Source organism: Oncorhynchus mykiss, chromosome 8 (genome assembly GCF_057628025.1).
Source record: "Oncorhynchus mykiss isolate SJ-2025 chromosome 8, ASM5762802v1, whole genome shotgun sequence".
Classification (NCBI taxonomy): Eukaryota; Metazoa; Chordata; class Actinopteri; order Salmoniformes; family Salmonidae; genus Oncorhynchus; species Oncorhynchus mykiss.
In genome coordinates this window covers 78834236-78905443 of record NC_143029.1, presented here as the reverse complement: position 1 = coordinate 78905443, position 71208 = coordinate 78834236, and the positions used below count along the sequence as shown (strand labels likewise).

At 44.5% G+C, this 71208-nt stretch overlaps 3 protein-coding genes across 6 annotated transcripts in view; 2 read left to right on the top strand and 1 right to left on the bottom strand.

The window, feature by feature from the left end:
- Nucleotides 1-9674, top strand: part of LOC110530660 (integrin alpha-6) — a 35221-nt gene extending 25547 nt beyond the window's left edge. Inside the window, exons 9-24 of the mRNA XM_036986299.2 lie at nt 88-177; nt 272-333; nt 1000-1169; nt 1898-2035; nt 2191-2306; nt 2391-2550; nt 2814-2897; nt 2996-3075; nt 3165-3242; nt 3360-3462; nt 3578-3754; nt 3935-4033; nt 4122-4232; nt 4350-4448; nt 4538-4663; nt 6097-9674. Coding sequence (XP_036842194.1) covers nt 88-177; nt 272-333; nt 1000-1169; nt 1898-2035; nt 2191-2306; nt 2391-2550; nt 2814-2897; nt 2996-3075; nt 3165-3242; nt 3360-3462; nt 3578-3754; nt 3935-4033; nt 4122-4232; nt 4350-4448; nt 4538-4663; nt 6097-6171 — 1768 coding nt within the window. The 3' untranslated portion in view covers nt 6172-9674. The remainder of the gene's footprint in view (nt 1-87; nt 178-271; nt 334-999; nt 1170-1897; nt 2036-2190; nt 2307-2390; nt 2551-2813; nt 2898-2995; nt 3076-3164; nt 3243-3359; nt 3463-3577; nt 3755-3934; nt 4034-4121; nt 4233-4349; nt 4449-4537; nt 4664-6096) is intronic.
- LOC110530659 (uncharacterized) lies at nt 9668-25837 on the bottom strand. 4 transcript variants are annotated; one of them, XM_036986297.2, is made up of 19 exons: nt 25378-25837; nt 18593-20659; nt 17722-17854; nt 17398-17518; nt 17206-17310; nt 17010-17106; nt 15237-15356; nt 15022-15075; nt 14528-14628; nt 12692-12820; nt 12483-12579; nt 12328-12400; nt 12110-12246; nt 11792-12039; nt 11612-11686; nt 11294-11480; nt 10917-11024; nt 10454-10642; nt 9668-10188 (listed from the first exon to the last, which is right to left on the bottom strand). In XM_036986297.2, exons 2-19 carry the CDS (start codon nt 20651-20653, stop codon nt 9997-9999), a joined length of 4227 nt encoding a protein of 1408 aa, XP_036842192.2. In that variant the 5' UTR covers nt 20654-20659; nt 25378-25837; the 3' UTR covers nt 9668-9996. The 4 variants fall into 4 exon arrangements, with proteins under 4 accessions (XP_036842192.2, XP_036842191.2, XP_036842190.2 ...); XM_036986296.2 differs by lacking the exon at nt 25378-25837 and adding an exon at nt 24464-24744 and having other exon boundaries at nt 18593-20762; XM_036986295.2 differs by lacking the exon at nt 25378-25837 and adding an exon at nt 24464-24740.
- Nucleotides 25838-38098: 12261 nt separating this feature from the next.
- On the top strand, nt 38099-70991 carry LOC110530658 (rap guanine nucleotide exchange factor 4). The gene is made up of 30 exons (XM_090183149.1): nt 38099-38244; nt 45127-45269; nt 45451-45539; nt 46262-46408; nt 54006-54078; nt 54179-54243; nt 55076-55182; nt 55297-55418; nt 55752-55935; nt 56044-56128; nt 59904-59964; nt 60043-60119; nt 60431-60577; nt 60708-60888; nt 62164-62242; nt 62505-62655; nt 62730-62818; nt 62931-62964; nt 63038-63107; nt 63194-63340; nt 63427-63524; nt 65709-65834; nt 66208-66284; nt 66396-66497; nt 66624-66714; nt 66807-66857; nt 66956-67043; nt 67426-67490; nt 67627-67681; nt 70223-70991. Exons 1-30 carry the CDS (start codon nt 38177-38179, stop codon nt 70348-70350), a joined length of 3000 nt encoding a protein of 999 aa, XP_090039275.1. The 5' UTR covers nt 38099-38176; the 3' UTR covers nt 70351-70991.
- The last annotated feature ends 217 nt before the right edge of the window (nt 70992-71208 follow it).

Here is a 71208-nt window from a genome sequence, read left to right as displayed (position 1 = left end):
ACCCTACAATGTTTTGTTATACTTTTTTGGGGGCCACTTTCTTGACCTTTAAACATTTGACACTGTGACCCTGTGATGTTACTCCAGAGCTCGGCCAGTCATCAATATCCAGAAGGTTGTCAAGACAATGCCAAAGGAGATTGATCTAACTAAGAAGAACTGTGGCAACAACATTTGGTAAGTTTGCTGTGTGGGTGCTGTTCATCTGCATATGGAAAAGTATAAACCATTTCAACTATATTCATAAATACTCATGACTTTGTGTTCCCAGCTTGGAGGTAGAGGCCTGTTTCTCCTACACAGCCAACCCCAAATCCTACAACCCCAAACTGAGTAAGACAACACCTCTTGTGTTATGATTTCAAAATAAATAATTCAATGGCCTATTAATGCTTTAGATCAGTATACAATAGTAACTGTCCCTCTCTTTCTCTACCTTTCTCTCATCTCACTTCCCCCTCTCTCTCTTTTGCTCTCTCCCTTTCTCTCTCTCTCCCTCTCTGTCTCTCCCTTTCTGTCTCTTTCTCTCTCGCTCTGTCTCTTTCTCTCTCTCTCTCTCTCCCTCTCTGTCTCTCCCTCTCTGTCTCTTTCTCTCTCTCTCCCTCTCTCTCTCTCTCTCCCTCTCTCCCTCTCTCTCTCCCTTTCTCTCCCTCTGTCTCTTTCTCTCCCTCTCTGTCTCTCCCTCTCTCTTTCTCTCTCTCCCTCTCTCTCTCTCTCTCTCCCTCTCTCCCTCTCTCTCTCCCTTTCTCTCCCTCTCTGTCTCTTTCTCTCCCTCTCTGTCTCTCCCTCTCTCTTTCTCTCTCTCCCTCTCTCTGTCTCCCTCTCTCCCTCTCTCTCTCCCTTTCTCTCTCTCCCTCTCTCTCGCTCTCTCTCCCCTCTCTCTCTCTCCCTCTCCCTCTCTCCCTCTCTGTCTCTCCCTCTCTCTTTCTCTCTCCCCTCTCTCTCTCTCTCTCTCTCTCTCTCTCTCTCCCTCTCTCCCTCTCTCTCTCCCCTCCACAGCGGTGGCATATTCCTTTGAAGCGGATGCGGAGCGTAGGAAGAAGGGTCTTCCCCCCAGAGTGACTTTCACCACACGTTCCAGCGAGGACCATGACTACGAGTCCACTGGTGTTCTCACCCTCAGTGCACAGGGCAAGATGGAGTGTATCACTGCCAAACTCACTCTACAGGTACTGCATCACAACTCTCGAAACTAGTGACTGTTAACAGTCTTTCACCAGCCTTGTAGGTGAAATGTGGACAAGTCTCCTCCAGCCTTTGTCAGTTATATGTCATTACCATGCAGTGGTGTAAAGTACTTAAGTAAAATTACTTTTAAGTACTACTTAAGTAGTTTTTGGGGGGTGTATCTGTACTTCACTTTACTATTTATATTTTTGCCAACTTTTACTTTTACTTCACTACATTCCTAAAGAAAATAATGTACTTTTTACTACATACATTTTCCCTGACACTCAAAAGTACTTGTTACATTTTGACAGGAAAATGGTCTAATTCAAACACTTATCAAGATATCATCCCTGGTCATCCCTACTGCCTTTGATCTGGCAGACTCACTGAACACAAATGCTTAGTTTATAAATTATGTCTGAGTGTTGGACTGTTCCCCTGCTATCCGTCAATAAAAAAAACGAGAAATGATTTATATTTTAACTTAAATTTTTGATACTTTAGTACATTTTAGCAATTCCAGTTACTTTTGATACTTAAGTATATTTAAAACCAAATACTTTTAGACTTTTACTCAAGTAGTATTTTACTGGGTGACTTTCACTTTTACTTGAGTCATTTTCTATTATGGAATCTTTACTTCTACTCAAGTATGACAATTGAGTACTTTTTCCTACACTGTTACCATGTATATCTGATCTGTACTCTGTGTGTCTGTCATCAACAGGAGAACATTAAGGACAAGCTTAGGGGAATCCCCATTGAGGTTGCTGTGGAGATACAGAACCCCAAAAGGAAGAGAAGAGCGCTCCCAGGGCTCACACCCATCCTCGACTCCAACCAGCCTATCACGGCCATTGCTGAGGTATCCAATAACAACCGTAACACAGTCTCCTATTAGGCAGCTTTGGGTCACCTACTGTATGTGACAGAGATATACAACTTTTGCCTGCTCAAAGCCTGTTCCCTCTGTATTAGTATGAGTTTGTGTGATTGGCATGTTGTTCCCTGTGTGTGTAGGTGAGTTTCCTGAAGGAAGGATGTGGCAGTGATAATTTGTGTCAGAGTAATTTACAGCTTCAGCACCGCTTCGGCTACAGAGAACCCAACAAGGACATCTTCCATCTACTACCTATGTGAGTAGAACACATTAACCTGTCACCAGCCATCACCTTGGTGAATGTAATCAATGCTGACATAGTCTGCTGGTGACCTTGCAGGGAGAATGGGGTGCCAGTGGTCTCCCTTAGCGACCAGAAGGACATCGCCCTAGAGATCACAGTGACCAATAAGAATGGAGATGATGCTCATGAGGCAGCATTGGTTGCCTCCTTCCCCTCCTCTCTCTCCTACTCCGCCTCCTACTCTGCACCCAAGGCAGTGAGTTACCTCTCTCTCTCTCGCTCTCTCTCTCTCTCTCTCTCTCTCTCTCTCTCTCTCTCTCTCTCTCTCTCTCACTCTCTCTCGCTCTCTCTCCACCTTCCGCTCTGTATCCAACGCAGTGAGTTACCTCTCTCTCTCTCGCTCTCTCTCCACCTTCCGCTCTGTATCCAACACAGTGATTTACCTCTCTCTCTCCCCTTTCCCTCTTCCATCTTTTAGACTGGTACTGAATTGTGATTGGCTGTTGTTGTTGATTGCAGGACAGGCAGGTGTCCTGTGTGGCCAATAAGAATGGCTCTCAGGCAGACTGTGAGCTGGGGAACCCCTTCAAGCGAGACTCAGAGGTGAGAGACACCATCAGCTAATCATGATCACTAGCTATGTGTTTGTGTGTGTGTGTGTGTGTGTGTGTGCGCGCTAACATATCACTCTGTGTGGTTAGGTAACGTTCTACATAATCCTGAGTACAGCAGGCATCTCTCTGAACACCACAGAGCTGGAGATAGACCTGAAGCTGGAGACGTGAGTGAAGTACACACTCCTCTGTCATGTCTATAATGAAATAGATATGGATTTGACCATCAGTGCTGATTTGATCTCTGACCTTTCAGGACAAGTGACCAGCAGAAGGTGGGCAGAGTCAAGGCCAAGGCCAAAGTGGTGATCGAGCTGCAGCTGTCCCTCACAGGGTAAAAAAATATGATTTGCCAGCTGCTCACTTTAATGTGCTTTTACACGTGAGACCTCCCAGCATCTAAACTTCAGTAAGGTGTGTGTTTGTGCTCACAGTGTACCTGTTTCCCCAGAGTGGCCAAGCCCTCCCAGGTCTATTTCACTGGAGAGGTCAAAGGTGAGAGCGACATGAAGTCAGAGGGAGACATCGGCAGCCCGATCGAGTATGAGTTCAGGGTAAGGATTATGTATTTTCATAAACACAAAAAAAGACATAAACCAAACAGGATTTTCATCATATTTCATTATATACTGAACTGACCTGTCCTTTGATCTGTCTTTTGATTGACAGGTGATCAACCTAGGGAAGCCCCTGAAGACCTATGGCACCGCCTCCCTGATCATCAATTGGCCGAAAGAAACTATGGAGGGGAAGTGGATCCTGTACCTGGTGAAGATGGACTCCCAAGGTCTGGAACCGACCACATGCTCTCCAGAGAGAGAGATCAACCCACTCCCTGTCAAAGAGGTTAGTAAGCACTGGGGGGTCAAACTCTAACACACTAACAGTCCCAAGTGTTCATACACAGTCAAACTCTAACACACTACACTAACAGTCCCAATACAGTTAACTCTGCTGTACGGTGCTTACCAATGGGAGGTTTGTTCCAAATTACCATACATCTAAGTTCTGTTACACTGTGTTCAGGAGAGTAGGAGTAGCAGGAGGAGGCGAGCTGTAGGGGAGACTGACAAACCTGAGGGAACCATCGCACTGCTGACTGACAAAAGGAAATACACTACTCTGGTAACACAACTCTCCTTCTCTCCCAGTTGATCAATGTTGTTAGTCGTGTACGAGCTACCCTGTAATATGGTGTGTGTGTGTGTTATAGTCGTGTGAGGATGGGGCAAAGTGTGTGGAGATTCACTGCTCCCTACAGGGCCTGGACAGTAATGCAGTCATCCTGCTCAGATCTCGCCTCTGGAACAGCACATTCCTGGAGGTAAGACAGGCGCACGCACGCACGCACGCACACACACACACACACACACACCTCTTTGATATTTGACTGCACCTCAATCCCCTGTCCACACTCACGTCCCTCTGTGATTCCCAACAGGAGTACTCTAAGCTGAACTATCTGGACGTGATAGTGAAAGCCTCTCTCAGAGTGGACGGAGCAGCTAAAAACATGGTCCTGAGGAACGCTGAGACACAGGTACTTTATCACTTTCACATTTCAACACAAAATATATTTCACTTTCTTTTACTTTCAAAATAATGCTTGATTGATGTTGTCTTTCTCAGGTGAGAGTGACGGTGTTCCCGGAGCGTCGTGTGGCTCAGTACGGAGGACTGCCATGGTGGATCATCCTGGTGGCCATCTTGTTAGGACTTTTGCTGCTCGGCCTGCTGGTCTTCCTGCTCTGGAAGGTAAGACAGCAAGGGGAGCACAGAGAAACTGTTTACAGTATACACAGTGCTCCTGGAAAGTATTCAGACCCTTTGACTTTTTCCACATTTTGTTACACTACAACCTTATTCTAAAATGGTTAAATAAAAAAAATCCTCAGCAATGTACACACAAATACCCCATAATGACAAAGTGAAAACAGGTTTTAAGAAAGTTTTGCAAATATATAAAAAATAAAAAACAGAAATACCTTATTTACATAAGTATTCAGACCCTTTGTTTTTAAGCCATGGATTTCGAATCCCTTAATATTATTGTTGGATCTAATTTTAACAGCTAACATTTCAATGACAATAATAAATAGATATGCCGATAGCGGACAATCTTGTTTTACTCCTCTGGAGAGTTTGAAACTTTCTGAGATGTTGCCAATTATTTAATATTTTACACCTAGGGTTACTATGCATGATTTTAACCCATTTTATAAGAGATTTTCCTAAATTAAAATATTCTAGGCATTTATATATAAACTCCAGTCGTACTTTATAAAACACCTTTTCAAAATCAGCTATGAAAACCAGGCCTGGGTTCCGTGATATTTCATAGTATTGTATTGTTTCCAGTACTTATCCATGTAAAAAACTGTCTGATTAGGATGAATAATATCTGACAATACCTTTTTAATTCTATGCGCCAAGCATTTAGCTAGAATTTTTGCATCACAACACTGGAGTGTAAGAGGCCTCCAATTGTTTTGAAATGGACTGGATCTTTATATATACACACCACCTGGATCCTGTTTCAGTAATAATGAATAATCAGACCTTCTTATTACGTGTCCGATAACCTACCGTTTATATAGGAGTGGTTAAAACATGCTAATAATGGTCCTCTGAGTATATCAAAAAGGTTTGTATACTTCCACTGGTCTGCCATCCCGCCGTGGAGTTTTCCCAGACTTAAAGGCTTTAATTGCATCAAGAAGTTCCTTCTCTGTAATTCGGCCTTCACATTAATTTTACATTATTAATAGGGAAAAAATCCATACAATTAACTTAGGTTAGTGGAGATGGAGGAGACTGAAATGAAAACCTATGCTTAAAGTACTTTACTTCTTCTTTCAAAAAATATTTTGGTGAATCATGAGTGACTCCATCCTTTGTAACAAGTTCCTGTACATTATTTTTGGTAGCATTTCTATGTTGAAGATCGAAAAATAATTATAATAATATTCCATCCAGTTTGCTTTATTTTGATACTATATTACACGGGATCTCTCTTGAATAAGTTCCTCCATTTCTTTGAGTTTTTCCTCTAACTTACCTCTATGGTACAGTTTTTGTTATCTATCTATACTGTTAATCCTTCCATTTCCTTTGTTAATATGGACTCTTTTGACCTAAATTACTTATATATTTTTTTGCACACACACTAATGCGTTACTTCTCTCTAGTGTGGTTTCTTCGGGAAGAAGAAAGAGGATGCCCCACCCTCTGACAAAGAGAGATTGACGCCGTCCGATGCATAAAGAGAGAAAGAGAGAGAAAGAAGCTGTCAGTCTCTGGGGTGAACACATCTAGACTCATCTTCAGTGTACATGCCTGGTGGGGCACAGAGTGGCATGAAGGATGGACGGGCCCAGTGGAACAGTGCAGACTAACTCTATCGCAGGAGAGGAAAACGCTTTTAATAAAAGACTGGCAGTAAAAGGCTCAGCGCTATGAAATCAAATGCAATGCTATGATGATGACTACTATGATGATGGAATGAAATGTCAAGAGCTCAGCTTATAAGTTTCTGTAGAAAGCACTTCATGTTTCTGCTTGGAAATATCCTTCTTTCCAACTGTTATGGCTGAGTTATGGACTCTCTACATGCATGGCCATCCCGGATTGATGCTTTGGTTGAAAATCATTATGAAATGCTCATCTATCACTCCAAAGACCCTGCAGCTCTCTCTCTCCATCTCTGGTTTCTGGTTCTTTGGTTGCTATAGGAACTTCAAGCACTTCCTTTTCCTCTCTCAAGGCTCCTCGACTGCTCTCATTCTGGTTTTATAGCATCTTTCTGTTTGTAGGACTATTGGCGACTCTGTAAAAGCACTTGCAGTGCCATACTTAAAGGGATAGTTCACCCCTAAATCAACCTTTCTCATACGCTTTCATATTTTGAATTCATAGATTCAGTTTGGGGAATGAACTATTCCTGTAATGACGGTGAGAGGTTTAATTAATTCTTCAAATACGACATCATCGTGTTCCCAGCTACAACGCGTTGCAGATAAAAAATAAGGAGAAAGACCAACTGGAAATCCTGGAAATGAAAGCCTGCTGGAATGAGAATGAGTTACTTTTAATGATGGCAGAATGCTGGATCTCCCATTGCCACAGACATTCCCAGAGACACAGAATTCCTACCTAACATTCCACAGTCTTCCTCTAACCATTCCAAGGCTTGTCTCCGCAGTGTGGATATTTGATTGGACATAGAAATACAAAAGGATTGTCAAAAAGCTTTATTTGTGGACTTTAAAGAGGGATGATGATGCTACAATAGCAGTTTAGGTAAAATAAGACACTTGATCAAATTGTTCCTTTTTGGGGATTTATTAAGTATTATCTTGTCTGATTTTATTTTATCTTGATAGTGACATCCATGTTGATCACTGGACAGAAATAGTTTTTTTTGTGTTCTTGTACATCAAGAATCCCAGTTGTCTCTCTTTCAGAGCTCTGGACAATGTTTTGTAAATGTACGCCTATGGTATAGGCTGGAGGGTTTTTGTATACAATCTTTAAGATGTTTAATTCTTTAGAGTCTAAGACATTGGGGGGGGGGGGGGGGGGATAAACTGACATGGAATTGCTTTAAGATGGTCATACTATGGATCATTTAGCTATTTGATTTAGAGTTTTAAAATATATATATATAAAAAAAAGTTTGATAAAATATATATTTATAACAAAACTATTTGATAAAATATAGATTTTGTCCTTTACTACTAAAGCCCATAGAAACGCATTGAATAACACATTAATGGCAAAAAGTACAGTCAAAATATAATGAGAAACAAGGTTTTGAAGTGTCTGTCCTAAATCTAGGAGGTATTAAAAACAAACTCAGAATGTTTCGTTTTTTTTTTACACATTTAACCCCTTTTTGGGGGTAGTCACAAAACGACCTTAATACATTCATCATTTAAAAAGATATAATCTGGTACTGGTTACATTCAGAAGAGTCCTGTGACGCTTGTGGGGCTCGCAGAGCAAAACAGAGAACACCATCATGTGCGTGAGAGTCTCCCTTTTACACACAGTGGTCATAATGCACTGAACAAAAATATAAACACAACATGCAACAATTTAAACTATTTTACTGTGTTACAGTTCGTATAAGGAAATCAGTCAAGTGAAATAAAGAAATTAGGCCCTAATCTATGGATTTCACAACTGGGTAGGAGCGCAGCTATGGGTTGACCTGGGAGGGCCTAGGGCCACCCACTGGGGAGCCAGGCCCCGCCAATCAGAATGAGCTTTTTCCAACAAAAGGGCTTTATTAGACAGAAATACTCCTCAGTTTCATCAGATGTCCGGGTGGCTGGTCTCAGATGATCCCGCAAGTGAAGAAGCCGGATGTAGAGGTCCTGGGCTGGCATGGTTACACGTGGTCTGCGGTTATGAGGTTGGTTGGACGTACTGTCAAATTCTCTAAAACAATGCCGGAGGTGAGTTATGGTAGAGAATCTCTGGCAACAGCTCTGCTGGATATTCCTGGAGTCAACATGCCAATTGCACGTTCCCTCAAAACTTGAGACATCTGTGGTATTGTGTTGTGTCCCCAGTACAAGGTGCACCTGTGTAATGATCATGCTGTTTAATCAGCTTCTTGAAATGCCACATTTGTCAGGTGGATGGATTATCTTGGCAAAGGAGAAATGTTCACTAACAGGAATGTAAACTAATTTGTGCACACAACATGAGAGAAATAAGCTTTTTGTGCGTATTGAAAAATTCTGGTATCTTATTTCAGCTCATTTAACATGGGACCAACACTTTACATGTTGTGTTTATATTTTTGTTCAGTATAGTTTGGTCAAACCGTTCGAACGCTACAGACGTTCTCGTGAGAAGAACGATTTTCGGGATGTGTCATGGTCTGACAAACACAGAAAGATCGTTCTAGCTCTACCACCTTTCACCGTAGATGCGGAAGTACGACACTGGCTGATTGAGACGCATCGAATGCAAAACACATATCTAGCTTAAACTGACAGATTGATGGGATTTTCTGTTATGAAACTTAGATTGACAACACTGGTGCATCAATCGACTCTTGGGTCACGACAGGGGGTTAATATTGCGTGTGAGAATGTTGCCTAACCATTACTCCAATGGCCAAATATATTTATATATATTTTTTTACCCAGAATGAGTTTCTCTCAACATATGGAAGGACGTATCAAATCACACTGCCAAATCATCTCAAAACAACAAATAGTGTGTTAACACATCTGCACTCATGTGTATAAAGACAGTTCTACACATCTCAGGTGTTTAACTGGGGTCCTATTTTATCATGTTATAGCAGCAGCTAATCAGCAGCTTTCCTGTTCCATCTTTCTGTGTTATGTAGTAACTTTATCATCCAGAACCGTTGAGAAAATGTTCAGTACTTCTGGTGTATTACTATTGTTGAGATGGACCAGTGAGGCAGAGGAGTGGTTACAGACTGTACTTTTCTAACCCGTTACCTCACCGATCATTTCAAGTAAGTGATGAAGAGGAAATTATGCATTTAAGTATTTAAACAGTACCAAATGTGGAGGATTTGTCCAGTGACAGTTCTTGACATGAATGTAAAATAACGTGGAAAAATGCAAGGATCTCTTAAATACACGTTTTTACACCCTGTACAGTTACTATCTCTTTTGGGTTTTGTGCACTTTGATACTTCAATGTCATGGAGATTGAATTGACCCTACATGTAAAAACATGTTGATCACAGTCAAATAAAACTTCAATACGTCTAAAACATTATTTATTAATGAATGTAAAATATTACCAGCTTAAAATATTTGACTGCTTCATTGCAATCAATTGTACAACATTTGTATAGAAACATCTGTACATAAATACTGTTACAAAACAGATAAAGTATATTTCACTAGTCACAGTGAAGACTAACAGTGAGACTGACGTTTCTGTGCTGGTAGAGAGTTTATAAGAGAGAGACTATAGCTGATTGTCTAATGGCTGGAATGCATGAGATTAACCTAATAGTAGTAGGACTTAGACAAAAAGTTGTGATTGAAGATCATTTCCGGGTTTAGGGATTAGAGGTCAGGGTCCAGACTTCAGCAGAGGGACTCGTTTCGGACCTTTTTACCACTATGCCTGGCCTCCTTTCTCTCCTTCATCCTCTTCTCATGTTCCCTCTCCTCCTTTCCCTTTGCTCTCTCCTTTTCCTCTCTCTCCAGAGTCTTCCTCATCTCCTTCAGCCTTCTCTTCAGAGCAGCACGGTCACTGTGACTGCACACACCCAGAGCCTGGAGTGAGGGAGGGAGAGAGGAGAGAGCGAGACTTTAATTTCTGTGCCACAGTTGGCTGCTCCATATGGAATGAACTCATTCATCTAAATCTAGGGCTGTGTCGCAATACTCTAGCCCCCTTTCTTCTCCTCAAGGATCTAGCCGGAGGAAGGGCAACCCATTTAGTCATATCAACCATAGACTGTCTATGATTTCAATTATCAGGACAAAAGGTGAGGAGACGAGTTAGTATTGAGACATGGCCCGTGACTCCCGTGACTACCTTGAGTTTGTTGTTGTCCAGACTGAGAAGTTGCAGCCCATCCACACCATTGGCTGTGAACTGGGCCGCGTATTGGTCCATGCTCATGCCAATCAACCACAGACAGACTTGCTGATTAGTCCATTGGTCCAGGGGTCGGCTTTGCCATTGGTAATCGTTACCAACTGGGACAGAGTCATCATCCAGGTTCTATGGAGATGGACGGGACAGATACACACAAACCCAACAGTAAGATGTATAACAAACCTTTTCTAAATTAAAAACTAACTAACATCTTAATGATATTCCATCCCATTCTGGGTCATTCAGGAGGAAGTGAATTACCATCCTATCCAGCTCTATGAGCTACAGAGAACTTAATCAAGGCATAGTAGAAAACTAGAACAAAAATCAGGTCAGAGAGAGAACAGAGATAGAGAGAAGGGAGACCACATGAGACAGACGGAGAGAGCAGGAGACTCACCTCTGATGAGAAGGTGGGAGTTTGAGAGTGTGCAGAGAGAGACAGATCTGACAGCATCCCTGATAGGAGAGCAGAGCTGGGACTACCTGAGTCTCCTACATTCACTCTCTAGAATGAGCAAAGACATTTGTGACTGACACACACGGAAGTGCACAGTGGTACACCAAACACAGTCAAGAGCATGTAGAGGAGAGTATAACATGAAAGGTCCCAGGTGAAATAAGTATACAATACCTAACAGTGAATAAGCTACTAAGTTACTGAGCCAGTGAATAAGCTACTAAGTTACTGAGCCAGTGAATAAGCTGGACAAGTGCTTTGAGCCCAAATTAGAGTTAAAGTCCAGGGTGGTCTGACATGGAAGACTCCCCTCTCACCTGGCAGTCTCTACTGCCTCCGGTGGTCATGTACGGTAGACTGCTGCTGGAGACAGACCTAAGCTTCCCTCTCTCCTTCTCCCTCCCTCGCTCTCCGAACCAGGAGAAGGGTAGGCAGGAGGGCACGGAGGAGACAGAGGGAAAGACACCACCGCTGGGGGCATCTATCAGGTTAACACATAAACCCCTAGAGACAGGAACACAAATCAAATACAGGGCCGGCAGAAACACTGAAAGAACAAATGTAATGTGTGTGGGTGCATAGTATTGACTGTACCCGTTTCCTCTGCTAGATCAGTAGTGTGTTATTTCTTGTACCTGTGGTCCAGGGGCCTTTCCTTGTTCTTCTTCTCCTCACACTTCCTCCCTCTCCTCAGAGACTTGCGGAGGCCGCTAGAGGGGTTAGGAGGTGGGGCTATTACCATAATGCTTGTCAGATCTACACACAGCGCCTATGGGAAAGGGGGTTAGGGGTTGAAGAGGTCTGGTGTGCCCTACCTGAAGTCAGGGAATCTCCTCTTTGATTTGGGTGTGGTAGATGACTTGTCCTCTTTAGGGGGGGACTGGCCTGGCTGGGGGGTGAGGAGAAAGGGGGGGTGGGGCTTGGAGGTGAGGGCAGACAGAGAGGATGTGCTGGAGTGGACACGGTGACCGCCTGCTGAGACCGATCGTCCCGTCTCTCGTGGTGCGATCGCAGTCAGTGATTGGCTCTTCCCGCCACAGCTCTGAATATGGTCTTCCTCACCCTACAGGGAGTGATAGAACATTCAGTATGTGATTGGAAGGAGAGGGTGTGTGTGTGTGTGTGTGTCTGACCTGTTGTCTGAAGGACTCTCTGAGTTTGTCTCGTGAGGGAGGGTGTCTCTTGGCTTTTTGGGCGAGCTGTGCTCTGGCCCTGTGAGCGCTGGTGTCTAACAGATCTGTCACAGGCACCGCAATGCTCCAGTCTGCACCTGAAACACACACAGTTTGAGAGGCACTGCGTGACACACACACAAACACACACACACTGCCCCTCAGGTAGTGTGTCTTACTTGAGGCAAATGAGGTATCCAGTGATTGGTTGTCACTCTCAGGGACCATCTCCCCTCTCTCCAGTAGACCTATCTGAACACACAGAGAAAGAAATGCTTAGTTCACTGAGGTAGCATCTGTACACTACAGTTGATGGTGTCTCCTCCAGTCTCACCCGTCTCTGGAGTCTCTCCACAGTCTCTCCATGTATCCTCTCGCTCTCCTCCATCTCTCTCTGTAGCTCCTCCTCTCTCCCCTCGCTCTCCTTCTCCCTGCACATGGACAGAGGGACCATCAAACACAGAGAAATAGACATTCTAAACAGGCATTGAATATTACCAATTGGCCTACAGGGGCATGTTAACTATGTTACCCAGAGCTCACCTGTGTTGGAATTCCCTCAGCAGTCTCTTGGCCTTGCTGTATTTCACCTCCAGGCTGTCTAATTGGCTCTGGGTGTCAGCCAATCGCTGGTTCACAATCCTGCACAGAGCCTGGGCCTCCTGCCAGTACCTAGAAGAAGACAACGAATCATGTTCATCATCTGGGTCTGAAAACTTAGATGGAATATTACTGAGGATGACAGCAGACGATTTTGCCACTCCTATTTTCCATCTTTTCAATGTAAGCCTACAGTAAAGTGTGTGTCCTCAGACCTGGAAAGAAGCAAAAGTCATTCCACTATCCAAGAATAGCAAAGCACCCTTTACTGACTCAAACAGCCTGTTCCCAACCCTTACTAAACTTTTGTTTGACCAGATACAAGGCTATTTCACAGTAAAGAGATGAAAGATTGTTAAGGAAGGGCATTCAACATGTACGACGGCACTGACACAAATTGCTGATTGGCTGAGCAAAATGGATAAAAAGATGGTGGAGCTGTTTTGATCGACTTCAGTGCAGCTTTTGACATTATTGATCATAATCTACTACATCCCCTGCTATATTGTGGATGGAAAGTTACCCGTCCAACAGAACACAGAGGGTGTTCTTCAATGGAAGCCTCTCCAACATAATCAAGGTAGAGTCAGGCATTCCCCAGGGCAGCTGTCTAGGCCCCTTTACTGTTTTCAATCTTTACTAATGATCTGCCACTGGCTCTGAGTAAAGCCAGTGTGTCTATGTTTGCTGATGACTCCACACATCAGCTTCCACAGCAAGTGAAATCACTGCAACACTTAACTAAGCAGCAGTCAGGTTCGGAATGGGTGTCAAGAAACAAGTTAGTCCCAAATATTAAAAGCATTGTATTTGGGACAAATCATTCACCAAACCTTAATCCTCAACTAAATTAAGCAAGTTGAGGAGACTAAACTGCTTGGAGTAACCCTGGATTGTCAACTGTCATGGTCAAAACGTATTGATACAACAGTGTCTAAGATGGGGAGAAGTCTGTCCATAATAAAGTACTACTCTGCCTCCTTAACAGCACTATCAACAAGGCAGGTCCTACAGGCCCTAGTTTTGTTGCATCTGGACTACTGTTCAGTGGTGTGGTCAGGAGCCACAAAGTTACAATTGTCTCAGAACAGGGCAACACAGCTGGCCCTTAAATGTACACGGAGAGCTAACATCAATAATATACATGTCAACCTTTCCTGGCTCAAAGTAGAGAGATTGACTACTTGTATTTATGAGAGGTATTGACATGTTGAATGCACCGAGCTGTCTGTTTAAACTACTAGCACACAGCTCAGACACCCATGCATACCCCACAAGAGGTTTAGTCACAGTCCCCAGGTCCAGAACAGACTATGGGAGGCGCACAGTACTACATAGAGCCATGACTACATGGAACTATTCCACATCAGGTAACTCACGTAAGCAGTAAAATTTGATTTAAAAAAAAAACAATACACCTTATGGAACAGTGGGGACTGTGAAGAGACACACAGGCACGCACACACACACACACACGATAACATACGCACCATACACACACGTACACATGAATTTTGTGTTGTAGATGTGTGGTAGTACATTAGTGGCCTGAGGGCACACAATGTGTTGTGAAATGTAAAGTTTTTAAAATTGTATACAACTGCCTTAAAGTTGCTGGACCCCAGGAAGAGTTGCTGCTGCCTTGGTAGCAGCTAATGTGGATCCATAATAAATACAAAATAATTTATCATCATCATGTTCATCAACATGTTCATCATCGTCGCCACAATTTGCGTCATCAGAACTTAGTGAGGGTTGATTAGTGTATTTGATTAATACTTCTCTAGTTTGTCAGCCTTCTCCTCTCCATCCTGGACACGCTCCTTCAGCTCAGCCTGATGACTCTCCCACAAGGCCTGCTGCTCCTCACACCCCCTCAGCTGGAGGAGACAGAAAGACGGACACAGGTGGGTGGGTACCCAGTTCCCTAGTCCCATACCATCTAGGAATCATCCCAGACACTCCCCTTAGACACTTCACTCACCACTCTAAACACCCTAAAAACAGTCATGTTTCAATCACTCATCTAACACAGTTGTATATATGAAAGCAGAGGCCTACATTAAATAGATTGAATCAATGCAGTCAGATCAGTGATGAAAACATAGTATGTCTTCTCTGTGTTAAGGTGATTGGAACATGGCCAATGTGCTAATAACTCAGACTGTAGACTGTTAGAGAGGCAATTCTCACACAGAGCTAAATGGGTCAGACTGCTCTGAGGGAAGCAATGAGTGAGCATGTGTTTTGGCAGTCTCGTCAGAGTGACCTACCTTCTCCCGCACTAGGCAGAGCTGGTCTGATTTGGTCCTGACTTTTAACTGGAGCTGAGGAGAGACCAGTACACACATGCACACTTCACACAACATCTACAGACACTGGAAGCTGTTGGAGGAGCATAAGGCCGACTGAGGGACAACAGAGAGTACCCCCCCCCCCCCCCCCCTCCCCAAGGCCTTTCATCTCAGACTATAATGGACTTCAACACCTGTTGGCATCTGATGCAGCTGGTGATTTCTTTCTCTTCGTCATCCTCTTCATCATCTGTACGGAGGACTTCTACCGTCTCTTCCACTGAGCTCAGCCCGACAACACCATCATTTATCACCTGAGATACACAAACACCAACACAGGTACAACCAATAAGAAATGCAAGGTTGCATATATATATATATAATATATATATATATAATATATATATAATATAATATATATATATATATAATATATATATAATATATATAATATATATATATATATATATAATATATATATATATATATATAATATATATATATATATATATATATATATTATATATCTCCTCTTTTCCAGGCACGCAATCCAGCTCCATGTACACAGACACAGTCACGCCCCTGCCTGCCCCACCTACCGCAGGGCCAGTCACGCCCCTGCCTGCCCCACCTACCGCAGGGCCAGTCACGCCCCTGCCTGCCCCACCTACCGCAGGGCCAGTCACGCCCCTGCCTGCCCCACCTACCGCAGGGCCAGTCACGCCCCTGCCTGCCCCACCTACCGCAGGGCCAGTCACGCCCCTGCCTGCCCCACCTACCGCAGGGCCAGTCACGCCCCTGCCTGCCCCACCTACCGCAGGGCCAGTCACGCCCCTGCCTGCCTCACCTACCGCAGGGCCAGTCACGCCCCTGCCTGCCTCACCTACCGCAGGGCCAGTCACGCCCCTGCCTGCCTCACCTACCGCAGGGCCAGTCACGCCCCTGCCTGCCTCACCTACCGCAGGGCCAGTCACGCCCCTGCCTGCCCCACCTACCGCAGGGCCAGTCACGCCCCTGCCTGCCCCACCTACCGCAGGGCCAGTCACGCCCCTGCCTGCCCCACCTACCGCAGGGCCAGTCACGCCCCTGCCTGCCCCACCTACCGCAGGGCCAGTCACGCCCCTGCCTGCCCCACCTACCGCAGGGCCAGTCACGCCCCTGCCTGCCTCACCTACCGCAGGGCCAGTCACGCCCCTGCCTGCCTCACCTACCGCAGGGCCAGTCACGCCCCTGCCTGCCTCACCTACCGCAGGGCCAGTCACGCCACTGCCTGCCTCTACCGTAGGGCCAGTCACGCCACTGCCTGCCTCTACCGTAGGGCCAGTCACGCCACTGCCTGCCTCTACCGTAGGGCCAGTCACGCCACTGCCTGCCTCTACCGTAGGGCCAGTCACACCACTGCCTGCCTCTACCGTAGGGCCAGTCACACCACTGCCTGCCTCTACCGTAGGGCCAGTCACACCACTGCCTGCCTCTACCGCAGGGCCAGTCACACCACTGCCTGCCTCTACCGCAGGGCCAGTCACACCACTGCCTGCCTCTACCGCAGGGCCAGTCACACCACTGCCTGCCTCTACCGTAGGGCCAGTCACACCACTGCCTGCCTCTACCGTAGGGCCAGTCACACCACTGCCTGCCTCTACCGCAGGGCCAGTCACACCACTGCCTGCCTCTACCGCAGGGCCAGTCACACCACTGCCTGCCTCTACCGTAGGGCCAGTCACACCACTGCCTGCCTCTACCGTAGGGCCAGTCACACCACTGCCTGCCTCTACCGTAGGGCCAGTCACACCACTGCCTGCCTCTACCGTAGGGCCAGTCACACCACTGCCTACCTCTACCGCAGGGCCAGTCACACCACTGCCTGCCTCTACCGCAGGGCCAGTCACACCCCTGCCTACCTCTACTGTAGGGCCAGTCACACCCCTGCATACCTCTACTGCAGGGCCAGTCACACCACTGCCTACCTCTACTGTAGACGGTGTCTTGTCCTGCTCCAGACTCTCATTGATTAGACGGGCCACCTCACTCTCCTCTCCCTGCTTCTCCCGTCCAATAAAAAACCTGCAGTGAGGGACAATGACAAATCATTACCCTGTGTTAAGTGACAACCAATCTGCAAAGAGAAAGTGTATGAGCGTGAGCCTGTCTGTGCTTGCATACCTGACAGTGCCGATGGTGTTCTTCAGCATGGTGGCAGCAAACAGCTGTGTGACTCCGACCAGACTGACCCCATCCACCTCCACTATCTGGTCATTCACCTGGATACTAACACACACACAATCTAGGATCAGCTTACAGCACCGCACTCACATCCTAACCATTAGAAAGGCATCATTGACCATAGATTCTCACCGTCCGTCCTGTTGTGTAGCTCCGTTCTCAGTGATGGTCTTAACGAAGATCCCCAACTTCTCCAGCCCCTGGTCAGCCCCTACCCCCATCCCTATTATACTGATACCCAGGCCCTCCACTCCTAGACAGACAGACGGGGGAGTTAGACAAAGGTGTTAAAACAGAGAATTAGAGAGAGACACAGAGAGAGACACAGAGAGAGACACAGAGAGAGACACAGAGAGAGACACAGAGAGAGTAAACGATGAGAATGAGAGAACAGTAGAGAGAAAAGGAGAGAGGAATATAAAGGAAATGAAGCAGTACAGAGGGAGTGAGCACAACCTTTCTTTATTTGGACAGGAAAGACATCCATCTTGTCCACTCTCTTCTCCAGTTCATACTCAGCAGAGGCAGACACAGGGTCAACATCATCATTACGCCGGTCATAGTCTGCATTTGAGTAGGTCAGGAACACCTGAGTGTACACACACCATTAGATCTTTCATAGTCATGCCTGTCTTTGGCGGTCTGGATCCTGACTAGCCACTGCTATCTGGGGTTACTGCTAGCACACCATGACCATCCTGTTTATGCTAGCAGATCCTCCAGTAGGACTGGGGTGTGAGATGGGATTGGAAACAAGCTGTTGCAAATCCATGTGCTCTACTGCAGTTCAATCTCAGAGGCAGAGAACATCTTAGACAAAATGGTCCTTGAACAGTAATTCAATCCTAACACACACACACACACACACACACCCTGTGAAATGTGTGCCAACTGTGTCGTACCCATTGAGGCTCTCAGTATACTTGGTGGCCACACAAGGCCTGAGAAGTCTGGGAGATTTAAAATCCTTACTGGACTAATAAATTCATTACAAGGCCCTAAAATAAGCTGACTTGCAGTTTGGTAAGACATGGGAGCCAACACTCATCCTGGGGGAGAAAAGCTGTTGATATATCACTTATTCTGAGCTGAATACCTGACAGAGCATGTGAGATCCTGTCTCTCTCCTCTCACCCTAAAGGAATAGAATAGACTGGCTGTATGTTCATATTGTCCATCTATTCATCTGTTCTAGCCATGGTTTTCATCTTACCCCAATTATGAGGGCCAGACTTCCTCTCAAATAAAAATCTGGTATCACTTTATCAAACCTAATGGGGTGAGTGAGGAAGGAAGTGTCAATGTGATCGGGGGGGGGGGGGGTTACCTTGATTGGTGCTGCAGAGAACTTAATCTTCCTCCTCTTAGCAGAATCCACATCATCGTCATCCTCATGGGGAAGACTGGGAATCTCCTCATATTCCATAAAGAGCTGCTCCCAGTCCTTTCTGTGCCATTCCAAATCGTCATGACACTCAGAGTTCAGTTCCCCATCCTCCATAAAGGCCTCATTCTCAATTCCAAGGACAGCAGCAAATCCATTCTCCTCATCTCCTCTCTCAGTGCACTCCCTCTCTTCCCTCTCCTGCTCTTCCTTCACTTCCACTCTGCACTTTCTTTCCTCTTCTTCCCTGAAGTCAATCCCTCCATCTTCCAATCCAGCCATCTCTTTCGCTTCCTCCTCTCCCTCGCTCACCTCCTCCCTCATCTTTTCTTTGCTGTCACTGCACATGGTTTCTCTCTCCTCAAGTTCCTTTTCCTCCTGCTCTCCTGCCTCATCTCCTTTCACCTCTACCTCCACTTCGTCACAGTCTCCGGTTGTCCCCTCTCCTCTGTGCTGCTCTATTTCTTGGCTGATCAGTCTGTTTTCTCCCTCCATTCGATCTTCCCTCTGTTCTGTCTCCTGCTGTTTCATGTCTCTTTCTGATTCACTTTCCTGTTCCGTCACTTCAAGACTGTCAGGGAATCCCTCCACACACTCTGCCATTCTGGGTTCTACTGGAGGTTCAACCGTTCTCTTTTCCACCATTCTAGGTTCTACTGTTCTTTGTGCCGATGTAGGGTCAACCATTTTAGGTTCTACTGTTCTTTGTGCTGATGTAGGGTCAACCACTTTAGGTTCTACTGTTCTTTGTGCTGATGTAGGTTCAACTATTCTAGGTTCCACTCTGGATTCTTCAAACACATCATCCACCAGGTTATTCTCATTGCCCTCCTCCCTCTTTCCTTCCTCCTCTCCTTCATTACCGTCGCTCTCAGATGACTCGTTCTTCACCTCCACTAGCTCCGCCCTTACAGTTCCAGCCCCTGACCCCTCTTTGGGGGTCAAAGGGACATCAGGGGTCATGTAAAGGTCATTAGGGTGGTTCCCATCAGACAAACTCCTGTTGTCCAGGGGGTCAGCATTAGGACTACTAGGGCTATAGAGGTCGGTCTGTTCAGAACAATGGGAGACTGGGGTGAGAGGACTGGGGGAGTTGGAAGAAGGGGATGGAGGCTGAGAGTGGGGGGAGGTGGGTGCTGGGCTAGAAAGGTTGGATACATGGGAGAACACAAAGTTCTCACACACACTCCCATCTAACACACTCCCATCTAACACATTCCTGCGGTCTGAGGGGTCAGTTGTAGGACTTCTACCGTCAGGGGAAAATGTCTCACTGTTGTGACCATTAACAGGGTGAAGGGGTGTAGGCAAACTGGTGTCCAGTGAGGAAGTGGCTGTATGGAGTTCTATGTTGGGTAGTGAAATGTGTATGTGCATGAGTTCTTTCCTTCTCTCCCCTTCACTTTCTGACATGGATGTCAGCTGCTCCCTGTCTAACCTGCTCCTTGCACTCCCAATCCCCCTTTCCTCCCCACTCTCCACCAACCTCCTGCTATCTCTGCCAGGGCTGACATTTAAACGTTGACCCCCAATGACCGTCTCAAAGAGCTTCCGGGTCACCGAGAACTTCTGGGCTAGAGCAGCTCTGTCTATCTCTGCTATCTCCTCTGCTTTAGACGGTTTATCTAGCATAGACAATTCTACACTGGACATGCTGGCCACACTGCTCCGGAGAGAGCTGGAGCTGAGAGGGTGTTTGGGCAGGGCCTCAGATAAGGGGTGGAGGAGGTGCTGTTGGCTGTCCATCTGGAAGAAGATGTTGTCTTTGATCTTAGTTCCTCTAGGGCTGAGGGCCCCACCCCTGGTACCCTCACCAGGGTTACCTCCACTGCTAGTCCTGGTGTGAGGGACTGCCATGGAGCCAGGTGAAGGGATTGAGGCGCCCAGGGAAGAAGGTCTAGGCCTGGTCGCTGCATCCAAGGAGCATTTGATGGTGTGGAAGTCAGACTTGTAGGCGTTCCTGTGGGGGGAGGCGCTCCGGGCTTTATTTTCCGTCCGCATCATCTGGGGCTGGAGACAGGTGGAGAGGTATGGAGCTCAATGAAGGAGAGTCAAGTTAGCATGTATCCCTGATTAGACAGGTTCAGGACTCCACTGTCTACAGAGAAACACACTAGGCCAGAATCAGTTAACAAAAAAAATACAATTAAAGTCATGGAATGGCACTGGTGCTTTTGACATGGTTGCAGAAGCAAAATCTTTATTTCATATTAAATTGTAATTTAATGGTTGTTTAACCTACTTACAACTACCTAATAACCTTGTTCACCAGACACTTCCGGCCATGCACAATTAGCCTGGCAATGATGTTCCCTAACTACAAATAATTGGGTTCTACCATTTGATTACAATCCCTTTTGGACAGCATTCCTTTTGATTTTAACTCAACTTCCCATACATACACTACATGACCAAAAGTATGTGGACACATGCATGTCTAACATTTCATTCCAAAATCGTGGGCTTTAATATGGAATTGGTCCCTCCTTGCTGCTATAAAAGCATCCACTCTTCTGGGAAGGCTTTACACTAGATGTTGGAACATTGCTGTGGGGACTCCATTCAGCCACAAGAGCATTAGTGAGGTCAGGGCACTGATGTTGGGCGATTAGGCCTGGCTCGCAATTCCAATTCATCCCAAAGGTGTTCGATGGGGCTGCGGTCAGGGATATGTGCAGGCCAGTCAAGTTCTTCCACACTGGACCTCACTTTGCCATGCTGAAACAGGAAAGGGCCTTCCCCAAACTGTTGCCACAAAGTTGGAAGCACAGAAATGTCTAGAATGAAATTGTATGCAGTAGTGTTAAGATTTCCCTTCACTGGAACTAAATGGCCTAGACTGAACCATGAAAAACAGCCCCAGACCACTATTCCTCCTCCTCTATGCATTGGGGCAGGTAGCGTTCTCCTGGCAGCCACTAAACCCAGATTTGTCCGTGGGACCTGCCAGATGCTGAAGCTTGATTCATCACTCCAGAGAACACATGTCCACTGCGCTTTACACCACTCCAGCCGACAATTGGCATTGCGCAAGGCGATCTTAGGCTTGTCTGCGGCTGCTCGGCCATGGAAACCCATTTAATGAAGCTCCCGACTAACAGTTATTGTACTGACGTTGCTTCCAGAGGTAGTTTGGTACTTGGTAGTGAGTGTTGCAACAGAGGACAGACGATTTTTACGCACTTCAGCAGTCCCGTTCTGTGAGCTTGTGTGGCCTACCACTTTGCGCCTGAGCCAGTGTTGCTCCTAGACGTTTCCGCTTCACAATAACAGCACTTACAGGGCAGAAATGTGACGAACTGACTTGTTGGAAAGGTGGCATCCTATGACGGTGCCACATTGAAAGTCACTGAGCTCTTCATGTAAGGCCTTTCTACTGCCAATGTTTGTCTATGGAGATGGCATGGCTGTGCGTGCTCAGTTTTACACCTGTCAGCAAAGGGTGTGGCTGAAATAGCCAAATCCACTAATTTGAAGGGGTGTCCACATACTTTTGTGTATATATAGTGTATTCGTCCATGGTAGAAGTGATCAGAAAGTGACTTTTTAGATCTGAATCCCAAAACATTCAGGAGATGGAGGTGCCCAAAGTCGACCCATTATGCATACCCCACCATATCACGAGACATCCATATCTTCATCACTGGAAAATATAAAACACTTGAGTTTGATAATCATTTAAAAGCTTTCAAAAAAGGATTGTCAAATTGTTAAATTCTTTATTAAAAAAACAACATTTGTTGCCTTTAACGTAAATTAATTACTTTTTTTCCGCATCGGTTGTAGCTTAGACCCTATTTTACATCATTGGAGGTGTTTGTGTCGTGCCGGCCAGGTTGAGAGATGCTCTTGAATACAGGGTGGGTGTCATGTTATGCCTGATAAATGTACTGAAATGGAAATAAAATGGACATTTTAACTTTCAAATGGTACCACAAAGATAGTTGGAGGTCCACACATCAGATAATGTTGAATTGAATATCAGTTTTAAATTACACCGTCAATTAAACTGTCCATGGGAAACCTATTAAAATCATAGAAATATACATAGAATAGACATTCCCATTTAAACACCCACGAGCGTTTAACACTAATACTTTTTAGTCTTCTTCCTCTTGCGAGTCGCGACTGAGCTGACCCAAACAGATTTCTGCCGTAGCCTACACTTGGCAGCCTGAACCAAACAGCTTTGTGCCGTAGCCTACACTTGGCCGCCTGAGCCATGGCGCAGCTACTGTAGGAACCACAAGTGTCTATCCTATGTATAAGAAAAGAAAAACAACTTTGTGGAATGATCTATGATGCAGCAGTCTAACGCACTGCATTTCAGTGCTAGAGGCTTCACTACAGACCCTGGTTCAATCCCGGGCTGTATCACAACCGTTCGTGATCGGGAGTCTCATAGGGTGGCGAATAATTGGCCTAATGTCATCCAGGATAGGGGAGGGTTTGGCTGGGGTAGGCCATTGTTGTAAAATAATAATTTGTTCTTAACTGACTTGCCTAGTTAAATAAAGTTTAAATAAAAGTTGCCCTCTAGTGGAGGGCCTTTAAGCTGACATTCGACAGTGGCCATCTTTGTCGTAGTTATTGGAAGTCAAAATCTGTATTTAATTTAAATTTCAATGGTGTACCAGCTAAATTGCAGTGGTCTGAAGGGATAGTTTCATTCTATTAATTATATTTCTATGATTGAAATGACAACCACCCAGTAACCAAGAGTATGCGGTGTCTCAAATGATGGTGGACAAACAACACATACACCTCAGGAGGTAGTCAGAATAGATTCTGAACCTACGCTTTCTTACAGCTGCACTGGGGTCAGACAGACTTAATGTTTAGATTAAGATACTGGGATATGACTCGCAAAATGTACCTCAATCCAGGGACGAGAAATACTTTATACGCCGATTTGTCCCATGAACCCAATTTACACCGAGAATATTGAACGACTGCTAATTTCATAGCAGTTGTTCAATCTTCTCATTTGACAGTTGGGATAATTGTACTATTCACAGTACAATTCATTGCTCATCCCTGGAATGAGGTACATTCACCAAGCCATATCTCAGACTCAGACTTAATCTAAACAGGAAGCCTGTCTGACCCCGTGCAGATGTATAAAAGTGTAGGTTCGCAATATATTCTGGCTACCTCAGATAATGTAAATTAGGGTTTAAATTACAACATTTGAAAATACATAATCTGAGTTCATGAATTTTTTGAGAATTCACATTAAAAAAAGGTTTTTAAAAAAAGGCAATTATTTATAAAAACACATTTCAAGGAATGATTCAATTGTTTGATAACCATGTTTTTAAGCTTTTAAAATTCATATCGAACTCAACCATTCATCTTCTCCAGTGATGAAGACCTGGATGTCTCATGGTATGGTGGTGTATGCAAAATGCGTCAACTTTGAGCACCTCCATCTCCTAAAGGTTTTGGCATTTAGGTCCCAAAGAAAAACAACTTTCTGACCACTTACTTTTCTACATTGGGCAAATATGTGTTACGTTTTGTTCAAATCAAAAGGGGTGCGGTGAAAAAGTAGCTAAAATCAAATGGAATTACCTAATCATAACATAAAACAGCAATATAACGACATGTAGGCCTACTTATCGTACAGTAGGCTACTGTTAAATTCAAGATTATATTCGACGATAACATGTTATAGGCCTATTGGGTCTTGAAAAGGTGAAGTTCGTGAGACCGTCACAACTGTTCGCAAAGCTGAAAGACAACTACAACGCATTCAAAATCAGGTCAAGTTGATTCATGTCGCTATTCAAGTTTAACAGTATTTATAATCACCAGTATTGTCCCTTCGTCCGCGGCTTTAGACACGCTGATTGAATTGTCCTCGGTTCATTGGAGAAAGGACACATTTGTCCACTCGCCACACCTTGCGCCAACAGCGCGCGCTCCCTTCAATCAGCACCTGGCGCGCCACCAGAGACGCGACTACAGTGAAAGTGCGCGTGCACGAAACGCTTTCATATCATATTCAGGTATATTCTCCATCCTATTGAAATGTCTTTGAGGATTTTGGCTGGCATAAACCTGTGTTCTCAGCATGCTAACAGAGTACAGATGGCAGCTAATGTCACTAAATACTGAAATTGGATTATCTCACTGTAATCCTGTGTAAACTACCTTGGTGTAAACACTTACATCACAGTCAGGCTACTCCCCCTCTCCCTATCACAGAGAGGAACGTGATAATACATGTAACCCTCTCAATTTAACACACAACAGGGACAAGTGAGGGAATCCATTGGGAATAATAATAATAATGATTATCATATTGTGCTAATAATAAACCATTAATACCCTGAAGAGCTGTTCTGAAGACTGGTGCCAAGGTGGCCGGGCTGCCAATCAGTCCATTTGAGGTCTGTCCTGTTTGGCTATTGATGCTCACACAGAGAAACCTGCTGTCCAGACTCTTAGCCATATTGCTACAAAGCCAGAGGTGACTGAAGAAGACAAGAAGTGTACTACGCTAATGTACACTGTTCTGGACCCGTGGTTGGAAAAGGAGACACACCCTGTCCGACTGCTTAGCTGCTAGCCAATCAATCAAACTATTAGAAAATCAATCAATTAATAAATTACTTTCAGCCTACATAACAGTTTCCTAAGTATAATTAATTTCCACATTGAAATGTACTGTACAGTACAGCATATTCACCATTCACAAAAGGAACTAAAGTGGAGCAGCTTACCTGCAGCCAGATCTGCCTCTCCTCCAGGTAGGCAGATTAGAGTGGAACAGAGCAGAGTGGAACAGAGTAGAGTGGAACAGAGCAGAGTGGAACAGTGCGGAACAGAACAGAGGGAAACAGAACAGCGTTGAACAGACCAGAGCAGAGTGAAACAGAACAGAGTGGAGTGGAACAGAACAGAACAGAGTGGAACAGAACAGAGCAGAGTGGAACAGAGCAGAGTGGAACAGAACAGAGCAGAGTGGAATAGAACAGAGCAGAGTGGAACAGAACAGAACAGGCAGAGTGGAACAGAACAGGCAGAGTGGAACAGAGTAGAGTAGAACAGAGCAGAGTGAAACAGAACAGAGCAGAGTGGAACAGAACAGAGCAGAGAGGAACAGAACAGGCAGAGTGGAACAAAACAGAGTAGAGTAGAACAGAGCAGAGTGGAACAGAGTAGAGTGGAACAGAGTAGAGTGGGCTGTAGAGAGTATTGGGGCTATGGTGAGTTCTGACCTGGATATGGAACCATTCTCCCAGGAGGCACTGGGACCTAGATGATATAAATACCACCCACTGTACAGAGGGGAGAGAGAGAGAGGTGGAGAAGGATAATGGAAGGAGAAGGATAGAGGAATGTGGGTGAAGGGAGTGAGAGGAAGGGAGAGAGGTGGGGGGAGAGAGAGTAGGAGGGAGGAGAAAGAAAAGAGAGAGAAAGACTAAAAGTGATGGGTAGAGGAGCATTGTCCTCCATCTTATATCTGCTGAGAGATATAGGATGTTGGTTCATTACCATTAGACATTCTGCCCTTGATTTGTTTCTTTCAGCCCTAATTGTTTCCAGACCAACTTTGATCTCAGACAAATCACGAGAGAAAGCCAACAACAATAACAGCAGCAGTTATTTGTGTGCTCTCAACTATGTGTGTGTCAGCGTTTGGCAGCCAATCATGACCCAGATGGAGATCTATAGGTAAAAAACATAGTTGGTGCATCCTGATGTTCACCCCAGAGAACATGTATCAACCAGCTCTTATTTAGCTCTTATTTAATGTAAAAAATAAGAAGATTGCACTGCTATGAAAACTGAAACTGTTCCTGAGATATTTACTTTTAAGAAACAGTTATCAATATCAAACTCACAAAAATTATAATTACATTAACATTAGCTAATTGTGATTGCAGCCATTTTGAAGAACCAGAAAGAAAACTATCAAGGTGTAATCATTGAACATCCCAGAGTGTCCTCTCGAAATGTACAACAGGACTAACACAGTGGCATACAGTGCATTCAGAAAGTATTCAGACATCTTGACTTTTTCCATATTTTACTTTATTACAGCCTAATTCTAAAATGGAATCAATTATCCCCCCCATCATTCTACACACAATAACCCATAATAACCAAGCAAAAACATTTTTTTTTATTTTTTTTTTAGCAAATGTATAAAAAAATGTAAAACTCAAATATCACATTTGCATATGTATTCAGACCCTTTATTCAGTACTTTGTTGAATCAACTTTGGCAGCGATTACAGCCTCGGATCTTCTTGGGTATGACACTACAAGCTTGGCACACCTGTATTTGGGGAGTTTCTCCCATTCTTCTCTGCAGATCCTCTCATGCTCTGACAGGTTGGATGGGGAGCGTCGCAGCACAACTATTTTCAGGTCTCTCCAGAGATGTTCGATCAGGTTCAAGTCCAGTCTCTGGCTGGGCTACTCAAAGACATTTAGACACTCCTGCATTCTCTAGTCTGTATGCTTAGGGTCGTTGTCCTGTTTGAAGGTCAACGTTCATCTTTCCGTCGATGCTGACTAGTCTCCCAGTCCCTGCCGCTGAAAAACATCCACACGGCATTATGCTGCCACCACCATGCTTCACTGTAGGGGTGGGGCCAGATTTTCTCCAGGCTTGGTATTCAGGCCAAAGAGTTCAATCTTGGTTTCATCAGACCAGAGAATCTTGTTCCTCAAGGTCTAAGAGTCCTTTAGATGCCTTTTGGCAACTCCAAGTGGGCTGTCGTGCCGATTTACAGAGGAGTGGCTTTCGTCTGGCCACTCTACCATAAAGGCCTGATTAGTGGAGTGCTGCAGAGATCGTTGTCCTTCTGGAAGGTTCTTCCATCTCGACAGAGGAACTCTGGAGCTATGTCAGAGTGACCAATGGCACTTCTCATCATATTGCTGTTTGGCTGGGCAGCCAGCTCTAGGAAGAGTTGTAGGAAGAGTGGAAGAGTGGTTCCAAACTTTTTCAATTTAAGAACGACAGAAGCCACTGTGTACTTGGTGACCTTCAATGCTGCAGTAATGTTTTTGCACCCATCCCCAGATCTGTGCCTCGACACAATCCGGTCTCGGAGCTCTACAGCCAAATCCTTCAACCTCATGGCTTGGTTTTTGCTCTGACGTGCATTGTCAACTGTGGGACCTTATATAGACAGGTGTGTGCCTTTCCAAATCATGTCCAATCAATAAAATTTACCACTCCAATCAAGTTGAGGAAATATCTCAAGGATGATCAATGTAAACAGAATGCACCTGAGCTTAATTTCGAGTCTCATAGAGAAGGGTCTGAATACTTATGTAAAAAATGTATTTGTGTTTTTAATTTTTAATACATTAACAAAAAATTCTAAAATCCTGTTTTCGCTTTGTCATTATGCCGTTTTGTGTGTAGATTGATGAGGTTAATAATTTTTTGGGGAATAAGGCTGTAACGTAACAAAATGTAGAAAAAGTCAAGGGGTCTGAACACTTTCCAAATTTAGATACAGACCAAAAACTAATGTCCATTGGAGAGGACAAAAATGAATGGTTGGGTCTCTGGAGGATAGAGGACCAGTGGCAACCCGTCATTCAGGGCAGGTGGGGAATGTTATTTTTAATGCCTGTTTTTCATGTTATTTTTTCATTAATACGTGTCACATATCAGTTTGCAAAAAAAAAATAAAAAAATAAAATTGGAGTTAATGAAGCTGCATACAAACATGGTCTCTTTTTTGCTTCCTTGAATAAGGCAGCTCCAAAATGCAGGTGTTTCTGTCATGTTGTCTTGTCTCTGTCCTTTCCCTTCACCCTGTCTCCCTCTGCTGGTCGTTGTTATGTTACCTTTTCTCCCCCTCTTTTCCCCAGCTGTGCCTTGTCTCCTCCTAATTACCCATTCACCCCGTTCCCCACCTGTTCCCTTTTTCCCTCTGATTAGGTCCCTATATCTGTCTCTGTTTCTGCTCCTGTCCTTGTCGGATTCTTGTTTGTTTGTTTATGTGTCTCATGCCTGAACCAGACTATCATCGTGTGTGCTGCAACCTTGTCCTGTCCTGTCGGAATCTACCTGTCCATCTGAGCCCACGTATGTTCGTCATTAAAGTACTCTGTTTGTTAATTCGCTTTTGGGTCCTCATTCACGCACCATAACAGAAGAATCCGACCAAGAATGGACCCAGCGACTTCGGATCCTCTCCACTCAGCCGTCGAGATCCAGGGAGCGATGCTAGGCAGACACAAGCAGGAATTGTCTGCTGCTCGACATGCCGTTGAGACCCTGGCCACCCAAGTCTCCAACCTCACAGAACAGGTTCACCATCTCCGCCTCGATCCACCGGCCACTTCCAGGGCTTTCGAATCTCCGGAGCCCAGAATCAATAACCCGCCGTGTTACTCTGGGGAGCCCACTGAATGCCGCTCGTTCCTCACCCAGTGTGATATTGTGTTTTCTCTCCAGCCCAACACTTACTCCAGGAGCACTGCTCGTGTCGCCTACGTCATATCTCTCCTTATTGGACGGGCTCGTGAGTGGGGCACGGCAATCTGGGAGGCAAGGGCTGAGTGTATTAACCAGTATCAAGACTTTAAGGAGGAGATGATACGGGTTTTTGATCGATCTGTTTTTGGGGAGGAGGCTTCCAGGGCCCTGTCTTCCCTATGTCAAGGCAATCGATCCATAACAGACTACTCTATTGAGTTTCGCACTCTTGCTGTCTCCAGTGGCTGGAACGAGCCGGCCTTGCTCGCTCGTCTTCTGGAGGGTTTCCGCGCAGAGGTAAAGGATGAGATTCTCTCCCGGGAGGTTCCTTCCAGCGTGGATTCCTTGATTGAACTCGCTATTCGCATTGAGCGACGGGTTGATCTTCGTCACCGAGCTCGTGGAAAGGAGCTCGCGCTCTCCGTCGCCTCCCTCTCCGCATCACTACCATCTTCCTCTGCCGGCTCGGGTGCTGAGCCCATGCAGCTGGGAGGTATCCGCATCTCGACTAAGGAGAGGGAACGGAGAATCACCAACCGCCTCTGTCTCTATTGCGGTTCCGCTGGTCATTTTGCCACTTCATGTCCAGTAAAAGGCCAGAGCTCGTCAGTAAGCGGAGGGCTACTGGTGAGCGCTACTACTCCTGTCTCTCCTTCAAGATCCTGCACTACCTTGTCGGTCCATCTACGCTGGACCGGTTCGTCAGCTTCCTGCAGTGCCTTAATAGACTCTGGGGCGGAGGGCTGTTTTATGGACGAGACCTGGGCTCGGGAACATGACATTCCTCTCAGACAGTTAAAGGAGCCCACGGCCTTGTTCGCCCTGGATGGTAGTCCTCTCCCCAGGATTCAGCGTGAGACGCTACCTTTAACCCTCACTGTTTCTGGTAATCATAGTGAAACCATTTCTTTTTTAATTTTTCGTTCACCTTTTACACCTGTTGTTTTGGGCCATCCCTGGCTAGTTTGTCATAATCCTTCCATTAATTGGTCTAGTAATTCTATCCTCTCCTGGAACGTCTCTTGTCATGTGAAATGTTTAATGTCTGCTATCCCTCCTGTTTCCTCTGTCTCTTCTTCACAGGAGGAGCCTGGTGATTTGACAGGGGTGCCGGAGGAATATCACGATCTGCGCACGGTGTTCAGTCGGTCCAGGGCCACCTCTCTTCCTCCACACCGGTCGTATGATTGTAGTATTGATCTCCTTCCGGGAACCACCCCCCCCCGGGGTAGACTATACTCTCTGTCGGCTCCCGAACGTAAGGCTCTCGAAGATTATTTGTCTGTAGCTCTTGACGCCGGTACCATAGTCCCCTCCTCCTCTCCCGCCGGAGCGGGGTTTTTTTTTGTCAAGAAGAAGGACGGGTCTCTGCGCCCCTGCATAGATTATCGAGGGCTGAATGACATAACAGTGAAGAATCGTTATCCGCTTCCTCTTATGTCTTCAGCCTTCGAGATCCTGCAGGGAGCCAGGTTTTTCACTAAGTTGGACCTTCGTAACGCTTACCATCTCGTGCGCATCAGGGAGGGGGACGAGTGGAAGACGGCGTTTAACACTCCGTTAGGGCACTTTGAATACCGGGTTCTTCCTTTCGGCCTCGCTAACGCTCCAGCTGTCTTTCAGGCATTAGTCAATGATGTCCTGAGAGACATGCTGAACATCTTTGTTTTCGTTTACCTTGACGATATCCTGATTTTTTCACCGTCACTCCAGATTCATGTTCAGCACGTTCGACGTGTCCTCCAGCGCCTTTTAGAGAATTGTCTTTTCGTGAAGGCTGAGAAGTGCACTTTTCATGCCTCCTCCGTCACATTTCTCGGTTCTGTTATTTCCGCTGAAGGCATTAAGATGGATCCCGCTAAGGTCCAAGCTGTCATTGATTGGCCCGTCCCTAAGTCACGTGTCGAGCTGCAGCGCTTTCTCGGCTTCGCGAACTTCTATCGTCGTTTCATCCGTAATTTCGGTCAGGTGGCAGCTCCTCTCACAGCCCTTACTTCTGTCAAGACGTGCTTTAAGTGGTCCGTTTCCGCCCAGGGAGCTTTTGATCTCCTCAAGAATCGTTTTACATCCGCTCCTATCCTTGTTACACCTGACGTCTCTAGACAGTTCGTTGTCGAGGTTGACGCGTCAGAGGTGGGAGTGGGAGCCATCCTTTCTCAGCGCTCCCTCTCTGACGACAAGGTCCACCCATGCGCGTATTTTTCTCATCGCCTGTCGCCGTCGGAACGTAACTATGATGTGGGTAACCGCGAACTGCTCGCCATCCGGTTAGCCCTAGGCGAATGGCGACAGTGGTTGGAGGGGGCGACCGTTCCTTTTGTCGTTTGGACTGACCATAGGAACCTTGAGTACATCCGTTCTGCCAAACGACTTAATGCGCGTCAGGCGCGTTGGGCGCTGTTTTTCGCTCGTTTCGAGTTCGTGATTTCTTATCGTCCGGGCTCTAAGAACACCAAGCCTGATGCTTTGTCTCGTCTCTTCAGTTCTTCAGTAGCCTCCACTGACCCCGAGGGGATTCTCCCTGAGGGGCGTGTTGTCGGGTTGACTGTCTGGGGAATTGAGAGGCAGGTAAAGCAAGCACTCACTCAAACTCCGTCGCCGCGCGCTTGTCCTAGGAACCTTCTTTTCGTTCCCGTTCCTACTCGTCTGGCCGTTCTTCAGTGGGCTCACTCTGCCAAGTTAGCCGGTCACCCTGGCGTTCGGGGTACGCTTGCTTCCATTCGCCAGCGTTTCTGGTGGCCCACCCGGGAGCATGACACGCGTCGTTTCGTGGCTGCTTGTTCGGTCTGCGCGCAGACTAAGTCCGGTAACTCTCCTCCTGCCGGCCGTCTCAGGCCGCTTCCTATTCCCTCTCGACCGTGGTCTCACATCGCCTTAGATTTTGTCACCGGACTGCCTTCGTCAGCGGGGAAGACTGTTATTCTTACGGTTGTCGATAGGTTCTCTAAGGCGGCTCATTTCATTCCCCTTGCTAAGCTTCCTTCTGCTAAAGAGACGGCACAAATCATCATCGAGAATGTTTTCAGAATTCATGGCCTTCCGTCAGACGTCGTTTCGGACAGAGGTCCGCAATTCACGTCTCAATTTTGGAGGGAGTTTTGCCGTTTGATTGGGGCTTCCGTCAGTCTCTCTTCCGGCTTTCACCCCCAGTCTAACGGTCAAGCAGAACGGGCCAATCAGACTATTGGTCGCATCTTACGCAGTCTTTCTTTTCGCAACCCTGCGTCTTGGTCAGAACAGCTCCCCTGGGCAGAATACGCCCACAACTCGCTTCCTTCGTCTGCGACCGGGCTATCTCCTTTTCAGAGTAGCCTCGGGTACCAGCCTCCGTTGTTCTCATCTCAGTTCGCCGAGTCCAGCGTCCCCTCCGCTCAGGCTTTTGTCCAACGTTGCGAGCGCACCTGGAAGAGGGTCAGGTCTGCACTTTGCCGTTATAGGGCGCAGACTGTGAGAGCTGCTAATAAGCGTAGAACGAAGAGCCCTAGATATTGTCGCGGTCAGAGAGTTTGGCTCTCCACTCAGAACCTTCCCCTTAAGACGGCTTCTCGCAAGTTGACCCCGCGGTTCATTGGTCCATTCCGTATCTCTCAAATCATTAACCCTGTCGCAGTGCGACTTCTTCTGCCGCGATATCTTCGTCGCGTCCACCCGGTCTTCCATGTCTCCTGTGTCAAGCCCGTTCTTCGCGCCCCCGCTCGTCTTCCCCCCCCCCCCCCCATCCTTGTCGAGGGCGCACCCATCTACAGGGTCCGTAGGATTTTGGACATGCGTCCTCGGGGCCGTGGTCATCAGTACCTAGTAGATTGGGAGGGGTACGGTCCTGAGGAGAGGAGTTGGGTTCCCTCTCGGGACGTGCTGGACCGTGCGCTGATCGATGATTTCCTCCGTTGCCGCCAGGCTTCCTCCTCGAGTGCGCCAGGAGGCGCTCGGTGAGTGGGGGGGTACTGTCATGTTGTCTTGTCTCTGTCCTTTCCCTTCACCCTGTCTCCCTCTGCTGGTCGTTGTTATGTTACCTTTTCTCCCCCTCTTTTCCCCAGCTGTGCCTTGTCTCCTCCTAATTACCCATTCACCCCGTTCCCCACCTGTTCCCTTTTTCCCTCTGATTAGGTCCCTATATCTGTCTCTGTTTCTGCTCCTGTCCTTGTCGGATTCTTGTTTGTTTGTTTATGTGTCTCATGCCTGAACCAGACTATCATCGTGTGTGCTGCAACCTTGTCCTGTCCTGTCGGAATCTACCTGTCCATCTGAGCCCACGTATGTTCGTCATTAAAGTACTCTGTTTGTTAATTCGCTTTTGGGTCCTCATTCACGCACCATAACAGTTTCAGCCTAGCTCGGTGCTTTCTGTGGTGGTGGAGCAGCCAGTGGAAATACAGAGCTTAGGGTTTGGTAAAGTTCTCTAGTTGCGCCATGATTAGCTCAGTTTTCTGTCACTCATGGGGACACTATGTCACCGCAAAATCTACGGAGAGAGCTTGAAAATTCAAGCCCCTTTGGTGCTGTCATAGAGTTACATTAGATGTGCCCGTCCAAGAAGGCTCAAGGTCATTGGCCACAGATAAAATGACGTCAAATCACGTTATATCAACCGTAGCTTTGATTGGACCGATCATGTCAACATCATACTTTCAAAATCTTAGCTAGCAGGCATCATCATGAATCACGTCGACAATCTACTGGCAAATCCTTTTCAAAACGTGTCATATGAAGAGAAGAAATTATAGATAAAAGGTATCAGTGCTAATTGGCCATTGGACATAAACATTACACAACAAGTTGGAAATCGTAAATTCAACAATGAGTGGTTTGGAAGGAATCAGTGTCTAACTGCAAGCATTGCAAAGCAATCACTAGCCTGCTATTCAGTGGAGTTTATGTGTGGTCTAAGTCTGGGTTTAAGGGTCTCTTTTCCAAGCTTCAACATTGGAGCATTCCAGCATGACTTCTGCCGCATTCAAAACAAATGGAAACTAGGAACTGGGAAATCTCAGACTTTAGTGAGTTCAAGACAACTGGGAACTCAGAAGAAAACAAGCTCAGACTGGGAAAAGACATTCTTAATGGTCATCCAACTCAGAAGTCGGGAACTTGGGCTTCTTTCTAGAGCTCCGACCTGAAAATCACTAACGTCATGATTCCACCTTGTTTTTTTCCAGAGTTCCCAGTTGTCTTGAAAGCACCAAAAATCCATATAGTGCCAGAATTTGATGACAAAGTTTGATGACTAAATTTGCCCACAAAGGACCGCCACACCACCTTCCTGTTCAAGTGAGCACAGTACAACAAGGTGAGTCCAAAAATGCATTGTATGCTGCTGCATACATTATGTAATATGCCAGGAAGATATGTATACTGTAGCTAAGAAAGTACGTTGTGTATGTTGTGTAGTAAGCTGTTAATAGCCCACGTGCCTCACCCTAATAATTGTGTCCCTTTTCCACTCATAATTTAGCCTACTGTTCTGACTTGGTGGTGCACATGTAGCCTATAGCCTGTTTTATAGAAATGTCATAATTTAGTAAGAGCTTTCATTGTCTGTTTAGATGCCCCCTTTATTTATCCTACGGTTCTGACTTGGTGTACAGGGTGAATACTGTAAGAACGACCCATGTTCTGAATTCTGTCGCTGTACATTACAAAAGTGCTGAACAAATAGTTATATTGATTACATTCGTCCTAGCTCGTTCATTAATGTCTTAATTGAAATTACGGATTGCCTCTTATCTGCTCATCCCCCCCCCTTATGCCATAGTTTGTGCATCTCAATAATCTGTTGAAAACCACATTTGTTTAAGAAAGTCAGCCTTATCAGCTATGTTGTTTTTAAAAGGCAGTAAAAGAGGCTGAATGAACTGTTTTGCTGCCAGACAAGGCTCCGCTGATAGCCAGGTGTAGCAGTGGTAAGATGTTGGGACTGCTGTTGGGAAAGCTTTATGTAGTTCCTAACAGTTTGTGGGAATCATTTGTCACCATTATAGTGCAATTAATGTATTGTTTAGTGTTGTGTAGTGGCTTGCTGACATGCATCTAAAACATATTTGTTTAGTTTGCCCCACCAAGATTTACATGCTAAAATTGCCCCTGTGGAGGACCATATTTAGAATTTCTCACATCCACCGGGACATTATTTAATCATCAGGACATTCAAAAACACTCTTTATTAACACCCTATGGTTGGAACACAAACACACAATTGTTTATAATTTCTGGGGTCTATGGCTCTGAGACACATACAGCAACACTGCCATCTACTGTTCAGAGGTGCATACTGCTGGTCAGGTGCTGCACTCCCATGAGGACAGCTGAAGAACACTTTTAGGTTCCAGATAGAACCTTCTGTTTCCTTGGTGTAGGCACTCCTAGATCTAAAAGGAATGGATAGCTTAAAGTGTTAGGAATAAATCAAACATTTTACTCAGTCTATCAGAAGGCAAGGTGAAACAATGCTTAAATATCTAGTAGTGTCTAAAGGGTTTGGATACACAATTCCTCTCTCTCCTACTTTGTCTGTCACATACATACTTCAGTCATTTAGTTTGTCTCTTATATAGCGCAACTTACAATAGTGAGTGCATACATATTCATACTGGTCCCCCGAGGGAATTGAACCCACAACCCTGGCTTTGCAAGCACCGTGCTCTACCAACTAAGTCACGCTAATGTCCTGCAGTGTTGGCTTCCTGTGGTGTTGTAGAGGACACATTCATTACACTGTGTTAAACCTCTACTTCAGACAGCTGGCACACATACACACACACAACAGATAACCTAGGTGGAACTAATAGCTCCCACTAGTATGGGAATCCCAGCTAACTGAATCTGTCAGTAGGAGGCTTTGTGTCTGTCGTCTGTGTTTTTCCATCTCTGAACACAACAGCACATCTCCTGCCTACCTCCTGTCTTCCTCTTTCATCAGTGGACATCAACAACCCCCTTTTCTCTTCCTCCCTCTACCACTCCCTGAGACCACACTGCAGGCCAGAGGAAAGGGAGTCAATCAATTCAAAGGGCTTTATTGGCATGGGAAACATATGTTTACATTGCCAAAGCAAGTGAAATATAGAACTAAACAAAATTGAAATAAACAATCAGTAATTTAACAGTAAACATTACACTCACAAAAGTTTCAAAGGAATAGAGACATTTCAAATGGCATATTATGGCTATCAATCTCTCCCTCCCTCTCATCTCATTTGATCCCTCTTCCCCACCCTTTTCTCTCCATTACCACCCCTTCTATCTCTCTATCTCTCTCTCCACATCTTGTGTAGGAGAGTCTGTCTTCTCTCTCTCAACATCGGCCTGAAGGAAGTACTGTATCTTTTGGCACTCACTGAATCTCAAACTCTTCCTGTTTCCTCCCCCCTTGCTGGTGGCGTCTTTCTTTCCCCCCAACGCAGTTAAGCCAAAACCATGCCCCGTTATTCAGAGGGGCGTTCTACAACGCTTTGCGCGCTCTCCAAGTCCGGAAGTGAATATCAGGTAGCGCAAAATTTCGGTCACTGATTAATAACAATTTGCCCTTGTATTTCAAGATCGAAAAATAAAATAACATCATGTCGTGGACAGTACTAGCCATTAATGTCCCTTAACGCTCAAATACAGATTAAATGGCTGTAGCATTATGAATAATAAATTATGAATAATAAGCATATGATTTTACCTGATAATAGACTACTAATGATAATATAACAACTTCAAATACCGAGCTAGTAAAGTTAAGCCTAGTGGTTAGAGCGTTGGACTAGTAACCGGAAGGTTGTGAGTTCAAACCCCCGAGCTGACAAGGTACAAATCTGTCGTTCTGCCCCTGAACAGGCAGTTAACCCACTGTTCCCAGGCCGTCATTGAAAATAAGAATTTGTTCTTAACTGACTTGCCTGGTTAAATAAAGGTAAAATAAAAATCAAAGTAGCTTACGTTCATTATCTCACTTTCAATTGAGGGAATTCAGCAGTTCTCTGAGACATTTTTGCAACTCATTGATACTCCGAAAAGAAATACATGGACAAATGTTACCAAACATGTAAATAATAGGCCTGCATTACGGTTAATTGTTAAATGACACTTTCCATCCTTACCTTGGAAGGTCACTGTCTCTGCGCTGATTGCCTGTGAGTGAGACAACGCTAGCTAGCCAATGGGAGCGTAGTAGAACGTTCCTCTGAATAACGGGGCGTGGTTTTAGCAAAACAACGCTGGGAAAAGTAAGACGCTTCCTGGTGCCGTGACACTGTCGTTGTGGTGACAGACAGCCCGTCACCGCTGGCTGTATCTATCCTGTTTCACCAAACTCAGAAGCTTCACACACCATATAATCACAGTAGAATTCGATTTTAATGTCTATTTCTATGCATCTGTGTTCCATGAATTATTTCTCAGAATTCTTTATTTATTAGTGTTCCATGTGCAATATCTTAAATTCAACCATTAATAAAAATATACTGTTTTGTTTATGAAGATATTGTCTGTCACACATGTAATTCCATTCTATCTGATGCTGATGCTGTTCAGTGATTGATTATTGACCACTGAATAGCTCCCCACATTCAATCAGCTAATTTACTGCATTTCAACACATTTTGCCACAGTGCAGAGAAAAATGTGCAGTTTTATAGTGCTATTCTACAGATGTTGTCATGAAGCTAATAGAGAATGATCTAAAGGTTGATTGATTTTCCTTTCTCTTTTTCCTCCTCTCTTCATCTCTTTTCAGTTATGGTATGAAAGGACTGAATAGGTGAAGACAATTTCATTAACCTAGTCAGTATCACTATCATCAACACATTACACGTTTCTGAAAAAATATTCTCTAAATCTTTTTATTATCAACTCGAAGAATGGCATCTTTAAACAAAAATTATAGCCTATTATTTAGCAAATCAATTTCACTCGTTGGTTGTTAATGTCCTGAGGGGGTAGAGTAGCCTCATACCGTTAAACCTCAGCCCAGGATCAGCCAAGGGGCGGAGTCGCGAGTTCAGCTCATGAACGACGACTGCACGGATAACCACCACGCTGAAGCCGTTTTCAGCATCTCCCGGTTTCTCAATCACACATTATCTGGAAATATGGTCGCTATAGAAACATCACCCAACTCGTCTCCTTTGGCTGAATGGGTCGAATGTCTGGATAAAAGGTGGGTAATAAACATTCCCGCCTTTTGGTCACGGCATCCTAAACCGCTGAAAACAACGAATTTGGGTTCCATTCATTAATCAGCATCAACATTACGATTTGTCATCTTAACCGGCAATCTCTGATTGTGTGCATGCCTGAGTGCGAAGGCGGCTTTGTTATTGTGTATCAAATGTCATTGACATATTCACATTCGGTCGAGGTACAAATTGAAGACCATTCCCAGGTTAGGTTATTCATAGGGCATTTACCTGCTGTGTTTGTCTATTTGCTAGTCGTTCACAAAGGCGTTGTAGGTTCATGGTTTTCTGTTTCACTCGTTAATCCTCCTCACCACCCGCAGCATTATCACTTTTTATCTCTTGTGAATTTAGACAGAACTTTATTGTAGTCTGCGATGGGTAATTTCTACCCTACAAAAAACAGTCGTGTGTGTAGGGTTGGTTTATTTTTGGGCTTGGGGCAGGTTTGCGCAAATCCAATCTCTTCATTGCAGGGTAATTTGTCAGCCGGCACTGTAAAAAACATTGTGTTGAATCTACTTTAAAAAATGAACGCAACAACAAAACACTTACTCTTATTAGTAGATGCAACGTCACATTTTCTTTTAGTAAAAAAATATTTCATAAATTGTTTGGGATTTACACAAATAAAGTAAGTCCAGGGAATTTATAATAGCCATAAAAACGTGTTGGATTTACTGATAATGTGGTAATATGTGAGTTGATGTCACACACATTTAGTACAGCTGACATACTAGTGTTAATAAAACTCAATGTTGAACACTGTTTAATCTATTTAATACTTTTCCATTTTAACCAATTTGTCAGGCATTGTTGAGCACAGTGCTAAATCCACCAGCAGCAGTCTACCTGGAGGTAGAACTGCATGCATTGCATGACGCTGAATTTGCCTCTGTCTTTATGGTGGTGGGGGGAATGGGTAGCCTGATCATTGAACGTACATTTGTCTGGTTTTGATATCGTTCGTTATAATACATTACACCTCTTGACACAACAAGCTGCTTAATACTAATATAGAACTAATTGTATTTCTTCGAATATGCTTACAACATTCTGTAAAATAATCAAAGTTAAAAAAAAATGAATTACCTACAATCCTCTAAATACGGGCAAGTGGTTGCAATAATTTATTGTTAAGTGGAGAAATAATATTAAAATGTACTCAATTTATCATTTTAAAACATTTCTTTGGTTGGTAAAATGAAATGAACAAATCTTTGAAATTACTTTTATATAAGTATATGTTGGTTGTTTTTTTTTTAGTCTATTTCAATTCACCCCAGAATCATTTTTTTAATAGTGTTTGTGGACTCACACACTCACACACACAAGAACCAATGGCAAATATTGAATCTGTATCTGCAGGTTAATGTAGTTTGTATTGAACACAGTTCAAAGATCTCATGAGAATATTAGCCTTGAGATGCTTGGGAATGGAGTGGAATAGGATTGATTAGCATTGAGCAGAATAGAATAAGGCTAGAAGAGCTCGACGGCCAGCATGAGTAAGACATTTAAGTGTGTTAACCCTTGCAAGGCTGCCGGCCCAGACGGCATCCCAAGCCGCGTCATCAGAGCATGTGCAGAGAGCCCTGGCAGAGTGGTGCTAGGAAAATAACCTCTCCCTCAACAAAATGAAGGAGCTGATTGTGGATCCCCAACAGGGTCACAGTGGAGAGGGTGAAAAGCTTCAAGTTCCAATGCTTGCACATCACTGACAACCTGAAACGGTTCATCCACACAAACAGTGTGGTGAAGAAGGCACAACAACGCCTCTTCAACCTTAGAAACCTGAAGAAATTCTGACATTGCTCATTCTGATATTTCTTTATTTTGTATTGTTGTATTGTTAGGTATTACTGCACGATTGGAGATACAAACATGAACATTTCGCTGCACCTGCGATAACATCTGCAAAATATGTACCCGACCAATAAAACTTATTTGATTTGACATCCACAGGTAACCATCGGCAATGGGAGCTCATTGCTCTCTCTCTCTGTTTTTCTATTTCCTTCTTTGTAATGAAGTTAGGAAACAGAGAAATGTTTCTAATGGTAATAGGAATCCCTACCTGCCCAGTCAGTGTAGATCAATGAAAGGAAGCCATGTTAAACTGTTGAGATGCAGCCCATGACAATGCTGGTTGATAACACAAGGGGGGGCTATCTCCACCATCAGGGGGATGGACTAAGGTTACGGCGGGCATGATGGACACACACACACACACACACACACACAATGTCCAAATCAATAAGCCCAGGCAACAATGATAAATCCGATAACTGTTACACAGCTAATGTCAGTGTGTGTCTGTGTGTGGACAAGAGGTTGACCGATTTTGATTTTTCAACACCAATACCAATAATTGGAGGACCAAAAAAAGCCGATGCCGATTTCTATTTTATTATTTGTCATTTTTTTTGTTTGTTATATATATTTGTAATAATGAGAATTGCAACAATACTAAATGAACAATGAACACTTATTTTAACTTAATACGAAAATAAAATCAGTTTAGTCTCAAATAAATAATGAAACATGTTCAATTTGGTTTAAATGAATGCAAAAACACTGTTGGAGAAGAAAGTATGTGCCATGTAAAAAAGCTGACGTTTAAGTTCTTGGTCAGAACAAGGATTGTTGTTCCTTTTAACATGAGTCTTCAATATTTAAGAAGTTTTAGGTTGTAGTTATTATAGGACTATTTTTATTTTACATTTATTTAACTAGGCAAGTCAGTTAAGAACAAATTCTTATTTTCAATGATGGCCTAGGAACAGTGGGGGGCTGCCTGTTCAGGGGCAGAACGACAGATTTGTACCTTGTCAGCTTGGGGTTTTGAACTTGGTTACTAGTCCAACAGTTACTAGTCCAACGCTCTAACCACTAGGCTACACTGCCGCCCCATTTCTCTCTCTACCATTTGTATTTCATTTACCTTTGACTATTGGATGTTCTAATAGGTACTATAGTATTGCCAGCCTAATCTCGGGAGTTGATAGGCTTGAAGTCATAAACAGCGCTGTGCTTCAAGCATTGCGAAGAGCTGCTGGTAAATGGAGGAAAGTGCTGTTTGAATGAATGCTTACAAGCCTGCTGCTGCCTACCACCGCTCAGTCAGACTGCTCTATCAAATCATAGACTTAATATAATAACACACAGAAATACGAGCCTTAGGTCATTAATATGGTCAAATCCGCAAACTATCATTTTAAAAACGAAACCTTTATTCTTTCAGTGAAATACGGAACCGTTCCGTATTTTATCGAACGGGTGGCAACCCTAAGTCTAAATATTGCTGTTACATTGCACAACCTTCAATGTTATGTCATAATTATGTAAACTTCTGGCAAATTAATTACTGTCTTTGTTAGGAAGAAATGGTCTTCACACAGTTCGCAACGAGCCAGGTGGCCCAAACTGCTGCATTTACCTTGATTCTGCTTACACAGAACGCAAGAGAAGTGACACAATTTCAGGCACCACATTGATTAAATGCAACACAGGACAAGCTAGTTAAACTAGTAATATCATCAACCATGTGTAGTTTACTAGTGATTATGTTAAGGTTGATTTGTTTTTTTATAAGGTAAGTTTAATGCTAGCTAGCAACTTACCATGGCTCCTTGCACTCACGTAACAGGTGGTCAGCCTGCCATGCAGTCTCCTAATGGATTGCAATATAATCGGCCATAATCGGCATCCAAAAATGTAGATTAGCGATTGTTATGACAACTTGAAATCGTCCCTAATAAATCGGCCATTCCAATTAATCGGTCAACCTCTAATGTGGACAGTAATACGTGTACGCTATTACATGATATCTCATCTGACTTCAGTTGGCTGTAAGTGACAGAGCTGATCTGTAGTACAGAAGGTGACAGTGCTTCAGGGCAGACAGCAACACATTACAAATGGAGATGAAAACATAACATTTATCTCAGAATATTTAAGTGCAGGTCCTTCTCATTTGAAAAAACGGCACTAGCTGCATTTGGTTGAAATAATACAAAATGGAAACTATTTGTTTGGAAAGCTATATATTTTGATGAAGTAATGAACAGAGACCTCATCGAACCGTTGGGTGCTGCAGAGTAAGATTCTGGAGCTATCTGGTCTCTCCTCTCCAGTCCTCTCCTCCTGTCCTGTCCTCTCTCATCTGTACCACCTGCTAGAATATGTCTCACTGTGCCTCAGCCCTAGTCAGAGTTGTGTATGTGTCATTTTGGTTTAGCTGTAATATCAGGTGGGAAACTATTTTCAGTGTAGACAGAAGGAAAGAGAGCGTGAGAGTAACAGGAGGATGAATCATGTGACCTACAGGTTGAAGGTGGTGTGAGCTGCTTTCAGACCACATCAGCTTCAGAGAGATGCACATTCTACTGGAAATGCTGTGTGATGCAGGGAGAGCGGGGAGGTATGGCGAGAGAGAGAAACAGAGAGATGGAGAAAGAGAGCCAGATGAAGGTGGTCTCTGTGTCACCTGTAATCCCTTATTCTAGACATCTGGGTCAACGCTGAGGAACAGGTTGGTCTTGTATTATGTAGGCCCGTGAGTCTTTAACACAACTGTCTGTGTGTGTGTGGGGGCAGAGATTAGAGACCACCTGTCTAACAGATTAAACCCACAGAGAGAGAGAGAGCTGTGGTCCTTAGGCAGAATTTTTCCTTCAGCTTGGACTCTTGTGACATGAGAAGGTCTGAGAGGAAAGGAGAAAGATGGATGGAAAGACAAGGCAGATTAGAGAAAAAGGAATTAACCAAGGCCTAGGAGAGAGTATCTGAAGAGAATAGCTAATGCATGAGCAGGTCAATATGTACTAGCCATTCAGTGGACTTCTCACACTCAGTGAGTCACCAGTGTCAGAGGAGAGCTGGAGGTCATATGGTGTCTCAACATCACCCATGGCTAGGCACAGTGTATGCATACTTGTGTTTATGGGAGTGGGTGAATGAGAGAGAGACAAAGAGTGAGAGAGGGAGGGGAGATCGAGAGAAAAGAGATGTGAACAGACTGCTCTGTGAGTTTCTCTGAATGATTTTGTCTCAGTCAGTGGTGTGTCTTTACGCTTACATCCACACTCTGGAGGGGGCCCTTAGCGACAGAACGCCTACAGCTATCACAGAGAACAGAAAAGAGGAGAGCAAACACACACACACACTTCCGGGTGAGAGTATCTGCTGTCATGCTTGACTGCTGCTTCTCTACTTTTCGACCTGTTGTTTTTATGCACTTTCAGGCCTATTGGAGCTTTGACTTTTACAGCCGTGGCTTATTAGTGCTTGCTAGTTGGCTGTTAGCCTACCTCGGAGTCTGGACTGCACTGCTGTGATTACCTCCACCTGCCTAGATTCTTCCTGGTTATATTGATAATTACTAGCTAGCTAGGTTATGTGCGTTTAATTTGTTTTCTTGCTGAATTTAAATGCCCGGTAGCCAACTATGTCTGTGACAGTGGCGCAAGAAAACGTTCATGGTTACATTTTTTCATCCTGAAAATTAACTATTGTCTCTCCTCTCTTCCTTGCCAAGACTGGAACGTGCTGCTGCCTTCCAATTACAAACCCACCTGCTAATCAACAACCTGTTCGTGCCCCACCAGTCTGGTTTCTGCCCCCTCCACAGTACTGAAATTGCACTCCTCAAAGTTATCAATGACCTCCTCTCCTCTGCTGCTGCCCTCCACATCCTGATTCGACTTGATCTGAGTGCTGCTTTTGACACAGTGAGTCATCAGAGCTTCCTCACCAGGCTGGAGGGTCTGTGTGATGAGGGCACCGCACTCTCCTGGCTACAAACATACCTCACAAACCGGACCCTCAATGGCCACACCTCAGACTCAGCTGCAGTTATACTGGGTGTCTCCCAGGGTCGCTTACTCCTCATGTACATCCTCCCCCTTGGTCAGAACCTTCCGTCACTTCAACCTTGACTTCCACTGCTATGCCGATGAGACCCAGATCTACCTCAGCAGCAAATCCTTCCTCAACCCACATTGAATCCTGTCTCTCTGCAATAAAAACATGGATGCAAAATAACATTCTCAAGCTCAACAGTGATGAAACAAAACAACTCCTCATAGGCACCAAATCCACCCTCAACAAAGCTTGCAACCTCACCTTCACCATTGACAACACCACTGTCTCTCCCTCCATGCACGCAACCTTGGTGTAATCCTGAACTCCACCCTCTCCTTTGACCTCCATATAGGACAGACTGTCAAGTCTTCAATCTTCCACCTCCGCAACATTGCCAAAGTCAGGTCCTCCCACTCCTGTCCTGACGCTGAAACCCTCATACATGCATTAATCTACTCCCGTCTACTCACTACTGTCCGTCATCAACTCAAGCTCCCCTGTGATCTCCAAAGTCCTGACAGCACATCACCCCTGTCCTCCAATTTCCATTGGCTCCCTGTGTCCCAACGCTTTGACCCCTCCCTCCCCCTATCGCCCAGACCTTCTGCACCCGCACTCAGTTCACCACAGCAGCCCATCTTGTCATCCCCAGGTTGATGCTTTGGCCACAGGGCCTTCTCCAGGGTTGCTCCTAGGCTCTGGAACTTTCTCCCTCCACCCTGTCTTTCAGTCCCTCCTAAAGCGCCACCTCTTTGACATGCCCCCCTACCCCAAACCGTGTTCCTATCCAAATCCCAACCCTCCCCTCCTCATACACTGATACATCCCTCTTTCCCTTCTTTGAGCCCACCCCTCTCTTTATTCATGTTTTTGTTAACTCTGTTTTGTTTTTACTCTTTTTCTTTCTATAATTGTAAAGTGACTTTGGGTCCTTGAAAAGTGCTAAATAACTCCCATGTAGTATTATTATTACTAACACCCCCCATCTCTCTCTGTAGGCCTGCGGAGCGTTCAGCAGAGGATCTGGATATCATTCTGACCAGACTTAAAGGGTTTAAAGCCTTCCAGAGGTTCCACCCCTCCCTGCTGCTGCAGATCTGCTCCTGTGCCTTCTACGAATACCTGGGGAAAGGCATCACCTGGAAGTATACATACACACACTTGGACATCTGCACACACTCTCTCACACTCACTCAGTGGTATGAGCACCTTGAAAAAGGCCTCTCTGATACCTCATTGGCTTTCAGGTTTACCATGACTTGGCACATCAATGTTATGACTATTTCTGAATGCTTATATGCTGTTATGTCTGTTCTGTGTAGTGTTCCGCCAGGGTGACATAGGGACCAGCTGGTATGCTGTTCTGTCTGGCTCTCTGGACGTCAAGGTGTCAGAAACAGCCAACCACCAGGTAAATCAGGTCTGCTTCACACCTTTTACTAAACCTCTGTGTTTGGTTTTCCTCTTTTAGTTACTATGTATTCCCCCTGGAGCTTGTCCTGTGTTTTCTCTCTGGTGTTCAGTGTTCTCTTTTTAGACTTTAGTGTTCTCTGTTTTCTTTCCAGTGTTCGCTCTAGAGTTCTGTGATCTCTCTCTAAAGTTCGATGTTCTCCATCTAGAGTTCTGTGATCTCTCTCTAAAGTTTGATGTTCTCCATCTAGAGTTCTGTGCTGTTCTAATTGTGTTACTACTTGTGTAGTCCTGTACAGCCCCGATGAATGCTTGGAGGGCATAATTTACAATACTCTAATTGGTCCGCTCTCTGTCAGTTAGAGACCATGGTCATGTTATTCTCAGTATGTGGGTCACTTTCTGGCCATCCTAGACAGAATGACCATGATCATATTATAATCAGTATGTGGGTCACTTTCTGGCCATCTTAGACAGAATGCAAGAATAGAATTTTAACAACTAGTCTTACAACATTGACCCTTAGGTAGATAGTGGGTCTGGATTGAAACAGTCTTCTGTGTGTTTGTGTGTGTGCGTAACTGTCCCCAGTGCTGTTGTATGTGATGGTTGTTCTACAAATGAATTGCCCTTTTGGGGACAAAGATGTATTGATTTGGAACTGAATTAAATTGAATCAAATAAGTGAAACGAATTGAGTGTATTCTTTCTGTGTGTGTCTAGGATGCTGTCACTATCTGCACGCTGGGAATCGGGACGGCGTTTGGAGAGTCAATTCTGGATAATACTCCTCGCCACGCCACTATCGTCAGCAGAGAGACCAGCGAACTGCTCCGCATCGAACAGAGAGAGTTCAAGAGTCTATGGGAGGTGAGAGAGGGGAGGTGAGAGAGGGGAGGTGAGAGAGGGGAGGTGAGAGAGGGGAGGTGAGAGAGGGGAGGTGAGAGAGGGGAGGTGAGAGAGGGGAGGTGAGGCAGAAGAGGCACACACTTAACATTTTGAAGTGGTTTTCGCTTATGCCACAAGAGGGTGGTCCACTGTCAACCCTAGGCCTCCACTATGGTCCACTATCAACCCTAGGCCTCCACTATGGTCCACTGTCAACCCTAGGCCTCCACTATGGTCCACTGTCAACCCTAGGCCTCCACTATGGTCCACTGTCAACCCTAGGCCTCCACTATGGTCCACTGTCAACCCTAGGCCTCCACTATGGTCCACTGTCAACCCTAGGCCTCCACTATGGTCCACTGTCAACCCTAGGCCTCCACTATGGTCCACTGTGTGTGTGTGTCCTTGTTGTGTGGAACCTGCTGTACTTTTCAGTGGGATGATGCATGCTGAAACAGTCGTTGTGTGAATGTGTTGGGGGGGGGGGGGGGAGTGCTAGTGGGATAACAAGGTTTTTGTATGTGTGCACTCCCCCATCTCTCTCTCTCTGTCTCTCGCTCTGTCTCTCTGTGTCTCTGTCTCTCTGGTGACTATTTTAGCAGGTTAAATATACAGCAGAAAGGGCCTGAGGCTGTAGTTATCCTCAGTGTTCTGATCTTATGTTGTGTGGGTGATATTAGCCTGGGTGCCAGTCGCTTGCTGCTGCTATTGTCTTGAAGTGTCATATCATGCTGGTTAAAGGAGAGGAACCATAAAGTGTTTGAAAGACAAAGATCAGTCACAGCATTTGACAGGTGATAGCCAGGTCACCCATTATACAATAGTGTTACTACAGGGGTCCAAGCCAGGTCACCTATTATACAATAGAGTTACTACAGGGGTCCCAGCCAGGTCACCCTTTAAACAATAGTGTTACTACAGGGGTCCCAGCCAGGTCACCCTTTAAACAATAGTGTAACTACAGGGGTCCCAGCATTTGACAGGCGATAGCCAGGTCACCTATTATACAATAGTGTTACTACAGGGGTCCCAGCCAGGTCACTAATGATAAAATCATTTTACTACAGGGGTCCCAGCCAGGTCACCCGTGATACAATAGTGTTACTACAGGGGTCCCAGCCAGGTCACCCGTTATACAATAGTGTTACTAAAGGGGTCCCAGCCAGTCACTCATTATACAATTATTTTACTACAGGGGTCCCAGCCAGGTCACTCGTTATACAATTGTTACTACAGGGTCCCAGCCAGGTCACCGTTATACAATTGTTACTACAGGGGTCCCAGCCAGGTCACCTGTGATACAATAGTGTTACTATAGGGGTCCCAGCCATGTCACTCGTTATACAATTGTTACTACAGGAGTCCAAGCCAGGTCACCCGTGATACAATAGTGTTACTACAGGGGTCCCAGCCAGGTCACCCGTGATACAAAAGTGTTACTACAGGGGTCCCAGCCAGGTCACCCGTGATATAGTGTTACTACAGGGGTCCCAGCCAGGTAACTCATGATAAAATCATTTTACTACAGGGGTCCCAGCCAGGTCACCTATTATACAATAGTGTTACTACAGGGGTCCCAGCCAGGTCACCCGTGATACAATAGTGTTACTACAGGGGTCCCAGCCAGGTCACCCTTGATATACAGTAATAGTGTTACTACAGGGGTCCCAGCCAGGTCACCCTTGATATACAGTAATAGTGTTACTACTGGGGTCCCAGCCAGGTCACCCTTTAAACAATAGTGTTACTGCAGGGGTCCCAGCCAGGTCACACTTGATATACAGTAATAGTGTTACTACAGGGGTCCCAGCCAGGTAACTCATGATAAAATCATTTTACTACAGGGGTCCCAGCCAGGTCACCCGTGATACAATAGTGTTACTACAGGGGTCCCAGCCAGGTCACCTGTGATACAATAGTGTTACTAAAGGGGTCCCAGCCAGGTCACCCGTTATACAAGTGTTACTAAAGGGGTCCCAGCCAGGTCACCCGTGATACAATAGTGTTACTACAGGGGTCCCAGCCAGGTCACCCGTTATACAATAGTGTTACTGCAGGGGTCCCAGCCAGGTCACTCGTTATACAATTGTTACTACAGGGTCCCAGCCAGGTCACCCGTTCTACAATAGTGTTACTACAGGGGTCCCAGCCAGGTCACCCGTGATACAATAGTGTTACTACAGGGGTCCCAGCCAGGTCACCCGTGACACAATAGTGTTACTAAAGGGGTCCCAGCCAGGTCACACGTTATACAAGTGTTACTATAGGGGTCCCAGCCAGGTCACCCGTGATATACAGTAATAGTGTTACTACAGGGGTCCCAGCCAGGTTTCAATAATTTCAATAAGCATTTTTCTACGGCTGGCCATGCTTTCCACCTGGCTACTCCTACCCCGGTCAACAGCACTGCACCCCCCCACAACAACTCGCCCAAGCCTTCCCCATTTCTCCTTCCCCCAAATCTGCTCAGCTGATGTTCTGAATGAGCTGCAAAATCTGGACCCCTACAAATCAGCCGGGCTAGACAATCTGGACCCTTTCTTTCTAAAATGATCTGCCAAAATTGTTGCCACCCCTATTACTAGCCTGTTCAACCTCTCTTTCGTGTCGTCTGAGATTCCCAAAGATTGGAAAGCAGCTGCGGTCATCCCCCTCTTCAAAGGGGGTGACACTCTTGACCCAAACTGCTACAGACCTATATCTATCCTACCATGCCTTTCTAAGGTCTTCGAAAGCCAAGTCAACAAACAGATTACCGACCATTTCGAATCTCACCATACCTTCTCTGCTATGCAATCTGGTTTCAGAGCTGGTCATGGGTGCACCTCAGCCACGCTCAAGGTCCTGAATGATATCTTAACCGCCATCGATAAGAAACATTACTGTGCAGCCGTATTCATTGATCTGGCCAAGGCTTTTGACTCTGTCAATCACCACATCCTCATCGGCAGACTCGACAGCCTTGGTTTCTCAAATGATTGCCTCGCCTGGTTCACCAACTACTTCTGTGATAGAGTTCAGTGTGTCAAATCGGAGGGTCTGCTGTCCGGACCTCTGGCAGTCTCTATGGGGGTGCCACAGGGTTCAATTCTTGGACCGACTCTCTTCTCTGTATACATCAATGAGGTCGCTCTTGCTGCTGGTGAGTCTCTGATCCACCTCTACGCAGACGACACCATTCTGTATACTTCTGGCCCTTCTTTGGACACTGTGTTAACAACCCTCCAGGCAAGCTTCAATGCCATACAACTCTCCTTCCGTGGCCTCCAATTGCTCTTAAATACAAGTAAAACTAAATGCATGCTCTTCAACCGATCGCTACCTGTACCTACCCGCCTGTCCAACATTACTACTCTGGACGGCTCTGACTTAGAATACGTGGACAACTACAAATACTTAGGTGTCTGGTTAGACTGTAAACTCTCCTTCCAGACCCATATCAAACATCTCCAATCCAAAGTTAAATCTAGAATTGGCTTCCTATTTCGCAACAAAGCATCCTTCACTCATGCTGCCAAACATACCCTTGTAAAACTGACCATCCTACCAATCCTCGACTTTGGCGATGTCATTTACAAAATAGCCTCCAATACCCTACTCAACAAATTGGATGCAGTCTATCACAGTGCAATCCGTTTTGTCACCAAAGCCCCATATACTACCCACCATTGCGACCTGTACGCTCTCGTTGGCTGGCCCTCGCTTCATACTCGTCGCCAAACCCACTGGCTCCATGTCATCTACAAGACCCTGCTAGGTAAAGTCGCCCCTTATCTCAGCTCGCTGGTCACCATTGCATCTCCCACCTGTAGCACACGCTCCAGCAGGTATATCTCTCTAGTCACCCCCAAAACCAATTCTTTCTTTGGCCACCTCTCCTTCCAGTTCTCTGCTGCCAATGACTGGAACAAACTACAAAAATCTCTGAAACTGGAAACACTTATCTCCCTCACTAGCTTTAAGCACCAACTGTCAGAGCAGCTCACAGATTACTGCACCTGTACATAGCCCACCTATAATTTAGCCCAAACAACTACCTCTTTCCCTACTGTATTTTATTTATTTATTTATTTTGCTCCTTTGCACCCCATTATTTTTTATTTCTACTTTGCACATTCTCCCATTGCAAACCTACCATTCCAGTGTTTTACTTGCTATATTGTATTTACTTTGCCACCATGGCCTTTTTGCCTTTACCTCCCTTATCTCACCTCATTTGCTCACATCGTATATAGACTTGTTTATACTATATTATTGACTGTATGTTTGTTTTACTCCATGTGTAACTCTGTTGTTGTATGTGTCGAACTGCTTTGCTTTATCTTGGCCAGGTCGCAATTGTAAATGAGAACTTGTTCTCAACTTGCCTACCTGGTTAAATAAAGGTGAAATAAAATGTAAAAAAATAAAAGGTCACCCTTGATATATAGTAATAGTGTTACTACTGGGGTCCCAGCCAGGTCACCCTTGATATACAGTAATAGTGTTACTACAGAGACCCAAGCCAGTTTACCCGCTATACAAGTCAATATTCAACGGCCATCCATGTCTGAGAACGTTGGGAGATGACGTGGAAACCGGCCACTAGGGGCAATAGTGAGCACTGCTACCTTCGGGTAGGTTTCAATTTTGCTAGTGTGTTGTTGACAGGGATGGTGGTTGGGGGTAAGCATCTGCTTCTGATTGCAAATGTTGCAACTTCAATTTCAGCGATAAAGCAATAGTCCCCCAAAACTTTCTAAGCCTATCCCAAACCTTAACAGACATACTATTTATCTCAACCCCACACAGTCATCACAAAGTGTGTCATCACCTGTCTTGTGGAATAAGGAGGCAGAGAAAGGGTTAGTAATTTTTAAACATTACTTTATGATCTATTTGAACATTCTTTGATGCATTTCTTACGGTACTTTTATAGTCAGCTATTCATCTTGTAGCACGTTTCTTAGACATTACATACTACAATGGTGCTTGTGTAGCCGGTGCTATACTGCACCGCTGTAACTCTGCGTTGTGTGTGGTTGATTGAGACTATAGACGTGGACTTTGGAGATCAGGTAGTTTTAATTAAGCAGAACTCACTCCCTGCATCCGAAAGGAAATAAAACATTTGTAGAGCACATATGTTCTGAGAATCGTCGCCTCTTTCTACAACAGATGCGCAATAGGAGGGACTGGGATCATTCGAGGAGCTAGCCATCGTTCACACATACAATCGCTTGCTAATACCTTAGCTAGCTATTAACCACATGTTTTATTCAGAATGTTGATATCATCCTAAAAAGTACAATTACAAGTGCATCTTAACAATACCATCCACTTATGAGTAACCTCTAAATACACATCATTATTCATGAACACACTGTGTGTATGACTTTGTACTTAAAATAATCTAACTTTTCTGATGACAGAAAAAGCGTGCCTACCTCTCTCAGTGCATCAAAATGAAACAATAAACATGAAAATACAAACGCACAGACATGAAAACAGAGGCAATAACACCTGAGGAAAGAACCAAGGGGAGTGACAGATATAGAGAACATAATCAAGGAGGTGATGGAGTCCAGGTGAGTGTCATGAGGCGCTGGCGAGCGAGACGATGGTGACGGGTGTGCGGGATAATCAGATGACCAAGATGCCAGATCCCCGAAGTGCGGCTGCAGCAGCAGGACGCGGAGCGGACGGATCACACCAGCTGAGGCACAGGAGCCTGACAGATCGGCTGAGGCACGGGAGCCTGTAGCAGTTCCCGGACCCAACGTCATTACACTGACACAAAAATAAAATAATAAAACGCTTCACCCTAATGCTTCCCTTAGGTGAGGTGTTATTCTGTAACAAGTGCGGTAAGAGTCGGGAAGCAAGTTCAGGGAGCGAGTGTTTTAATAAATAAATGAAACAATAAACATGAAAACACAAACAACGCACAGACATGAAAGCAGAGTCAATAACACCTGAGGAAAGAACCAAGGGGAGTGACAGATATAGAGAACATAATCAAGGAGGTGATGGAGTCCAGGTGAGTGTCATGAGGCGCTGGCGAGCGAGACGATGGTGACGGGTGTGCGGGATAATCAGCAGCCTGATGACCTAGAGACCGGAGAGACAGTATGTCTGTCTCTGTTCAGTGTAAACAATATTGAGCTCTATTCATTATTATTGAAAATGTTGTCTGGTGCTTGTGCCTTGGGACTTTTTCTCTTTCTCACACACACTCTCACTTTCCATCTTTCTCTGCTCTCTATATACAGTCCTCTCTACGTTCTATCTAGCTCCTCTTGCTCTCTCTTGCTCTCCCGCTAGCTCATTGAAAAGCTCTGATTGCCGTGGCAACCTCTGTGTGAGTACTGGAGTGCTGTTTCAAAGAGGACTGAGTGGGTGCAACAGAGAGAGAGGAGACCTCTGGGGTAGTACTGAGGATGCTGCTGGCTTCCTGGTTGTGTGTGTGTGTGTGTGGATTACAGGAGCAGAGAGCTCCTCTTAGTGGTCCTTCCCAGACGTAGAGAAGTGTAGAGAAGACCCTGGGAGAGAGAGAGAGAGAGAGAGAGAGAGAGAGAGAGAGAGAGAGAGAGAGAGAGAGAGAGAGAGAGAGAGAGAGAGAGAGAGAGAGAGAGAGAGAGAGAGAGAGAGAGAGAGAGAGAGAGAGAGAGAGAGAGAGAGAGAGAGAAGAGAGAGAGAGAGAGAGAGAGAGAGAGAGAGAGAGAGAGAGAGAGAGAGAGAGAGAGAGAGAGAGAGAGAGAGAGAGAGAGAGAGAGAGAGAGAGAGAGAGAGAGAGAGAGAGAGGAGAGAGAGAGAGAGAGAGAAGAGAGAGAGAGAGAGAGAGAGAGAGAGAGAGAGGAGAGAGAGAGATGCCAGGGTGGGTTTTGGTCTTAAGTGACTTTTTACTCATTCATGAATTGATAGAAAGTACAAACTCCCCGGTAAACTCTGATTTCAGTACTGCCAATGCTCTGTTGTCTGACATCGGATGTGATGACTTTGATTTGCTCAAAGAATCAGCCTATTGTTAGTGTGTGTGCGCGTCAGCAGCTTCCTGAATGTTAAAGGACTTATTTTCCTGTGTGTGTTTTGGCTCCTAAAGGCATGGCTTGCCTGGTAATTACTTTAGACCACACAGATTTTAGAGTAGTGACATTATCCTGGAGAACTCTGTTGATAATTCATCCCTGTGTGTTTAGCATTCAAGCATGGCTAAAGAAGTCAAGCAATCTGCAATATTTGTCTTAAACTATAGATATGAACATAAGAGTGAGTGGCACTAAAACACATGCCGCTGCACTCAGTTGTCCTTGCTATACTCATTGACCCTGTGTGTGTGTGTGTGTTATGTAATGTGAAATGTTCCATATGTAAATGATCCCTGGGTGACAAAGGGCTTTGTTTTGTTGGAAGGGTGTAGGCTGTGGGTGAGTGTGGAGGCAGCGGTAATGGAGCTCCTCAGGGTCGTATAGGGATGTAATGTCCAGAGTTGTAATGTTGGTGTGAGGTGATGAGTGGGTAAGGCAATAGAGCCTTGTTCAGACTAATGGTGTGTGTGTTTATTGATTATGAAGACTAAAGGCTGTGTGTTGTGTTGTAGAAGTACCGTCAGTGTATGGCTGGACTTCTGGCCCCTCCCTATGGCGCCATGGAAACTGGATCCAACAATGACAGTGAGTACAACTACAATCCAGTTGAATGAATAATATTGAATTATTAACATTGCATTTTACACATTACGATGGTCATAACTTTGTCTCCCACCTCCCTAAGGGCTGAAAGACAAAGACAGTCTAGGTTCAGATCCTCTCAACTTAATGAACAAGATCCTCAACAAGGTAAGCTGGCCCCTTTCAATGTTATTCATTAAAGTTAATATCACTGATCACTCAACAAACCCCAAAGTACTGTCTTTTTAAATGAGGCTGTGTACAGTGAGACTGTGACCTGAGATGTGTGTGTATTCTACAAGAGGATACTATTAATAAATGTTTAAGGGGGGGGGGGGGGGGGGGTGTATTCACACTAGTGCTGAGCAACTAACTGAAATGTCAGTCATTTTTTGTTTTTTAAACAAGTAACTGACTGACATTGGTTCAATAATTTGAATTCCTTTTCATTCTATTTTTTTCTGTGAGATCAATGCACACATTGCAAAGTTTCTACTGAGTTAAATAATATCTAGCCTGAACTGTGCAATGTAGTTGTAGTTTCCTCTGTAGTTGTGCTAATGAGAGATAATTCATGCACAAGCAAGAAAGGCCCCATCTGCCCAATTATGATGCCCTCTTTTGTAGTTCTAAGACAGCAGCAGTATCTCTGTGTGTGGGTCGGTGGGTGTGATTGTTTTTTTTCTCACCTTTCATTCTCACCTTTCATTCATGATCCCTGACAGCAGTTGTGTGGTTGCTATGACAACTGGGAGTGTTAGGACAGGTTGTGTGTTTGTGATTCACAGCTTAGCGAGTGTATAGTAAATATGAGGAGAATGTAGGGCTTATGTTGTTGGAGACATGAAAAGTCCCCTGGCTCATTCTTTTTTGTGGATTTCTCAGCTCAAAGTTGAAATGATTAACACCTGGAGGCTGAGATGCTCACGGTGATTGTGACTATCTAGCTATGTTAGAGATAAAATAAGTCTTATATTGTGTTCCTGGGTTATGTCTGTAGGTTCCATCAGAGAAGCTGCAGCGAGGGGGGAAGGTGATGCGGAATGCCATCCTCTCCAGAGCTCCTCACATGATCAGAGACAGGAAGTACCACCTCAAGACTTACAGGTGTGTGTGTTTTTTACGTTTGCACGTGTTTGTGTGTGTGTGGTGTGCCCATACATATGTATGTTTTGTGTTACTTTATGGTCCATGCAAACTGTCTCACTGTGTGTGATGCAGGCAGTGTTGTGTAGGTACAGAGCTGGTAGACTGGCTGGTGCAGCAGAGTACCTGTGTACATACTCGTTCTCACGCTGTGGGGATGTGGCAGGTTCTGCTGGAGGAGGGAGTCCTGAACCATGGTGAGACTACACTGCCCTCTATTGGACACAACGCTTCAAATGTTCTCCACCAATTTCATCACATGTAAGGAGAATTTCAATTGCATTTCCTTGATTCCTCTCTCCTCACCTCTTTTTCAAAACCCATTGGATGAGAAGGTTAGAAGTCCGTTCCCTGTGACCTTTTCATCCAATGGATTTTGAGAAGGAGGAGGAGAGAGGAATGAAGGAAATCCAATTGAAGTAATAACTGATCTGACACGACTGGCTAATAAAAATGCTGTGAAACCCATGTGTCCAGCTATCTCACTATGTGAGTTCACTGATTACTGATCCAGTGTGTGTGTCCCCTAGTGGACCAGGAGCTGGGTTTCCAGGACAAGTACCTGTTCTATCGTTTCCTTGACGATGAGGAGGAGCACACCCCATTGCCTAGCGAGGAGGAGAAGAGGGAGAGTGAGGAAGAGCTGCCTGAGACAATCCTCTTCCTCGCCCAGATGGGACCTGATGCCCTGCTGTGCATGATCCTCCGCAAACCGTCAGTACATGCATAGACACACACATGCACACGTGCCTAGTTCATTCTTATATATTGTATACCAGTTAGGAATCATCAACAGAACTCTCTCTCTGTCTCCATCTCTAGTCCTGGTCAGAGGACGGGTGATGATCTAGAGATCATCTATGATGAGCTGCTTCACATCAAGGCCTTATCCCACCTCTCCAACACTGTGAGTCTTATCCCACCTCTCCGACACTGCGAGTCTTATCCCACCTCTCTGACACTGCGAGTCTTATCCCACCTCTCTGACACTGCAAGTCTTATCCCACCTCTCCGACACTGCGAGTCTTATCCCACCTCTCCGACACTGCGAGTCTTATCCCACCTCTCCGACACTGCGAGTCTTATCCCACCTCTCCGACACTGCGAGTCTTATCCCACCTCTCCGACACTGCGAGTCTTATCCCACCTCTCCGACACTGCGAGTCTTATCCCACCTCTCCGACACTGCGAGTCTTATCCCACCTCTCCGACACTGCGAGTCTTATCCCACCTCTCCGACACTGCGAGTCTTATCCCACCTCTCCGACACTGCGATGCGAGTCTTATCCCACCTCTCCAACACATATATATTACCAATCAAAAGTTTGGACACACCTACTCATTCAAGTTTTTAATTTTTTTTGTAGACAATTTTCTACATTGTAGTGAAGACAAACTATGAAATAAAACATATGGAATCATATAGTAACCAAAAAAGTGTTAAACAAATCAAAATATGAGATTCTTCAAAGTAGCCACCCTTTGCCTTGATGATAGCTTCACACACTTTTGGCACCTGGAATGCATTTCAATTAGCAGGTGTGCTTTGTTAAAAGTTGTTTTGTGGAATTTCTTTCCTTCTTAATGCGTTTGAGCCAATCAGTTGTGTCAGAAATTGCAGCCCAAATAAATGCTTCAGAGTTCAAGTAACAGATACATCTCAACATCAACGGTTCAGAAGACACAACTGTTCAGAGGAGACTACGTTAATCAGGCCTTCATGGTCGAATTGTTGTAAAGAAACCACTACTTAAGGACAATAATAAGAAGAGAGTTGTTTGGGCCAAAAAACATGAGCAATGGATATTAGACCTGTGGCAATCTGTTCTTTGGACTGATGAGTCGAAATTTGAGATTTTTGGTTCTAACCACCATGTCTTTGTGAGACGCAGAGTAGATGAACGGATGATCTCTGCATGTGTGGTTCCCATCGTGAAGCATGGAGGAGGAGGTGTGATGGTGCTTTTCTGGTGACACTGTCTGTGATTTATTTAGAATTCAAGGCACACTTAACCAGCATGGCTACCACAGCATTCTGCAGTGATACGCCATCACATCTGGTTTGCGCTTAGTGGGATTATTATTAGTTTTTCAACAGGACAATGACCCAACACACCTCCAGGCTGTGTATGTCCTATTTGACCAAGAAGGAGAGTGATGGAATGCTGCATCAGATGGTTTGGGATGAGTTGGACTGCAGAGTGAAGGAAAAACAGCCAACAAGTGCTCAGGATATGTGGGAACTCCTTCAAGACTTTTAGAAAAGCATTCCAGGTGAAGCTGGTTGAGAGAATGCCAAGAGAGTGCAAAGCTGTCATCAAGGCAAAGGCTGGTTACTTTGAAGAATATATTTTGATTTGTTTAAGATAGTAAAAATAAAGGAAAAGCCTTGAATGAGTAGGTGTCCAAACTTTTGACTGGTACAGTGCCTTCGGAAAGTATTCAGAACCCTTGATTTTTTTTCAACATTTTCTTAGGTTACAGCCTAATTATTAAATTTATAAAATTGCTTTTTTCCCCTCAACATTCTAAACACAATATCCCATAATGACAAATCAAAAACAGGTTTGAGATTTTTGTTGATAATATTAAAAATAAAAAACAGATTTCACATTTATGTAAGTGTTCAGACACTTTACTCAGTACTTTGTTGAAGCACCTTTGGCAGTGATTACAGCCTTGAGTCTTCTTGGGTATGACTCTACAAGCTTGGCAGATCCTCTCAATCTCTTCCATGTTGGAGGGGGAGCATTGCTTCACAGCTATTTTCAGGTCTCTCCAGGGATGTTAGATCGGTTTAAAGTCCGGACTCTGGCTGGTCCACTCAACGACATTCAGAGACTTGTCTCGAAGCCACACCTGCATTGTCTTGGCTGTGTACTTAGGGTCATTGTCCTGTTGGAAGGTGAACCTTCGACCCAGTCTGGGGTCCTGAGTGCTTTGGAGCAGGTTTTCATCAAGGATCTCTCTGTACTTTGCTCCATTCATCTTTGCCTCAATCTTGACTAGTTTCCCAGTCCTTGCCGCTGAAAAACATTCCCGCAGCATGATGCTGCCACCACCATGCTTCACCGTAGGGATGGTGCCAGGTTGCCAACAGATGTGACGCTTGGTATTCAGGCCAAAGAGTTCAATCTTGGTTTCATCAGACCATATAATCTTGTTTCTCATGGTCTGAGAGTCTTTAGGTGCCTTTTGGCAAACTCCAAGTGGGCTGTCATGTGCCTTTTTATTGAGGGGCTTCCGTCTGGCTACTCTACCATAAAGGCCTGATTGGTGGAGTGCTGCAGAGATGGTTGTCCTTCTGGAAGGTTCTCCCATCAACACAGAGGAACTGTAGAGCTCTGTCAGTGACCATTGGGTTCTTGGTCACCTCCCTGACCAAGGCCCTTCTCCTCCAATTGCTCAGTTTGGCCTGGCGGCCAGCTCTAGGAAGAGTCTTGGTGGTTCCAAACTTCTTCCATTTTAAGAATGATGGAAGCCATTGTGTTCTTTGGGACCTTCAATGCTGCAGAAATGTTTTTGTAGCCTTCCCCAGACCTGTACCTCGACACAATCCTGTCTCGGAGCTCTACGGAAAATTCCTTCGACCTCATGGCTTGGTTTTTGCTTTGACATGCACTGTTACCTGTGGGACATTTTATATAGACAGGTGTGTGTCTTTCCCAATCATGTCCAATCAATTAAATTTACCACAGTTGGAATCAAGTTTTAGAAACATCTAAAGGATGATCCATGGAAACAGGATGCCTGAGCTCAATTTCGAGTCTCATAGCAAAGGGTCTGAATAAGGTATTTCTGTTTTCTATTGTTTTTAATAAATGTGCAAAAAATTCAAAAAACACCTTTTTGCTTTGTTGTTATGGGATATTTTTAAGTAACATTTGGAAAAAGTAAACGGGTCTGAATACTTTCCAAAGGCACTCATATATATCACACACACACACACACACAGTTTCGTTCAAAAGTTTGGGGTCACTTAGAAATGTCCTTGTTTTTGAAAGAAAAAGCACTTTTTTTGTTGTCCATTTTAAAATAACATCAAATTGATCAGAAATACAGTGTAGACATTGTTAATGTTGTAAATGACTGACTATTGTAGCTGGAAACGGCTGATCTAAAAAATAAATGGAATATCTACATATGGGTCATTGAAAAAGCATGGTAAACAGTGATTAAACCCTTTACAATGAAGATCTGTGTTATTTGGATTTTTATGAATTATCTTTGAAAGACAGGGTCATGAAAAAGGGACGTTTTTTTTGTGGTTGCTGAGTTCATATACGATCTTGGACAGAAAATACTGTAGAATCACCAGGAAATGAGCTCAAAGTGATTTTAATTGAGGAAATCTATTCCCAGTTATTCCCATGCATAAATAGAGAAGCATACCTGTATGTGATCATATCCCAATGTAATCACAGTTTGAAATTATTCAGTTTTAGTCAAATACTACATATTTTTGGGATTCTTATGGTCAATTTTCAGTGTACAATTTATAACTATGTTCCAGCCCCCCAACCATCCGCTCAAGTAACAATCAGCCCATGACTGAATGGAATTAGGGACCGCTAGTCTAGCAGATCTAGCTGGCTTGTGTGCTTACAGACATTGATGAACTGTTCAGAGGTTTTTCAGGTGTTGTTTTAATGTTTGTTTGGCTGTTACCATCTTGCTTACAGGTGAAGAGGGAGCTGGCGAGTGTTCTCATCTTCGAGTCTCACGCCAAAGCAGGAACCGTGTGTAAGTCCCTATCTCACCATGCTGTACAGTGTGTGTGTTTTAGGAACACACATTAAGGTGTGCTCTCTCTCCTTCCAGTGTTTAACCAGGGAGAAGAGGGAACATCCTGGTACATCATCCAGAAGGGCTCTGTCAATGTTGTCATCTACGGCAAGGTATGACGTGTGTTTATACATGATGTGTATATGGGCCTACAGTGGATTTGAAAGTAGCACAAGATGACGCTAACTAAAAATATTATGACCAAAAGAATGCATCTACATACAACAGCTGGCTTGTATTCCCTAGGGGAACTAGTGCTACAGTTTGGGGAACTCTGGCTTCGCTCATCACAGTGAATGACTAGCTCAAGGTTCTCAGAATAAACACAACACACTCACACGTGATTAGTCACAATCTTCATTCATGCTAGCATTTCTCCAGCTGTCTAATCCGTGTGTTTTGACGCGTGTGTGTTCCTCTTCAGGGTGTGGTGTGTACCCTGCACGAGGGGGATGACTTTGGGAAGCTGGCGTTGGTGACTGACTCTCCTCGAGCTGCCTCCATCGTCCTCAGAGAAGACAACTGTCACTTTCTCCGAGTGGACAAAGAAGACTTCAACCGGATACTCAGGGTAGAGTTGTATACTGTACTGTTCTGTTACTACACTGTGCAATACTGTACCATACTGTAATTTACTTTAATGAAATGTACTTTACCTTACCTTACTTTAATGTAATGTCCTGGTATTTACTTGACTTTAGGACGTGGAGGCAAATACAGTGCGTTTGAAGGAACATGAGCAGGCTGTTCTGGTCTTGGAGAAGAGTCCCAGAGCCTCCAGTCTGGGAAATATCAGGTACACTGTGTTGTCTGGAACCCCTGAGAAGATCCTTGACCACTTCCTGGAGACTATGAGGATGGATACACACCACTCTGACCCAGGTGCGCGCACACACACACAACCTGGTAGAGATACATTGTGAGTCCCTAGGGTTGAGGGCCTGGGCCTGGTTGCATAAAACATCCTAAGTCAATTTTCCCCTTATCTTTTCCCTTAGTTTCCTTTACTTTAAGTCAGTTGCACAAAACATTTTGGGGCTAATTTCCCCCTTAAATTAAGTGAAAAAGTTAACGGTGCCTATGAGGTCCCTTAAGTGCTTAATTCAGTATGGATGCCAATGAAAACATAATTTGTGTCTGAATGTTGCTTTCCTCTCCCCTGGTTTCAAAAGGAAAACAGCAAGCAGCTAGCTACTTAGCTAAACAATGAAAGACGCACAATCAATGTCTACAAAGCCAGCTGGCTAGCAAGCTACCTGCTCTGTAAGCTACCTGCTCTGTAAGCTACCTGCTCTGTAAGCTCCCTACTCGAAGCTACCTGCTCTGTAAGCTACCTACTCTAAGCTACCTGCTCTGTAAGCTACCTACTCGAAGCTACCTGCTCTGTAAGCTACCTGCTCTGTAAGCTATCTACTCTGTAAGCTACCTACTATGTAAGCTACCTGCTCTGTAAGCTACCTGCTCTGTAAGCTACCTGCTCTGTAAGCTACCTGCTCTGTAAGCTACCTGCTCTGTAAGCTACCTACTCTAAGCTACCTGCTCTGTAAGCTACCTACTCGAAGCTACCTGCCCTGTAAGCTACCTGCTCTGTAAGCTACCTACTCGAAGCTACCTGCCCTGTAAGCTACCTGCTCTGTAAGCTACCTACTCTAAGCTACCTGCTCTGTAAGCTACCTGCTCTGTAAGCTACCTACTCTAAGCTACCTGCTCTGTAAGCTACCTGCTCTGTAAGCTACCTACTCTAAGCTACCTGCTCTGTAAGCTACCTGCTCTGTAAGCTACCTACTCTAAGCTACCTGCTCTGTAAGCTAGCTTGAAGTACTAGAAAGTAATAGAAACGAGGTGAGAAAAAAGTAACTCAAAGAAAAGTGTTTTATTATATTATGAATCTATTTATTTCTCCAGTCTTGAATGTAGAACTTCTATTTTGAGATGTCAAAAGAAATGTGATCTCTTTGATAAGACATCCATTCTGTGAATCAGGTCTTCTCCATGGTAACCAGAGACTCTTTCTGCTATACATGTTTCATACACCTAACATGTTTTATACAACTGGGCCCTGCTACTGTATGGGATCGGATGATGGGTCGGTAGATATGTACGAATATCTGTTTTCTAATATTATTCTCTTTCTTCCACTAATTTTCTCCCTCTCAGATCCTGCGGTAGATGACTTTGTCCTAATGCACTGTGTTTTCATGCCTAACAGCCAGTTCTGCCAGCTACTCATGGCACAATATCCTTTTTCTCTCCCCCTTCCCTCCTCTCAGATCCTATGGTAGATGACTTTGTCCTCATGCACTGTGTCTTCATGCCTAACAGCCAGTTCTGCCAGCTACTTATGGCACAATATCCTTTTTCTCTTTCCCACTCTGCCCTCTTGTTTTCTCCCTATCCTTCTTTCTCTCCCTTCAGTTTCTCTTCTTGAAGTTCAGTATGTTACACATAGGTGACAGTTATGTTATAGTTGTGTGTTATATCTTTAACCCCGTGTGTACCTACCATGCGGTGGCTCCCCCGGGCTCGGAGCAGGAGAGGTTGGAGTACGCTGTGACCTGTAAGAGACGAGTCCTCAATCTGGCCCTGCGCTGGGCTGCAGTACACACACATCACTTACAGGAGGAGCCAGCAGCACTCATATTCCTGGAGGTACACACACACACACACACACTCACACACACACACCCGAGGAGTTGTCTGAGTCTGTGTGTTTCTCTCTGTAGGAGCTGTATGGGAGTGTGTCCAATGACTCACGGATCCTCAGAGCTCTGAAAGACTTTGTACCTGACTTGGAGAAGGTTGTCAAACTACAGTATGTAAAACTGACCTCTAACCTCCACGGTGACCTTAACCCCATAATCCTCAAAGCATTATAAAGACATGCATTATTAACATACACTTGTTCTCTTGTTTCTATTCTTCAGTTCAGAAGAGGCCAAAGTGAAAAAGGCGAGTGTGGCATGGTGAATGTGTCTGTCACGGTGTGTGTTGTTGATCACCTCTGATGTTGTGTGGTCTGTCTCAGCAGAAGGTCCTTACACAGTTCAGCAACGGAGATGAGAAACTAGTGAAGACACAACCCATCAGGAACTGTGACGACAGTCAGTTTGTGACGTTAAATTATTTTATTTTCCTACACTTGTTCTTTAATCACAAGCCTCTTAAAAGCGTGTGTGTGTGTGTGTAGTCCTGTTGAAGGTGTACTGCAGTGACCACACCTACACCACCATCCGGGTTGCCGTAGCAGCCACAGGGAGTGAGGTGACCAGCGCTGTGGCCGACAAACTTGCCTCAAACGACGACCTGCTATTGGTCCACCTCAGCTCCGCAGGCGGTGAGGAGCCAATCACATCTCACTTCATTTACATAGTATTTATTGCTGTCATTTTATTTTCCTCTGTGTGTGTTCTCCTGTCACAGAGAAGCAGATGCTGAAGCCCAATGATGTGTCAGTATTCTCCTCTCTGAGCATCAATGGGCGTATGTTCGCCTGTCCCCGGGACCAGCTCAATGCTCTGGTGAGAGAGAATAAGGAATAGAAATGGGTCAATAGAGTGGCCTTTGAGACAGATCAGTGAGTATGTTTACACATTCCATATTAAACAGATTATTTCAGTAGGAAGAGTATGGCAATAGTCATGTAAACACTCAGTTTATCTTAATCTTGTAAGGTCTGTTAGATCTACAGTTGAAGTCAAAGTTTACATACACTTTAGCCAAATTCATTTAAACTCAGTTTTTCACAATTCCTGACATTTAATCATAGAAATAATTCCCTGTTTTAGGTCAGTTAGGATCACCACTTTATTTTAAGAATGTGAAATGTCAGAATAATAGCAGAGAATGATTTATTTCAGCTTTTATTTCTTTCATCACATTCCCAGTGGGTCAGAAGTTTACATACACTCAATTAGTATTTGGTAGTATTGCTTTTTAAATTGTTTAACTTGGGTCAAATGTTTCGGGTAGCCTTCCACAAGCTTCCCACAATAAGTTGGGCAAATTTTGGCCCATTCCTCCTGACAGAGCTTGTGTAACCGAGTCAGGTTTGTAGGCCTCCTTGCTCACACATGCTTTTTCAGTTCTGCACACACATTATTTATAGATTTAAGGTCAGGGCTTTGTGATGGCCAGTCCAATACCTTGACTTTGTTGTTCTTAAGCCATTTTGCCACAACTTTGGAAGTATGCTTGGGGTCAATGTCCATTTGGAAGACCCATTTGTGACCAAGCTTTAACTTCCTGACTGATGTCTTGATGTTGCTTTGATATATACACATCATTTTTCCTCCCTCATGATGCCATCTATTTTGTGAAGTGCACCAGCACCCCCACAACATGATGCTGCCACCCCTGTGCTTCACGGTTGGGATGGTGTTCTTCGGCTTGCAAGCCCCCCCCCCTTTTTCCTCCAAACATAACGATGGTCATTATGGCCAAACAGTTCTATTTTTGTTTCATCAGACTAGAGGACAATTCCCCAAAAGTACCATTTTTGTCCCAATGTGCAGTTGCAAACCTTTTTTGGAGCAGTGGCTTCTTCCTTGCTGAGTGGCCTTTCAGGTTATGTCGATATAGGACTTGTTTTACTGTGGATAGAGATACTTTTGTATGTGTTTCCTCCAGCATCTTCACAAGGTCCTTTGCTGTAGTTTGGGATTGATTTGCACTTTTCGCACCAACGCACGTTTATCCTTCCCAGAGGATCGATACAGCTGCATTGGACAAAGACATGTTCACACAAGCACTGATATTTAACCCTTTCTCCTATATACCTTCCTCCTACAGATAACCATTCACTTCTGGTGTAGCCCTTCTAAACCTAACCACTGATATTTAACCCTTTCTCCTATATACCTTCCTCCTACAGATAACCATTCACTTCTGGTGTAGCCCTTCTAAACCTAAGCACTGATATTTAACCCTTTCTCCTATATACCTTCCTCCTACAGATAACCATGAACTTCTGGTGTAGCCCCTCTAAACCTAAGCATTGATATTTAACCCTTTCTCCTATGCTGAATCTCCTCCTACACTTCTGAACAAACATTGTATCTTTATTGCTATGCAGGAAACTAAGTGTTATGGGCCATACATTTTTCTTTCTCCCTTAGCGTGACCTGACCTCCACCCCCTTCATCACTAATCCATGGATCTCTCCACTTATCAATGCCTGCCACGTGATCTTTCCCTACACTCAGTTCATTCCAAGCATAACCATTAAGTTCTGGTGTAGCCCCTCGGCTATGACACCCCTCAGGCCTCTATTACAACTAATGATTAATAACATTTAAAGTTCAGAAACCATACGCTGATTAAAATGCCAGGTTTTCTGACTAATCTTTTTAAATGATTAGGACATGTAAACGAGTGTGTCTGCGCATGTGCCAGCACCGGTAGCACAAGCCTCCCTGATTTTGAGCGGGTCAACTGAGCTCGTATGCATCTTAGAAATTGTTTTCCTATGCAAACTATGTTTCCAAACTTAGAATCAAATAGGCAAAAATAGCGCTGTGGTAGAACAATTATTTTGATTGGTGATTTTCTGCATGTTTTCAGATGTGTCCATGGTAACAGGATTATTAGGGAAATCGTTTTAAACAATCTATTATAGTAATACAATTATTGTGGCTAGTTAGATTGTGTTCATGTAATCATAGAGATGTGTAGACATTAACCCGTTGTGAGTGTGTGTTTGTTAGACCCCTCTCCCAGACCAGGAGGGGCCCTCAGCTGGGTCCATGTCCAGTTTTGAGCTGATGAGTTCTAAAGACCTGGCCTATCAGATGACCCTGTACGACTGGGAACTCTTCAGCTGTGTTCACGAGGTATACACACACACACACACACACTCACACCCTGGCTAATATGAGATAAACACGCTGTCTATTTCTTTCACTACACCTGAATCCTATAGTACATACATTATGTTCTGTCTTAATTTGACCAGTTTCTCACAGCAGGAAAATAATCCTGCAGCAACAGGAAATGTTAATTATTATGTGTGTGGTAATTAATGGACATTTTTGTAGGGGTTGATCCATTTTTATTTAGGATAAATCAGTGGAAATTGCTAACTTTAGAAGCCTTTTTAAACCTTGAATACACAACAATTTGAATGTCCTACTGCACAGGGAAATTCTGACAGTGATCAAATTAAGATCCTACACCTGTAGGTTTTCTTTGTCTTCCCTGTTGTAGCATGAGTTGTTGTACCACACGTTTGGTCGTCAGAGCTTCAGGAGAACCACTGCCAACCTGGACCTGTTTCTACGCAGGTCTGATTATAATCCAACATGAATCATTTATAAATAACTTCTATGACGTTGTTCAGGTTGATGGAACATGGTACAGTATGTTATGACCGTAATGTGTGATGTCGTGGTCAGGTTCAACCAGGTGCAGCTGTGGGTGGTGACGGAGGTGTGTCTGTGTGGTCAGCTTAGCAAACGGGTTCAGCTGCTCAAGAAGTTCATCAAAATCGCTGCTCAGTGAGTCTTGTGCACACAAACAATAAAACACCCACTCGTTCTGTAGATACTCATGCGTATAGATTATTGATGGCACTGAAATGCTTTTTCACAATCTCATTGTATTGGTGGTGTTGCTTTCTCCAGCTGTCGGGAATTTAAAAACCTGAACTCGTTCTTTGCCATCATCATGGGTATGAGCAACCCTGCAGTCAGCCGACTCACCCAAACCTGGGAGGTGACAACTACTATACTGTTAAACTAAACTGCAGTTTTTCTGTTAATCCATCAAAAACGGAAGCCCCTGAACCTCTCTCTTTCTGTTGGCAGAAACTCCCTAGCAAGTTCAAGAAGTTCTATGCTGAGTTTGAGAGCATGATGGTGAGTTGCTCTTCAAAGACTCCTAAATTAACAATATGGTTGTTGACCTTTTGAACAGTGATGTGTGTGTGTGTGTGTGTGTGTGTGTGTATTCCAAGGACCCGTCCAGGAACCACCGGGCATACCGGCTGACCGTCACCAAAATAGAGCCGCCAATCATCCCCTTCATGCCCCTCCTCCTCAAAGGTAAGCCCAAGCTCGGTCGCATTCAGTAGGTATGCAACAGGAAACGTTTTCAAATCAAATTGTATTAGTCACATGCGCCAATACAACAACCTTCCAGTGAAATGCTGAATACAACATGTCACAACCTTACAGTGAAATGCTGAATACAACAGGTCACAACTGAATGCAAATAGTCTGAATAGCCATTTGATCAGATGTTCAGGAGTCTTATGGCTTGGGGGTAGAAGCTGTTTAGAAGCCTCTTGGACCTAGAGCTGGTGCTCCGGTACCACTTGCCATGCAGTAGCAGAGAGAGCAGTCTATGACTAGGGTGGCTGTTTTCAAACTAAGATAGTTTAGTGTGTCTTCTGTTTTAAAACTGCTTTTTTGATTCTGTTCCCAGACATGACTTTTAGTCACGAGGGCAACAAGACATTCATAGACAACATGGTCAACTTTGAGAAGATGGTGAGTATACACAGGTGTAAGATGCTCATAAACTGTTCATGTCACCTATATGTATGTTGTAGTATCCACAACCTTCATAGAACATTAATACAACTTCTGTATGATATGTGACACTGCTTGTTGTTGGGTTTTCCAGCGGGTGATCGCAAACACCATCCGGGCGGTGAGACAATGCAGGAGTCAGCCGTTCAGTAAGTCTCAGATTATGCCCAGTGGTCCTTTCAGCTGAATCCATAACACTGCATACAGTCAGGTCCATACATTTTTGGACATTGACAAAGTTATCATTTTGGCTCTGTAAGCCACTACAATGGATTTGAAAGGAAACCATTTTTCAGCTTTAATTTGAGGGTATTTTCGTCCAAGTTGGGTGAACGGTGTAGGAATTACAGCACTTTTTATATGTGGTCCCCCCCCAATTTTTAGGGGCTCAAAAGTAGTTGGGACATAATCCTAAGTTAAATTGTGAGTTTTAATACTTGGTTGCAAATCATTTGCAGATTAAAAAACATGAGCTGGCGAACACCCAGAAATAAATAGTTTGTGTGGAGGTGCTGACTAACGGTGAATAAACTATCAAAATAAAGTCGGACACTCCATGTATAAACTCCCAGCAATTTAATGGTATTTACCAACGTTTCAGCATCACGGTGTCTTCCTCAGGGTAATGTCATTGATTACACTAATTGCACTGTGTCTACATAACCTGGTTCAAGTATTTATGACATGACCCTGAGGAAGACACAGTGATGCCCAAACGTTGGTAAATACCCATTAAATTGCTAGGAGTTTATACATGGGGGGGCGCCACTTTATTTTGATAGTGCAAATCCTTTGCAGTCAATGACTGCCTGTAGTCTGGAACCCATAGACATCACAAGATGCTGGGTTTCTTCCCTGGTGATGCTCTGCCAGGCCTTTACTGCAGCTGTCTTCAGGTCCTGTTTGTTCTTGGGGCGTTTTGTCTTCAGTAAGTGAAATGCATTCTCAATTAGATTCAGGTCAGGTGATTGACTTGTCCATTGCAGAATATTCCACTACTTTTCCTTAAAAAGTATTGGGTTGCTTTTGCTGTACGCTTCTGGTCATTGTCCCTCTGCACTATGAAGCGCGTCCAAGGAGTTTTGAAGCATTTGGCTGAATCTGAGCAGATAATATAACCCTAAACACTTCAGAATTCATCCTGCTGCTTGTCAGCAGTCACATCATCAATAAATACAAGGGAACCAGTTCCATTGGCAGCCATACAAGCCCACACCATAACACCACCTCCACCATGCTTCACAGAAGAGGTGGTATGCTTGGAATCATGAGCAGTTCCTTCTCTTTTCCATACTCTTCTCATCATTCTGGTACAAGTTGATCTTTGTCTCATCTGTCCCAGTACTTAAGTAAAAATACCTTAAAGTAATACTTAAGTAGTTTTTTTGGGGTAACTGTACTTTACTATTTATATTTCACTACATTCCTTAAGAAAATATTGTACTTTTTACTCCATACATTTTCCATGACAGCAAAAAGTACTCCTTATATTTTGAATGTTTAGCAGGACAGGAAAATAGTCAAATGCACGCACTAATCAAGAGAACATCCCTGGTCATCCCTACTGCCTCTGATCTGGTGGTCTCACTAAACAGAGAACATCCCTGGTCATCCCTACTGCCTCTGATCTGGTGGTCTCACTAAATACATGCTTTGTTTGAAAATGTCCTGGGCTATCCATAAATAAGAAACAAAATGGTGCCTTCTGGTTTGCTTAATAATAATGTTTTATTATTTTTACTTTTCATACTTAAGTATATTTTAAACCAAGAACCTTTTAGACTTATACTCAAGTAGAATTTTACTCTGACGTTGACTTGAGTCATTTTCTATTAAGGTGTCTTTACTTTTACTCTAGTATAACAGCTGGGTACTTTTTCCACCACTGATCTGTCCACGGGATGTTGTTCCAGAACAGTATAGACATTTTTAGATGTCTGGCAAACTCTAATCTGGTCTTCCTGTTTTTCAGGTTTACCAATGATTTACATCTTGTGATAAACCCTCTGTATTTACTATTTTCTCTTGATTATTGACTTTGACACAGATACGCCTACCTCCTAGAGGGTGTTCTTCATCTGGCCAACTGTTGTGAAGGGGTTTTTCTTCACCAGGGAAAGAATTCTTCTGTCTTTTCACCGCAGTTGTTTTCCGTGGTCTTCCAGGCCTTTTGGTGTCCCTGAGCTCACCAGTGAGTTCTTTCTCTTTAAGAATGTCCCAAATAGTTGATTTGGCCACACCTAATGTTTTTGCTATCTCTCTGATAGGTTTTATTTGTCAGCCTGATAATGGCTTGCTTCACTGGTAGTGACAGCTCTTTGGACTTCATATTGAGGGTTAACAGCAACAGATTCCCAATGCAAATGCCACACTTCAACTCTTGACCTTTTATCTGCTTACTTGTAAATGAACTAATGAGGGAATAACACACACCTGGCCATGGAACAGCTGAGCAGCCAGTTGTCCAATTACTTAAAAAGGGGGGACCACATATAAAAAGTGCTGTAATTCCTAAAATGTTCACCCCATTTGGATGTAAATACCCTCAAATTAAAGCTGAAAGTCTGTTTCCCTTCAAATCCATTGTAGTGGCATTCAGAGCCAAAATAATAACTGGGTCTGTGTGTATCTCTCTCCCCCTCTCCCCCTCTCTCTCTCTCTCTCTCTCGCACTTTCTCTCTCTCTCGCAGACCCTGAGGTGTGTCAGCCCAATAAGAACCATGCTGAGGTGAGGGGTTATGTCAGGAAGCTGTGTGTGATTGACAAACAACGGACCCTGACAACACTCTCCTATAGGCTAGAGCCCCGCAGGACCTGAGGTTGCCCACCATGCAGTTGTTACTCTCTATGACATCATACAGAACCCTCAGCCTCTGTAAGATCAAGCAACATTCATTGCTATGACATCAAATGGCTTCATTGGGCCTCTGTGACATAATATGGAACAGTCAGTCTATGACATCACATGGAATTTTTTGCCCACTAAGACATCTTACTGAACACTTAGCCCTCTATGACATCACACAGAACCATCAGCCCTCTGTGAAATCACATAGAAGAGAGATGATTTAGAGATAAGAGACTCTTGATTTCTCTGTTACATGTAAGGTTACTCTAAATGTAGATTGAACAAAGTTACAAGAGATGTTAAGTCTTATTTCGATTATCATGTCCCTTACTTTGAGCAGATGTAAAACACATAGTATAATGTTACAAATACCAAGATCTTTACATAAATGATTATAGAGAAACAAAACCTCTAGCTTTGTTACACCAGTGTTCTGAAAACTGTCCTCAAGTTCTTGAAAATCAGTCATCTTTCTCAGTTTTCTTCATGTAGTTTTTGTAAATGTGGGTACTGTATATTTAACTTGTTTTACCTCATCATGATGTCAGTGGGTTGAGAGCGTATATTCTGTCTGAACAGTAAATAAAAAAGATCTAATATAATAATCAAAACATTGGATTCTGGTGGTTATTGCTGATTTGGTCACTGTTTTTGTCCCTGATAGTGATGTCACCTGGTCTGTCCCCTGTTGATTATGTCATCACAGTCATTCATGGATTGGTCCATATAGATGGATAGTGCTCAAAAGCCTATGTTAGTATGGGCAGCACAATTGAGGACTTTCACCAGTCAACTGGGTGGAACCTCCTATGGGTTAAGGAAGGATCA

Excerpts from the sequence above, each read along its gene's own strand:
- LOC110530658 (XM_090183149.1), top strand. The coding sequence starts at position 38,177 with ATGGTCGCTATAGAAACATCACCCAACTCGTCTCCTTTGGCTGAATGG. Across the intron at positions 62,819-62,930 it reads GAGAAGGTTGTCAAACTACA|TTCAGAAGAGGCCAAAGTGA; the intron begins GTATGTAAAACT and ends TCTATTCTTCAG. Across the intron at positions 67,682-70,222 it reads ATGCAGGAGTCAGCCGTTCA|ACCCTGAGGTGTGTCAGCCC; the intron begins GTAAGTCTCAGA and ends TCTCTCTCGCAG.
- LOC110530659 (XM_036986297.2), bottom strand. The coding sequence starts at position 20,653 with ATGATGCGGACGGAAAATAAAGCCCGGAGCGCCTCCCCCCACAGGAAC. Across the intron at positions 17,855-18,592 it reads TCTCTGCAGCACCAATCAAG|GTGTTCCTGACCTACTCAAA; the intron begins GTAACCCCCCCC and ends GTGTACACTCAG. Across the intron at positions 12,821-14,527 it reads AAGGCTGACAAACTAGAGAA|GTACTGGCAGGAGGCCCAGG; the intron begins GTATTAATCAAA and ends GTCTTCTTCTAG.